Source organism: Adiantum capillus-veneris, chromosome 22 (assembly GCF_014529385.1).
Source record: "Adiantum capillus-veneris isolate H3 chromosome 22, ASM1452938v2, whole genome shotgun sequence".
NCBI lineage: Eukaryota > Viridiplantae > Streptophyta > Polypodiopsida > Polypodiales > Pteridaceae > Adiantum > Adiantum capillus-veneris.
This window is the reverse complement of record NC_140952.1, coordinates 16,257,892-16,329,980: the sequence shown is the minus strand read 5'-3', so window position 1 is coordinate 16,329,980 and position 72,089 is coordinate 16,257,892.

The following is a 72,089-nucleotide window of genomic DNA, read 5'->3' as shown; positions in this document are numbered from 1 at the left end:
AAAATCGGAATTATTAATGGCAGTGGATTTTTGACCTAGTCGTTTTTGACCCAAAATGCATCTAAATGCTTAGTAATGCTGTCCCAGTACCCCGCCTATGCTTAGTTTTTTATTTTGAAGTGTAAATTTCTACTTATGATGAAATTAGGCCATGGGTCGATGACGCCAAAATCTACGAAATACTATAATGTGTTTACGTCAATGCATAGAGCTCTTACCTGCGGTTGCAATGCAACAAACACGACTGCAATGTGACAAGCGGGGAGGGAGTAAGAAGCGCGAGAAGGAGAGAAGTCAGCACTGTTATCTCATGTTGCGTATTTCATTATCCAAAACTTAATAAAATCTTTACAAAGTTGACTTTTATACCTTAGCCAAGGTCTAAAATGTGTAATGTCTGGCACCCAAGACCTTTGAGGTTCCACACTTATTGTATCTGCAACCTACGCACACTAGCTGACCTATGCTTTACATCTTGGAACTCTTATTGAGCCCGTAACACGTTACAATTATCACAATGGCTAAATAAATCGAGAAATTACAATATGTGACCATTTTGGAAAAATGTGAAGTGTGTAACTCCAATCTTCACTGCTTCTTCATATTCATCTTCAATGTGCATCCGTACGTCTCAAGTCTTTAGTAGCTCCTCCTGTTAACTGACATTGAGTCAGTTAACATTCCCTCCTTCCGATTTTAGTGACCGTCCTTGGACACTGTTGAGAAGTGTCCGTGGAGGTTGTGGAAGGTTTTTGATTGGTTGTTGATGGGTTGATCGTCTTCTTTTGTTGATGAGTTTTAATTTGCTGCAACATCTTGATTGGTCTGAATATGTCTGATGTGAGAGATGATAATGCATTTGTTTGTTGTAATAGCATCATGATGAGGTTGCTATTTACTTATGAAAAGTATGTACAAGGGAAGTAGAATAATGAGGTTCTAAATTAGGGTCTAATACCTGGATGACCAAAGGGAAAAGACCCAATGGAAAAAAAGTGCCTTTGGGATACGCGCATTATTGGAGTACTTATTAGCATGAAAAATATTAAGAAAGTACTCAAGGGATTTCCTGATAGATATGGAATTAAAAAAGGTAGCAAATATGAAAGGGTAGCATGATGGAACATTGGTTTGCCTGTTGTAGTCCACTCAAGGTGCATAGATCAAAGCGAAAAAGAGTGTCTAATGCATATGTCAAATGGTGGGACATCCTATATGCATACACAAAAATGCATGGGAAACAATATGCTGTGTCAGAAAGATTTTGAGGGGTTATTCAGAAAGATGGTGTAGCTATAAAAGCATATGACATGGCTTTGCAAGATGTCATCCCTTTAAGAATGGGTTTTGTTGACAAGGATATGTGCTCTCATCTTACTGTGCACTGTGCGTGAGTGTTGAACTCTACAACACTCCACCAATTGTAAGTTAATAGCTTCGACTCTTATGCTCATCTCATCTAGCATGAGCGACATGACTTTAGACATGCTCAACTCTTCCAGCTTGAGCGTAAGCCAAATAACTACGACTCTTAGCACAGAGTTTAATATGACTTGAAGCTTTGGGACTAATGCTTTGCTCATTTTATGGCTCAACAGCCCAACTTTGACTATGCCAAAAAGTTTTTTTTGCACCTTGGCGACTTGACTTTTTACATTCTTGTGCTTACTACAAACATTCCTTCAGGTAAAAGTAAGCTTGAATCCTCCAAAAGAGGATTAATGAAGAACCAAGTTGGCATTGAAGGTTTCTTTTTCCATACCTGTTTTATCATCTTCGAATCTGCATTTGCATTGGTTGGGTTGTCTTTTTTTTATTGTGAAGACTCCATTATCTGTTTGATTCTCCAATTAGGCATGTTGATAGGATTCTTTGATGTTGTTGTAGGCCTCTATTGGCTGTCGTCATTTGGATTTTGAATCAGAGCATTGGAAGACTTAGGAATCCAAATCTCTTGATGACCTTTGTATCTCCATTGTTGACTTTGCCTTGCTCTAGGTCTTGTTGAGCTTTTGAGATCTTCATGCAGGTCTGGTTTAGTTGCAGTTGTCTTGTGGTTGACTGGTAGCCAAATCTTTGTTTAACCAGTGTAGAATCCTTGTCCAAGAGGAACATTCTTTGGGATCCGTCTTTGTTCTGTATCCTCTTGAGAGTTGTGGTCGACTTTAGCATCTTTCAATGTTGTTCTGTTGTATACCTACTTCTTAGGTATCCTAGGATATTGACGAGGTTGATACCTTGTGGGCCTTATTTCTTGGGAGCGACTTGAAGCTACTTCATATGCTCTAACCTGCGATTTTGGCACCCATATCTGTCTGTAACCTCCATAGTACAGAGGCGGTCCGGGGCGGGCAACAAGAAGAGCAACCTCTAGACACCCTTCAAGGCTCCCGTGCTGCTCAATGGGGCTGGGGCACAACACAACACAAACCAAAACAACAAACCCATAGCCAAATCCCAACTACACAAGGGGCACCACCTAGTTTAAGAGCGAACTAGGACGCAAAAGAGGAGAATCGTTAGAGCAACCCACAAACAAGCAAGGAATTTACACTAACCCTAACACCAATGGAACACTCTCACACACTAAAACACAAGAGAGAGAGAGAGAGAGAGAGAGAGAGAGAGAGAGAGAGAGAGAGAGAGAGATGGTGTACAACTTAGCTTCAACTTTATATTTTGCACAAAAAGGAACTTAGAGCTTGCGGAATCAAGTGACAAGATTTGGTTATAGCATCACTAGCACATTGTCTTAGGGTTATGGGAGCCCTCTCACCATCCACCCTCTTACAATGGTAGCCAAAGAATAGCCAATGAATCACAAGCAACAAAACAACAACCTTCAATGAAACAAGTCACCTTATGAAGCTGAATGAGTTTGCCAAGCCAAATTGGAGGAGAAGCGTGAGCCTTTGGACATGAATTGCACCCAAAACTACCAATTCATTGATGTTGGGGTAGATACAACAATGGTAGGAAGAATATCTTCTACTCGCACTCACTCAAACTAGCTCAAGCTTTTCTATGCACCAAGGTGATGGTGTATAGAAAGCTTACTCTCTCTTTACAACCAAGATAGAACTGGCATGTGGTACGCTCAATCTAGTGTGCAATGGTATAGTGATGTCTTTTACAAGGAGGAATGGGTTCTATTTATAGGTTTTAGAAGCCTTGATTAGGATTAAGCCTAATCAATTTTATTAGGAAAGATCAAGGATTATGAATTTTTATGAATTTTAAATGAGAATGGAGTCTCTCTTATGGTGTATAGAAAGCTTACTCTCTTTTTACAACCAAGATAGAACTGGCGTGTGGTACGCTCAATCTAGTGTGCAATGGTATAGTGATGTCTTTTACAAGGAGGAATGGGTTCTATTTATAGGTTGTAGAAGCCTTGATTAGGATTAAGCCTAATCAATTTTATTAGGAAAGATCAAGGATTATGAATTTTTATGAATTTTAAATGAGAATGGGGTCTCTCTTATCTCTTGAGTCACATGGATGTGGGCTCAAGTAAGAGAATTATTGATGTGGTGAAAGGAGAGAAGCTTCCATGGGAGTGAGTGAATTTGGTTTACTTGTGCGGTTGCCTACTCCATATATTGATAGTGTGGGTGCATTTTTACAAGAGAAGTTAGTTTTTAGTGGTAATAATCACTAGAATTGTTAGTGATACATTTACAATGGGTAGGATGAGGTGATTTGATGAAGGAAGAGGGGTAAATTAAAAGAGAATCATTGAGATGGTGAAGCTTTGAAGAAGCTTGAACTCACCCTTGTGTAGATTGTGGAAAAAATGACCGCTGGTCTTCTTCTTCTTCTTCGCTTCTTTACGCCGCCGCCACGGTTGACCACCACGATGAAAAGAGGATTTGTTGATAAAAAATCCTCAATTTGCAGAATTTATCATGGTTAAGATGCTGAATTTTAGATATTTTTAGGAGAGGTAAATGAAATTGTAACATAAAAGCAATAGAGAGAGACATGGAGAGGGTGTATGTATGTAGAGGTTCATAAAAGAACTATAGGGATGAGAGAGAAGGGTAATGGTGAAGAGGGTGGGAGAAGCCATGGAAATTGCAGGTTTGAGTGAGGGAAGGAGAGGGAGGGATGTGTAAGAGTGAGTAGGTGTGTGGAAGGGTGAGAGAAGACTAAGGGCTACTTGTGAGAAAAGTAGGCAGACTGGGGTCCACTAAAAAAATCATAGCTTACCGCTGGTAGCTCCAAAAATCATGAAAAAATTTGAGGTGATTATTTAGAGTGTGGACTACATTTTCTCTTTTGACTACCGCTCCAAATTCGGAGTGGAGATAGGTGCCAAAATTCTCACCAAAAAGCCTATTTTTATGCCTGCAAAAGTCTTTTAGTGGCCCCCTCCTTTGTTGAATTTGTACAATGCATCCAAGAGTGAGCCCCTCCTTTGTCATATTATAATACAAAGCATCCAAGTTTCCCTTGACCCATGCATGGAGGAGGATTATTGGTGAATAAAAAAATATATACATGGTGAGACTAGTGTATGGGCTATTCATGGACTTTAGCTCAATGAGCACATGGTGTTAGAATAATGAGTAAAAATAATAATAAAAATATGGAGGAGTTATGGATATGGAAAGATATTGGAATCATATGATATGGTCCCTCCTTGAATTATTTTGGGTGAAAGAGGAAAAGGTATGCAAGTAAATAATATAATAAACGTAACCAATGAGTAGAAATCAATTTTTTGTTTTCACGAGGGTGAGGGTGAAAATGTGGGAGTGATTTGTATCAAGGAAAAATATGAGGTTAGAGTATGTACATATTGGCAAAAAATATAATTATGGTGTAAGAGGATGAAAGAAGGTGTACATAGGTTTAATAAAACACACACCTAAGTAGAAATATTTAAATAAAATACCAAAATAATAATAAAAAATCCCTATATTTAGGCCATATATACAATGAAATATTTACACACAAAGAGGCCATAATATACTTTTATTTTTTTATTATTATTTTTTTTTTTGGCTCACCTAGCCCAGTGACTAGCTAGCTGAGGGTTTTTAAGAAGATATGGGAAAAGCCCCCTAACTCACACACGCCTATGTACAGTGAAATGGTAGAGATAGCCATAGCGTTTGGGTGAATTTGGTAGGGTGGAGTAACTTAGTATGGCAATTATGGAGAGCCAAAAATCGGCTATCATTAGCCCTCCCCCAAGATGATGGTATATTCATGTACCATCATAGAGCATCTTTTCCAAAGAGAGTGCTTCGGAGTCCTTGACGAGATCTTCATTGTTTGGCCCCTCAGAATTTTGGCTGGAGTTACACTCATGCTTCATGTAACAATACTTACATGAGACAGCGGCCTTTGGACAGATCTTTGGTAGATCCTTTGGTAGAAGGCGACTCAAATAGGGCTTCAAGCGATACCCGTTTACCTTCCTGGAGTGCTCTTTACATTCAAGTCCATAAGCTAATAGTAACTAGAATTGAAAGACTTCTTGACTATGTATGGCCCTTGCCATCTAGTTTCAAAATTGGCACCAATTTGAAGCGGTCCGGGGTGGGCAACAAGAAGAGCAACCTCTAGACACCCTTCAAGGCTCCCGTGCTGCTCAATGGGGCTGGGGCACAGCACAACACAAACCAAAACAACAAACCCACAACCAAATCCCAACTACACAAGGGGCACCACCTAGTTTAATAGCGAACTAGGACGCAAAAGAGGAGAATCGTTAGAGCAACCCACAAACAAGCAAGGAATTTACACTAACCCTAACACCAATGGAACACTCTCACACACTAAAACACGAGAGAGAGAGGGAGAGAGAGAGAGAGATGGTGCTTGGGCTGCTTTGAAGTGTATCGTTAATGATCAAGCAAACATATATATATATATATATATATGTAAGAAAGAAAGAGAAGGGGGAAGGGGGTGCTTGTTGCACTAATGCCTTCTTACAAATCTGTCATGACCAATCAAAGTGAGATTAGTATTTGTTCAACATAGCTTGAGTAAATTACACCACAACACATCACAAGAAAAAAGCCACCTCAATCACTGTCTTAAGGCCAGGGGAGTCCTCTCCACCCTGTCGCCCTCTTACAGCATGTGGGATTTATGGCTAAATTGATAACAATACCCGGAGACAAGCTATCAAGAACTTAAATAAAACACCAAGACACTTACACATCATTATTGTCCATGACTTCAGGTAGGAAGGGAGACAAGGTATCCATGCTTAGTCCAAATTCACCCTCCTTGATTTAGCAAATGTTGGGCTTACACTAGTAGGAGAAATGATAGATTTCCTACTCTCAATTGAATGATCACTCTCTCTTACAATGGCATAGAGTTCCCTTGCTAATCACCCCTAATACAACACATACATATGCCTAATGCCAATGAGATTCCACTCAAGAGCTCCTTCTCAAGAGGTTGAGCTTGGCTTCTCAAGCTATAGCATAGTGCTCTTTCTTCTCCCTTTTCTGTGCTAGCTACACCCTCCTTTTATAGCAATTTTGAAGGCTAGGGTTACTCCTCTAACCATGGTTGGGTTAGATTTTCAGCAATTTACCTAATTTCTTTTGCTTGGAATTATCAAGAAGTTGGTGGGGAAAGAGAGAGGAGAGAAATGGAGGTGATAGGACTTTTCATAGTGGGTTAGTGTTAGTAGAGTTAGTATTTTTATTAATTTACAAATGGAATTGGATATTTACAATGGGAGTATCCATGTAGGATACAAATAAGGAAGAAAAACTCTTAAGAGGTAAGAAAAGGTGGATTTCTTACAAGGTTGATGCTCCAGGTGTCTTGAGTAGGCCCAATTTTGACGCTTGTTGACGGTCCACTAGCTTTGACGGTACATTTTTTCTCCACTCTTGACCTTCCTTGAGAGACAAGGTAATTAAAGCTGAGTAATCAATCACCATGATGCTGTCTTTCAAGAGAAGAGGCTGAATTTTGTGGTTTTTTTGATAGATATGGGTAATTTGGAGGAGGAAAAATGAGACTAGGTGGTCAATTTTGGGATGGAATTGTGTGTGGGAGGTATGAGTTCACCATGGTTTCTCTTATTCTTCAAGGTTGAGGAGAAGGTGAGTAGGGTGCAGAGAGGAGTGGTGAGAGAGGTGGGGATGATGAGTGGAGAAGTGTGTGTGAAAGAGGAAATGATAAAGTGGAAGAGAGAGTGTGGCTGCATAGCATGGGAAAACTGGGGTCCACTAATAAAATCATAGCTCACAGCTCGTAGCTCAAAAAAATATGAAAAAATGTGAGGCAAAAGTTCAGCCCACGAGCTACAACTTTTGTTTGTATCACCTTTTCAAATTCGGAGAGCAAGTGAACTTTTAAAATTCAGCAAAACCGACTGTTTTTTTCCACTGCACAAAGTCCTTGTGGGGTCCTTCTTTGGATGATTCTTTTGAATACCTCCAAGAGTGAGCCCTCCATAGTGCATGTATGCATGCCACCTACCCTTAACCTTATTTGGTAGATCTATAATTGAAGATATTGTTGAGATCATGATATAAGTGAATAGTACAATTAAGAAAATCAAATATTGAGGGGTCTAAAAAATATGTACATGTCAAATATAAATAATATAAGTGGAAAAAATATAAAGGGGTCAAAAGAAATCTCTCTCATTATGAGGCTACCATAAAAAGATAAATATTTTTGGTGTTCTAATTTTTTAGAAAAAAAACAAAATAGATGAAGGAAGGGAAAAATCACAATAGTGAAAAAATATACACATAAATAAAACTAGTTTTTTTGGATTTTTGTTGGGGTGGAGTTACACCAAATATAAGAGAGGCTTACATGAAAATATTTCTATATGGAATAAAGAGTATGAAAAATGGTAAGAAAAATTGTGGTAATGGTGAGGCAATGTACAGAGCATAAATAACACACACCTAGGTAGAAATATTTAAATAAATACCAAAATAATTATGAAAAAATCTTTTATTTAGGCCCTATATACAAAGAAATATTTACATACGCATGGGCCAAAATATACTTATATTTTTTATATTTTTTATATTTTTTATTTTTTTTATTTTCTTTATTTTCTTTATTTTTTTGGCTCAACTAGCCCAATGACTAGCTAATTGAGGGTTTTTTATTTCAGTAAGGAGATATGGGAAAAGTCCCCTAACTCACACGCACCTATATACAGTGAAAGGGTGAGGGTAACCACAGTGTTTGAGTGATTTGATAGGGTGAGATAACTCACTATGGCAATTACAGAGAGCCGAAAAACGGCTATCATTAGCCCTCCCCCAGGATGATGGTATATTCATGTACCATCATAAAGAATCTTTTCCAAAGAGAGTGCTTCAGAGTCCTTGACAAGATCTTCATTGTTTGGCCCCTTGGAATTTTCGTTTGTGTTACACTCATGCTTCATGGAACAATACTTACATGAGATAGTTCCCTTTTGCTCTGGTAGATCCTTTGGTAGAAGGCGACTCAAGTAAGGCTTCAAGCGATAGCCGTTTACCTTCCTAGAGTGCTCTTTCCCATTCAAGTCCATAAGTTGATAGTAACTTGAATTGAAAGCCTTCTTGACTATGTATGGCCCCTGCCATCTTGTTTCAAATTTGGCATCAAAACGATTATCGAGTCGATTGTCATACCTTAGCACAAGATCTCCTTCATTGATGCCTTTGTCCTTCAAATTCTTGTCAAGCTTCTCCTTTGTCTGTGTGGCTTTCCTCTTATAGCACTCGTATGCTGCTTCTCTTTTCCACTCAAGCTCAGCTAAGGTAAGAAGTCGATCCATCCATGCTTCTTGATCATCTTGTGCTGATTTTCCATGAAGTCGCATTGTTGGAATGTTTAACTCAATTGGCTGTAAAACCTCTTGACCATAGACCAAGTGACATGGTGTGAACTCCGTGGCTTCCCTATATGTGGTTCGATACGCCCACAAGGCACCATCCAAGAAGTCATCCCACAACTTTGTCTTGTTTTTCACCATCTTTCTAATGATACCTGCAATGACACCATTAGATTTTTCTACCAAACCATTTGATTGGGGATAGTAGGGTGTACTGTGACGATGTAGAATGTGAAGTTCTTCACAGACTTCTGTGAGCAATCCCTTTCTAAACCCTGGACCATTATCAGAAACAATCTCCAAAGGTGTGACAAATCTACAACAAATGTGAGTGTAGACGAATTTGCTCACTGTCCTCTCATTTACCTTTGCATCACTTTGTGCTTCCACCCACCTAGGCATATAGTCTACAGCCACTAGAATGTAGAGTTTACCATTTTTTGTCCTAGGCAGAGGACCCATAGCATCAATGCCCCACTTTTCAAAGGGTCCATTTGCATGCACGATTTGCCTTGGACCATAAATCAATCTTCTATTCCCATTTACATGACAATTGTGACAACTTTTACACCAATGTTGGACATCCACATGCAGACTTGGCCAGACATACCCCGCAAGCAAAATCTTCTTCACAGTTAATTCTTGGGAAAAATGACCACCACATGCCTCTTCATGCAAACCTTTTAGAATGGCTGGAATTTTCGCGATAGTTGGTACTCTTCTGCACACTTTATCCTTCCCTCTTTGATAGAGGGAGCCTTCTAGGAAGAGATACATGCTTGCCTTCTTCATGAGTCTCCTCTTCTGAGCTTTTGTGAAGTCTGGTGGAAACTCACCCTCCAAAATGTAGCCAATGATGGGAGCCCATGACTCCAATCCCTGGTACCTCGGTTGCTTCACAGCAGCCGCCACCATGATGACCTGCACTTCTTTCTTTACACATGCAACGGCTTGTTGTGCAAGTAAATCAGCATCTTCATTTTGTTTCCTAGGAATATTATATAATTGCACCTCCTCAAATTGATTAAATAGCCTACGGATGGTATGAACTTTGGCCCTTAGTCTTTCATTTTTGCATGTCCAAATGCCTAAAATCTGCTTCACAATGAGAAGTGCATCCCCTTTTACCATGAGACGTTGTATACCATGGCCAATGCATATTTTTAAACCATGAAGTAGTGTGTCATATTCTGCTTCATTGTTGCTAGCTGAACTTGGTAGATTGAACTTCTCTTTCCTCTCCACTTGGGTTGAGCAACACTAGCCCTCCTCCTGCTTTTCCTGTGGCTCGACCAAAAGCTCCATCAAAGAACAAGGTAAAAGCATTAGGAATACTTTTTGGTGGTGGCAATGGTAGGGTCTTTACTTCAGGCACCTTAATCTCCTTTTCATGCACCCTATAAGTGAGAATCCCTACCAATTGTGCACGCACACTATCTTCTACCTTGAAAGAGTATTGAAACTCTTGCAACTCCATAATCCACTTTGAGATCCTAGTACTAAGATTCATTTGAGATGACACCCAAGGGAACAAATTCTCTGCGGTGAGAATTACAAAAGGTTTTGGGAGCAAGTAGGATCTAAACTTCCTTATCGCAAACATGAGAGAAAGCATCACGAGTTCTTCCTCCATGTAGCCTCTCTCTAAAGCATTCATGACCCTACTAGCAAAGTAGATGGGCCGCATCCTGGTACTGTAGGGATCTTGTTGTAACAAAACTGCACCAATTGTTTCTTTCCCAGCACTAGAGCTAACAAAGAATGTGTACTCCCAACAAGGAGGCATGAGTGTTGGTAGCTCTAACAAAATGGCTTTAATGTTACAAAAGTACTCTTCAAGCTCATCATACCATGCAAATTCTACTTGTTGTGTCAACTTTTGCAAAGGGTGAAGTAACTCCGAGGCTAAGTGAATGAAGCGTGACATATACTTCATCTTTTGAATGAATGAGATGACCTCCTTAAGACTCTTGGGTGATGGTAGCTCAATAAGAGCCTTTGCCTTTGAAGGATCCACTTCAATGCCTTTGTAGGAAACTTTATGACCCAGCAAGATTACTTCATCCTCACCTATATGGCACTTGTCGGGGTTGAGTTGACCTCCCATGTCGTAGAGCTTCTTTAAACCTTCTTCTACCCTTTGTAGATGCAATGATTTTGAGCTATAAATACAGAAATCATCAATGAACACCCTAATTGACTTTCCAAAGAATGCTTGAAACACCATATTTATGAAACGTTGGAATGTTGTAGGAGCATTTGTCAGACCAAATGGCATGACTTTAAAAGCATAACAACCCCAAGGAGTGATAAAGGTTGTTTTCAATTGATCCTCCAATGCAATCCCTATTTGAAAGTAACCTGAGTAACCATCGCACACAGTGTACTTCTCATGACCAGCTACCTCATTTAGTATCTCATCCTGGAATGGGAGGGGAAAGTTATCTCTTTTTGTTGCCTCATTGAGGGGACGATAATCCATACACACCCTCCACTTGCCATTTTTCTTAGGAGTGACAGCAACAGGAGAGACCCACTATGAATTCTCCACTGGATAAATGAAACCTGCTGCTAGAAGCTTTCTTACCTCCTTGAGTAGAGCCTGCTCCTTTATAACTCCTAGCCTTAGTAGCTTCTAAGCTTTAGGTGTGGCCTCAGGCTTTAACTCAATCTTGTGTTGAACAACATCTACCCCACGCACGTCGTTGTAGTCTTTAGCAAAAAGCCTAGGAAACTTCCTTAGCACACATTTGAACTCCTCTCTTTCATCCTTTGTAAGTGTTGTTGATAGCATACCTTCCAGCATCCCGTCATCTTGAACACCTTCGTTCTCTTGAGGACCTACCTCCTCCAAGCCTTGACAAGAGGTCTCTTGGTTTCTTGGCTTAAACCTTACCCCCATGACTTCGATGGAAGACTCCTCTTCAGTAATGCTGCCGCTACTTTCTTCTTCCGAAGTGCTATCGGTCCAACCTTCCTTCGTCTCACTTTGAGATGATTCTTCATGGAGCTCCTCTTGGCGTTGCTCCTTCATGTCAAAGACAACCTTCTTATGATTGTCTTTCCTGCATATTAACTTTCCACTCTCCCAATCCTACAAAGCTCGCATTTTCATTAGCCATGGTCTCCCTAGGATAAATGGGTAACCATTTCCTTTGGTAGACATGACATAGAAATCCACTGCCTTCTTAATGCCAAAGGACTCCACAAAAACATTTTTACAAATGCCTACGCACCTAGCCTTGCTATTGTTTGCCATCTTGACCTTACTTTCACGTGTCTCATGGATGTACATGCCTAGTTTTTGCATGAGTCCCTCTGTCATGATGCAAATTTGTGCACCCCCATCCACTAGACCTTTCCTAACCAATCTCCCTTTCATGTAACAATCTAGCACAGGTGTAATGTCCTCATTCATTTCAGCTTGTGCAATTTTTACAATAGGCACACTCTCTTTCACCTTTCTCCTAGTGCTAATTGCCCTTGTTAAATCCCTCCTAACTTGTGGACATAATGCAAGAAATTGAGGCCATGAGATATCAGGACCCTTACCTCTCATGTCTTCCAACAGGTTGTATGGAGCCATTACATGTCCAAGAGGAAAGTCTTGGAGGTTGATACGACGTCGAGTCTTCTTGGCTGCCTTGGTCTCCTTTGCCTTCTTTTCTCGTCCAGGTCACTTTGTGATGTAACTCCTTCTTTCTCCTTACCTTTCCCTCGGCCATGCTTAATGCCATTTGCTTCCATGTCAACCTCTCTTGAATTTGTCACCTCTACCACATGCACGTTTGGGTCTGGCAACGGTGGAACTCCTTCCACTCCTTGTGGAGGTGGTCTTGCTCCATTTGGCCTTTGTATAAGCCGTGGTTGCTGACTAGTTCCTTCACCTACATTCATCACTGGGTAATTCAAGTTAGGTCTCCCTGGCTCCCCACGGGGCCAAGGACAATTATACATCCCATGTCCAGACTCACCGCAATTCCAACATTGCAAGACTCTCCTAGGTCGTGGGTCTCGCTCTTCAGACTTCTTTGCTTGTCCCTTTGGACCTACAGCTTGTGCAAGGTGAATTGACAAGCTGCTTAAAGATTCATTTAACTTCTCAATCACTTCCGCCGTTACCTCAGGAAGCTCCTTAGATGTTGATGCTTGTGACTTACCTTTGGGTCTAAGACCTTCTATTGGAACCTCCCCCCTTAAGCACTTGAGTTTCCTATATTTCTCAGCAGCCCTAGTTTCAGCTGCATCAAAGGTAGCAGGTGCACCCGCCTCAACTTTTACCTTAAGGTCAGGAAAGAGTCCGGCTATGAACCTCTCCTTCTTTAGAAATTCTGCACCATCACCAGGGTTAGCAACATTTCGTATCCATAGAGCCCAAAGACGTAGGAACTCTTGCTTGTACAAGTAGTAGTCATCTAAGTCTTTTTGCTTATGAGAAACAATGTCTTGCCATGATTTCTGAGTGTTTTGGGGATCAAAGAAGTATTTCTTGAAACGATTCAAAACTTTCATGTAATTCCCTTTAACTTCCTCAGACAAAGAGTCAAACCAAGTGCTAGCATCTTTCCTAAGGACCACCTCAAACATTTCTACACGTTCTTGATCAGTTACTATCCTCTTGATACGGCAAGACATCTTGAAATTCGCTAGAAATAATTCTGCATCCTCTCCAGGATCTCCAAAGAAAAGAGGATATCCAGACATTTGGCGTTGGCTCTCCATTGAATTGAGTTCAAAGCGACGCGTTTTTGTTTTTTCTTTCTTTAAAAGATTTACACAATAATATTTTGTAAATTGCAATCTATTCTACAACAAAATAAAAATATTCACATCAAATGACCTATGATAATCAATAAGAGGTAGAATGACAGGGTTTGGTGACGCGAGAATTTCTCCTACTCTTTGGGCACCAAACATGAATACCATACGTTGTTGAAAATGGATTTTTCTACTAATTGCAATGTTTACTCTACTGTGTGGAGTGAAATGAAAGGGAAAACCTGTATTCCTGGGCCATTATCCATGGTCTATGCATGACCTAATTCTTAAAACAAAACAAAAATATAGACGTCCAAACTAAGGTCGTACCTAATGAGAGGCAAAATAAAAGGATTTACTGATGCGTTTATCTCTACTAACCTAAGAGGACCTAAAATTCTACGAATTACTCGCTGAAATTGCAACGTAGTACTAACAATTATGTGTACCTTTTGCCTTGCAATGGGAATGAAGGGATCATACAAATTCTCGTGATTCATGCAAGCTACTTGATTATGCTAAAGGTTGAGCCTTCACAAAACATACACAAGCCTGTCCTCCGTGGGGGCACCAAAATTGAAGCGGTCCGGGGCAGGCAACAAGAAGAGCAACCTCTAGACACCCTTCAAGGCTCCCGTGCTGCTCAATGGGACTGGGGCACAACACAACACAAACCAAAACAACAAACCCACAGCCAAATCCCAAGTACACAAGGGGCACCACCTAGTTTAAGAGCGAACTAAAATGCAAAAGAGGAGAATCGTTAGAGCAACCCACAAACAAGCAAGGAATTTACACTAACCCTAACACCAATGGAACACTCTCACACACTAAAACACGAGAGAGAGAGGGAGAGAGAGAGAGAGAGAGAGATGGTGCTCGGACTGCTTTGAAGTGTATCATTAATGATCAAGCAAACATATATATATATATATATATATATGTAAGAAAGAAAGAGAAGGGGAAAGGGGGTGCTTGTTGCACTAATGCCTTCTTACAAATCTGTCATGACCAATCAAAGTGAGATTAGTATTTGTTCAACATAGCCTGAGTAAATTACACCACAACACATCACAAGAAAAAAGCCACCCCAATCACTGTCTTAAGGCCAGGGAGTCCTCTCCACCCTGTCGCCCTCTTACAGCATGTGGGATTTATGGCTAAATTGATAACAATACCCGGAGACAAGCTATCAAGAACTTAAATAAAACACCAAGACACTTACACATCATTATTGTCCATGACATCACGTAGGAAGGGAGACAAGGTATCCATGCTTAGTCCAAATTCACCCTCCTTGATTCAGCAAATGTTGGGCTTACACTAGTAGGAGAAATGATAGATTTCCTACTCTCAATTGAATGATCACTCTCTCTTACAATGGCATAGAGTTCCCTTGCTAATCACCCCTAATACAACACATACATATGCCTAATGCCAATGAGATTCCACTCAAGATCTCCTTCTCAAGAGGTTGAGCTTGGCTTCTCAAGCTATAGCATAGTGCTCTTTCTTCTCCCTTTTTTGTGCTAGCTACACCCTCCTTTTATAGCAATTTTGAAGGCTAGGGTTACTCCTCTAACCATGGTTGGGTTAGATTTTCAGCAATTTACCTAATTTCTTTTGCTTGGAATTATCAAGAAGTTGGTGGGGAAAGAGAGAGGAGAGAAATGGAGGTGATAGGACTTTTCATAGTGGGTTAGTGTTAGTAGAGTTAGTATTTTTATTAATTTACAAATGGAATTGGATATTTACAATGGGAGTATCCATGTAGGATACAAATAAGGAAGAAAAACTCTTAAGAGGTAAGAAAAGGTGGATTTCTTACAAGGTTGATGCTCCAAGTGTCTTGAGTAGAGCCAATTTTGACGCTTGTTGACGGTCCACTAGCTTTGACGGTACATTTTTTCTCCACTCTTGACCTTCCTTGAGAGACAAGGTAATTAAAGCTGAGTAATCAATCACCATGATGCTGTCTTTCAAGAGAAGAGGCTGAATTTTGTGTTTTTTTTGATAGATATGGGTAATTTGGAGGAGGAAAAATGAGACTAGGTGGTCAATTTTGGGATGGAATTGTGTGTGGGAGGTATGAGTTCACCATGGTTTCTCTTATTCTTCAAGGTTGAGGAGAAGGTGAGTAGGGTGCAGAGAGGAGTGGTGAGAGAGGTGGGGATGATGAGTGGAGAAGTGTGTGTGAAAGAGGAAATGATAAAGTGGAAGAGAGAGTGTGGCTGCATAGCATGGGAAAACTGGGGTCCACTAATAAAATCATAGCTCACAGCTCGTAGCTCAAAAAAATATGAAAAAATGTGAGGCAAAAGTTCAGCCCACGAGCTACAACTTTTGTTTGTATCACCTTTTCAAATTCGGAGAGCAAGTGAACTTTTAAAATTCAGCAAAACCGACTGTTTTTTTCCACTGCACAAAGTCCTTGTGGGGTCCTTCTTTGGATGATTCTTTTGAATACCTTCAAGAGTGAGCCCTCCATAGTGCATGTATGCATGCCATCTACCCTTGACCTTATTTGGTAGGTATATAATTGAAGATATTGTTGAGATCATGATATAAGTGAATAGTACAACTAAGAAAATCAAATATTGAGGGGTCTAAAAAATATGTACATGTCAAATATAAATAATATAAGTGGAAAACATATAAAGGGGTCAAAAGAAATCTCTCTCATTATGAGGCTACCATAAAAAGATAAATTTTTTTGGTGTTCTAATTTTTTAGAAAAAAAACAAAATAGATGTAGGAAGAGAAAAATCACAATAGTGAAAAAATATACACATAAATAAAACTAGTTTTTTTGGATTTTTGTTGGGGTGGAGTTACACCAAATATAAGAGAAGCTTACATGAAAATATTTCTATATGGAATAAAGAGTATGAAAAATGGTAAGAAAAATTGTGGTAATGGTTAGGCAATGTACAGAGGATAAATAACACACACCTAGGTAGAAATATTTAAATAAATACCAAAATAATTATGAGAAAATCTTTTATTTAGGCCCTATATACAAAGAAATATTTACATACGCATGGGCCATAATATACTTATATTTTTTATATTTTTTATATTTTTGGCTCAACTAGCCCAATGACTAGCTAATTGAGGGTTTTTTATTTCAGTAAGGAGATATGGGAAAAGTCCCCTAACTCACACGCACCTATATACAGTGAAAGGGTGAGGGTAACCACAGTGTTTGAGTGATTTGATAGGGTGAGATAACTCACTATGGAAATTACAGAGAGCCGACAAACGGTTATCATTAGCCCTCCCCCAGGATGATGGTATATTCATGTACCATCATAAAGAATCTTTTCCAAAGAGAGTGCTTCAGAGTCCTTGACAAGATCTTCATTGTTTGGACCCTTGGAATTTTCGTTTGTGTTACACTCATGCTTCATGGAACAATACTTACATGAGATAGTTGCCTTTTGCTCTGGTAGATCCTTTGGTAGAAGGTGACTCAAGTAAGGCTTCAAGCGATAGCCGTTTACCTTCCTGGAGTGCTCTTTCCCATTTAAGTCCATAACTTGATAGTAACTTGAATTGAAAGCCTTCTTGACTATGTATGGCCCCTGCCATCTTGTTTAAAATTTGGCATCAAAACGATTATCGAGTTGATTGTCATACCTTAGCACAAGATCTCCTTCATTGATGCCTTTGTCCTTCAGTTTCTTGTCAAGCTTCTCCTTTGTCTGTGTGGCTTTCCTCTTATAGCACTCGTATGCTGCTTCTCTTTTCCACTCAAGCTCAGCTAAGGTAAGAAGTCGATCCATCCATGCTTCTTGATCATCTTGTGCTGATTTGCCATGAAGTCGCATTGTTGGAATGTTTAACTCAATTGGCTGTAAAGCCTCTTGACCATAGACCAAGTGAAATGGTGTGAACTCCGTGGCTTCCCTATATGTGGTTCGATACGCCCACAAGGCACCATCCAAGAAGTCATCCCACAACTTTGTCTTGTTTTTCACCATCTTTCTAATGATGCCTGCAATGACACCATTAGATTTTTCTACCAAACCATTTGATTGGGGATAGTAGGGTGTACTGTGACGATGTAGAATGTGAAGTTCTTCACAGACTTCTGTGAGCAATCCCTTTCTAAACCCTGGACCATTATCAAAAACAATCTCCAAAGGTGTGACAAATCTACAACAAATGTGAGTGTAGACGAATTTGCTCACTGTCCTCTCATTTACCTTTGCATCACTTTGTGCTTCCACCCACCTAGGCATATAGTCTACAGCCACTAGAATGTAGAGTTTACCATTTTTTGTCCTAGGCAGAGGACCCATAGCATCAATGCCCCACTTTTCAAAGGGTCCATTTGCATGCACGATTTGCCTTGGACCATAAATCAATCTTCTATTCCCATTTACATGACAATTGTGACAACTTTTACACCAATGTTGGACATCCACATGCAGACTTGGCCAGACATACCCCGCAAGCAAAATCTTCTTCACAGTTAATTCTTGGGAAACATTACCACCACATGCCTCTTCATGCAAACCTTTTAGAATGGCTGGAATTTTCGCGATAGTTGGTACTCTTCTGCACACTTTATCCTTCCCTCTTTGATAGAGGGAGCCTTCTAGGAAGAGATACATGCTTTCCTTCTTCATGAGTCTCCTCTTCTGAGCTTTTGTGAAGTCTGGTGGAAACTCACCCTCCAAAATGTAGCCAATGATGGGAGCCCATGACTCCAATCCCTGGTACCTCGGTTGCTTCACAGCAGCCGCCACCATGATGACCTGCACTTCTTTCTTTACACATGCAACGGCTTGTTGTGCAAGTAAATCAGCATCTTCATTTTGTTTCCTAGGAATATGATATAATTGCACCTCCTCAAATTGATTAAATAGCCTACGGATGGTATGAACTTTGGCCCTTAGTCTTTCATTTTTGCATGCCCAAATGCCTAAAATCTGCTTCACAATGAGAAGTGCATCCCCTTTTACCATGAGACGTTGTATACCATGGCCAATGCATATTTTTAAACCATGAAGTAGTGTGTCATATTCTGCTTCATTGTTGCTAGCTGAACTTGGTAGATTGAACTTCTCTTTCCTCTCCACTTGGGTTGAGCAACACTAGCCCTCCTCCTGCTTTTCCTGTGGCTCGACCAAAAGCTCCATCAAAGAACAAGGTAAAAGCATTAGGAATACTTTTTGGTGGTGGCAATGGTAGGGTCTTTACTTCAGGCACCTTAATCTCCTTTTCATGCACCCTATAAGTGAGAATCCCTGCCAATTGTGCACGCACACTATCTTCTACCTTGAAAGAGTATTGAAACTCTTGCAACTCCATAATCCACTTTGAGATCCTAGTACTAAGATTCATTTGAGATGACACCCAAGGGAACAAATTCTATGCGGTGAGAATTACAAAAGGTTTTGGGAGCAAGTAGGATCTAAACTTCCTTATCGCAAACATGAGAGAAAACATCATGAGTTCTGCCTCTGTGTAGCCTCTCTCTAAAGCATTCATGACCCTACTAGCAAAGTAGATGGGCCGCATCCTGGTACTGTAGGGATCTTGTTGTAACAAAACTGCACCAATTGTTTCTTTCCCAGCACTAGAGCTAACAAAGAATGTGTACTCCCAACAAGGAGGCATGAGTGTTGGTAGCTCTAACAAAATGTCTTTAATGTTACAAAAGTACTCTTCAAGCTCATCATACCATGCAAATTCTACTTGTTGTGTCAACTTTTGCAAAGGGTGAAGTAACTCCGAGGCTAAGTGAATGAAGCGTGACATATACTTCACCTTTTGAATGAATGAGATGACCTCCTTAAGACTCTTGGGTGATGGTAGCTCAATAAGAGCCTTTGCCTTTGAAGGATCCACTTCAATGCCTTTGTAAGAAACTTTATGACCAAGCAAGATTACTTCATCCTCACCTATATGGCACTTGTCGGGGTTGAGTTGACCTCCCATGTCATAGAGCTTCTTTAAACCTTCTTCTACCCTTTGTAGATGCAATGATTTTGAGCTATAAATACAGAAATCATGAATGAACACACCCTAATTGACTTTCCAAAGAATGCTTGAAACACCATATTCATGAAACGTTGGAATGTTGCAGGAGCATTTGTCAGACCAAATGGAATGACTCTAAAAGCATAACAACCCCAAGGAGTGATAAAGGTTGTTTTCAATTGATCCTCCAATGCAATCCCGATTTGAAAGTAACCTGAGTAACCATTGCACACAGTGTACTTCTCATGACCAGCTACCTCATTTAGTATCTCATCCTGGAATGGGAGGGGAAAGTGATCTCTTTTTGTTGCCTCATTGAGGGGACGGTAATCCATACACACCCTCCACTTGCCATTTTTCTTAGGAGTGACAACAACAGGAGAGACCCACTATGAATTCTCCACTGGATAAATGAAACCTGCTGCTAGAAGCTTTCTTACCTCCTTGAGTAGAGCCTGCTCCTTTATAACTCCTAGCCTTCGTAGCTTCTGAGTTTTAGGTGTGGCCTCAGGCTTTAACTCAATCTTGTGTTGAACAACATCTACCCCATGCACGTCGGTGTGTCTTTAGCAAAAAGCCTAGGAAACATCCTTAGCACACATTTGAACTCCTCTCTTTCATCCTTTGTAAGTGTTGTTGATAGCATACCTTCCAGCATCCCTTCATCTTGAACACCTTCGTTCTCTTGAGGACCTACCTCCTCCAATCCTTGACAAGAGGTCTCTTGGTTGCTTGGCTTAAACCTTACCCCCATGACTTCGATGGAAGACTCCTCTTCAGTAATGCTGCCACTACTTTCTTCTTCCGAAGTGCTATCTGTCCAACCTTCTTCCGTCTCACTTTGAGATGATTCTTCATGAAGCTCCTCTTGGGGTTGCTCCTTCATGTCAAACACAACCTTCTTATGATTGTCTTTCGTGCAAATTAGCTTTCCACTCTCCCAATCCTGCAAAGCTCCCATTTTCATTAGCCATGGTCTCCCTAGGATAAATGGGTAACCATTTCCTTTGGTAGACATGACATAGAAATCCACTGCCTTCTTAATGCCAAAGGACTCCACAAAAACATTTTTACAAATGCCTACGCACCTAGCCTTGCTATTGTTTGCCATCTTGACCTTACTTTCACGTGTCTCATGGATGTGCATGCCTAGTTTTTGCATGAGTCCCTCTGTCATGATGCAAATTTGTGCACCCCCATCCACTAGACCTTTCCTAACCAATCTCCCTTTCATGTAACAATCTAGCACAGGTGTAATGTCCTCATTCATTTCAGCTTGTGCAATTTTTACAATAGGCACACTCTCTTTCACCTTTCTCCTAGTGCTAATTGCCCTTGTTAAATCCCTCCTAACTTGTGGACATAATGCAAGAAATTGAGGCCATGAGATATCAGGACCCTTACCTCTCATGTCTTCCAACAGGTTGTATGGAGCCATTACATGTCCAAGAGGAAAGTCTTGGAGGTTGATACGACGTCGAGTCCTCTTGGCTTCCTTGGTCTCCTTTGCCTTCTTTTCTCGTCCAGGTCACTTTGTGATGTAACTCCTTCTTTCTCCTTACCTTTCCCTCGGCCACGCTTAATGCCACTTGCTTCCATGTCAACCTCTCTTGAATTTGTCACCTCTACCACATGCACATTTGGGTCTGGCAAAGGTGGAACTCCTTCCACTCCCTGTGGAGGTGGTCTTGCTCCATTTGGCCTTTGTATAAGCCGTGGTTGTTGACTAGTTCCTTCACCTCCATTCATCACTGGGTAATTCAAGTTAGGTCTCCCTGGCTCCCCACGGGGCCAAGGACAATTATACATCCCATGTCCAGACTCACCGCAATTCCAACATTGCAAGACTCTCCTAGGTCGTGGGTCTCGCTCTTCAGACTTCTTTGCTTGTCCCTTTGGACCTACAGCTTGTGCAAGGTGAATTGAAAAGCTGCTTAAAGATTCATTTAACTTCTCAATCACTTCCGCCGTTACCTCAGGAAGCTCCTTAGATGTTGATGCTTGTGACTTACCTTTGGGTCTAAGACCTTCTATTGGAACCTCCCCCCTTAAGCACTTGAGTTTCCTATATTTCTCAGCAGCCCTATTTTTAGCAGCATCAAAGGTAGAAGGTGCACCCGCCTCAACTTTTACCTTAAGGTCAGGAAAGAGTCCAGCTATGAACCTCTCCTTCTTTAGAAATTCTGCACCATCACCAGGGTTAGCAACATTTCGTATCCATAGAGCCCAAAGACGTAGGAACTCTTGCTTGTACAAGTAGTAGTCATCTAAGTCTTTTTGCTTATGAGAAACAATGTCTTGCCATGATTTCTGAGTGTTTTGGGGATCAAAGAAGTATTTCTTGAAACGATTCAAAACTTTCATGTAATTCCCTTTAACTTCCTCAGACAAAGAGTCAAACCAAGTGCTAGCATCTTTCCTAAGGACCACCTCAAACATTTCTACACGTTCTTGATCAGTTACTATCCTCTTGATACGGCAAGACATCTTGAAATTCGCTAGAAATAATTTTGCATCCTCTCCAGGATCTCCAAAGAAAAGAGGATATCCAGACATTTGGCGTTGGCTCTCCATTGAATTGATTTCAAAGTGACGCGTTTTTGTTTTTTCTTTCTTTAAAAGATTTACACAATAATATTTTGTAAATTGCAATCTATTCTACAACAAAATAAAAATATTCACATCAAATGACCTATGATAATCAATAAGAGGTAGAATGACAGGGTTTGGTGATGCGAGAATTTCTCCTACTCTTTGGGCACCAAACATGAATACCATACGTTGTTGAAAATGGATTTTTCTACTAATTGCAATGTTTACTCTAATGTGTGGAGTGAAATGAAAGGGAAAAACCTGTATTCCTGGGCCATTATCCATGGTCTATGCATGACCTAATTCTTAAAACAAAACAAAAATATAGACGTCCAAACTAAGGTCGTACCTAATGAGAGGCAAAATAAAAGGATTTACTGATGCGTTTATCTCTACCAACCTAAGAGGACCTAAAATTCTACGAATTACTCACTGAAATTGCAACTTAGTACTAACAATTATGTGTACCTTTTGCCTTGCAAGCATCAAGAACAATCTGCACAAGGGAACTGTCAGAAATGACTTCACCTGCAAAAATAAGTTGGCCATTAATATTCTTGATACCAGCAAGGAAAGTGTCCATTTCATCATCCTCATGCATAATCTTTGACTCCAACTCTTTACGTAGCAATGCTATTTTAGCCTCATTGTGAATTACGTAAAGACTAGCCAGAAATCCCAAGCCTGTTTTGCAGATTTTGTTGAACAAATGTGAGGAGTAATAGTGAAGTTCATAGACAACACAATCAATGCATGAGCTTGCACATCTCTTACATACCAAGGAGCTTATTCAGCCATAGGCAAAACAGCTCTGGCAACAGCAACCCTGCCACAAAAACCTGCAACATCCTCAACATCAATACCATGCACAACATTCCAAATGCCATTTGACACAAGTACATGTTACATCATGTAAGTCCACATTGGGTAATTTTCCCCATCCAATCTATCCTCATCAGCAAACATCTTGAACACATCTGTGTTGTTGTCAGCCATGGCGAATGCCTGCATCTGATGTGAAAACTGCCCAAAAAGAGGAGAAATGAAAAATGACTAACACTTGCTATATAGCACAACCGGTAAAATATTGTAAGGAACCTGTTATGGAGAAAATGACATTTGATAAAAAATTTGCACAAAATGACAAAATTGCTTGCACAGTACTACCTGTAGTGGAAATGGAGGCTGAAATGAGCCCGAATAGAAAATCTGAGCAGACTAAGCTCTACGAGATATCTTGAATTATTTTTCGATCTGCTGAAGCTCACCAAAGCTCACAAAAATGTGAGAAAGTGAGAAGGCATATGCTGGAAATGCTGGCAACTAAGCCCAAGAGGACGCAGCCTGCTCTGATACCAACTGTTGAAAATAGGGTTGTAGGGACACGTGCACAACTTGGAGAAGATGAAGGAAGCTCAAGGCACACAACAAAGAGTGTATTACTTAGTGTGTAATAGAAAGATAATATAGCCCTAGAGTGATGCACGGGGAAAAAAACTTCCTAGTGAGGAAAAAAATGCCCCATTCCTAAGTGTGTTCACACACATCACTACCACATGAATATGGTAGCAATGAAACCAACCAGATTTGAGTTGAGTAGAAGGCTTACTAAACTCGATCGACACTTGTAAGTCATAAAGATGAGAATAGAAGATTCAATTGGGAGTCAATTCTACAATTAATGTCCAATTGGTCTTGAAGCTAATCAACAAACATATAACACCTATCGAGTTTGGCAGATCATGTGAAACTCAAGTTTTCTGAGACATCTATCAAATTGAGATTGTCCTACAATAAAGACCATGCATTTTTTAAACACCACTTATTGTGCTCTTAGAGACTAGTACCTATCTCTAACTCTCTCAACCATGTTAAAGTCTCTAGCAATAACAATAAGGGAATTAAGTACACTTAGTGAAGACCATGTAGCTATCCTACAAGAGAGGGAGTGAGAGGCATAAACTAAAACTATTGTACAGTTAAAATCAGAATCCAATTTGACTAAGATCCAACAACGATTAGAGTCCTCAAATGTGCTTGCAATCAAGAGTTGATATTTGGAATAAATTCCTACGGCCGCTCCCACTATCCCTGCATAATGTCTTGTTATAATTATGTTGAACTTGAGTGTGAATCAACCATTTCTTGATTGCCATTGGCTTGATGTGATCAGAAGGCCTTTGCAATTGAAAGAGATCCCTTGAGATTGTGAAATACACTTGTTTTTTGATATTTTAAAGTATATTGACCATACTTATTAAAGCTCTCATTGGGTTAGAAGAGATCTCTTTTTTCCTTTTGGTAGTGAGAGGAGCCTGCATTGGGAGGGCTTCTTCTTCAACTTAGGTCATTAGAATGTCAATCAAGTTTGTAGGATACTATTTTAAAGTTTCTATCTTTAGCTAATTTAATAAATCAAGCTTCTGCAAAAAGCTTTTTGTTGAGTTTTGTGATCTAGGGATTTCATCCCTAGATTCTAAAACCCCTCTAGAGTCTGACTCCTCTAAAGATGACTCAGCTAAGCAGTGATTCTTTGCCGAGAAGGAGAGTCATTTTCGCTTATAGGACATGTGGATATCGAGGTGAGTAGCTAAATATGCTTTCACAATTGGTTGACTATCCGACTCATGTAGCTGAGATTCTTTAGCTTGCTCTTTGTTTAGGTATGTTAATCTCTATGGTGTCAAAAATCGCCTCTAACAAAGCACTAAAACATCTATGATTTTTGTCTGATAAGCTTATATTATTTTTCCCTCTTCTAGTACCACTTCTTAAGGGAGTAAAGCTTGCAATATGGGTGGCTCCAACCTTTTTGGCTTTTTTATCCCTCTTCTTAATGTCAAGGCAATCCTTTATCAAGTGTCCATGTCTCAGGTAGTGGAAACAAGCATTAGGTAGGTACACGTATACCATCTTTTGAGAGTGAAGAATAGACCCTAAATGGTCTTTCAAAAGCACTTTCTCCCTTAATTTTGTGTTCATGTTAGCTCCCACAGATTTGATCCAAGGGAAGTACTGATAAAAAAGTCAAGTGTAGTTCCAACCATACCAAACTGTTGAGGGCTTATCACCCTTATGATCGAAGCCTTAATGCCACTTAAATCAAGAGATTGGGGTATTTATAAGAAGCCACTATCCTTGGCTAATTATATGAAGGGAACTATTAGTATTATAAAAAAGAAAAGGTAGTAGTTATTGGGCAAGTATTCCTAGACTCCCACTTAGGCTGCACCCATTACTTGAGTCCGTCACGAAGGGGCCTGATTCCATGAAAAAACCCAATCAATACTTTCTCTTGCATAACATGTTGAAAACACATCCATGTTGAGAATAAAATCCCTACAATGAGATATATTTTCGAGACGTGTCTTATGTTGCCTCATAGAACGCTATCTCATGCTATCCTTTTCATTGATAGAAAGGAATATTTTTGGAACATGTTCTCGAAACAAACCTATGTGCGCGGTACAACTCTCTTCTCCTTAAGGGACATCCACCATTTATAGGCTTTGCCTTCCAATGACAAGCTAGTCTACAATGCTTTGACTACATCTAAAGCAAGACAAAGATGGTGAATACCATCCCATTTATTAAAAACAATACAGATTGTGTCTGTGTTGCTTCTTTCTCCTCACCCTGAAACATTGGTGGTTTTGTGTTTTTTATTAATTCATCCAACTCTTTCTGAGTGAGAGATTACAATGAGTCCAAATTGGAGCCTTGCTCACGAATACTGCGGTTAGAATTTTCAGGCCACAAAAATTCATGGGTCGATTACTTGTAATATCCTTGGCCTTATGATTTAGGAATTGCACAACTCAATTGGACAATTTGGTGACATTTTCATTTAGAAGCACAAAATTTTCTTCTAAGACAGTCATACATGATTGCAGTTTTCAATGTCAAGAAATTCAATCTAGTCATCTGTGCCAGTTTTCATGCAAATATTCTCCATGAGAGTATCTTGTTGCTTAGTGGATGTAGGCCTAATGGGTGATATGTGCTCAAAATCAAATGTATGATGCATATTAACGTCTGAATACATGGCGCAAGTGCAATTGTTAATGAAAAAACTTACCTTGTAATTATATTTTGAGTAAGCACCATTTAAGGGACCATTGTCGTGAATGGCCATTTGATTTTTGAACCTCGCCAATAGGACTCCAAGAAGAGCTTAATAATAGCACTCTTTTTGCATTTGACTGCTTCAAAAGCCCCTTTGGGAATCGCAAGTTTTTAAATCTTGTGTGATGATAGCTTCAACGCCTTTGGCTATTAAGTTTGTAGTTTTCAATGCTCCATTGCTAACCTCCACTCCAAGCTTGGGGGCGGGCATTCTAATCCTTGAGAGTGGAGGGGTATGGACTGGTCCTACGGATGGAGGAGCAATGGTGGACAAAAGAATTGAAATCTTCAAGTTGGTGAGCTTGGAATTCCTTGAGAGATTGAAGCTTCAAAGCCTCAATCATCTCCTCAAGTTGCAAATCTCATGAGCGTGGTAACCCTTGAGAGCTTGAACCTACAAAGCCTCAACTCTCCAGACATGTGGCTTCTCCTAGGTGAGAGATAGCCTTGTAGTACTTCCAATGGCCGAGACTTGAGGCCAATTGCTTCCAATTTCTGATCCTTGGGATCACTTCTACGCAAGAATAAGGACTTAAACACTTAAGGCTACCCAACTTTGGAAGCCATATGTGAGCCCCCAAGCTTCGAAAGTTATGGAAACAGGTTTTGGCAATGTAGACAAAGAGAGATAAGGAGATGGTGAACGATAGAGAACTCAGTTACTCATGATGCAGAGACGAGTTTCACACATCATGCCTGCATGCATCTGACACCACCCTCCCCCCCCCCCCCCCCCCCCCCCCCCCCCCCCCCCCCCCCCCCCCCCCTTTCCCCCTTCTCGTACATGATATGGTGTAGGTCCAAACAAGAGTGTGTGCGTGCAAGTATTTGTGCCTACAACACTGTCCGAAGCTCCTCAACCACGCAATAGTGCTTCTCCTCCACATTTGCATGCATGCATGCAAGGAGAGCCCCCTAAATAGCCTTCACACCTTGCTATCTTTAGCTCTGATACTAGTTGAGGTGAGAGGGTAGGAACCCCTCACTTCCACCCAGTCATCCTCTCCTAATGATAATAGGAGAGCCTCCATGCCTTTTCTCAGTGGGTCGTGCTCGGCTACCCTTGGACATTCTTTACAAAGCTCTAGGTGCCCTAAAAGAGGACCCATTTAGATGCAGGGTGAAAAATTTCTTCCAAAGTAGTAGCTGCCACCAGGGCACATCAATTTTCACCTCATCTGACTCTCCTACATAGAGAGCTACAAAGATTATAGGATCTCAATGTCTTGTATCTCTTTTAGATCGCGCCACTCGAATGTTTATCCTTGTTGCATCCTGGCCACTATTGAAAGGCCTAGGGCATCTACTACAATGTTCTTTAAAGAGGAGGTGATCGATACCATGATGCAGCAACCCATGACCCATGAGATAGTTCATGTGATGGTACTTATTGGGACAACCATTAAAGAGAAACTTAGACATACCATTTAACTTACTCTATCTATGGTTATTTCTTTGAGTAACGGGTCTTGAATTTTCTTTGTTTTTCAGCACCTTCTTCTTCTTTAGAAATACCATTTAACTTACTCTATCTATGGTATCATCGTGTCTGTGACACCCGTTTCCTTTCCTTCTTGTTCGCCAGACGGTATCTTCCTCGATTCTCACCAATGAAATGTTCAAAAAGATTCCCCCCCCCCCCCCCCCCCCCCCCCCCACCCAAAACCAAAAAAAAATTGAGCTTGCATGTCAAAACCTTAGCCTGCGTGAGGCTCCACCCTCACCTCCCTCGGCGCAACACACAGAGAGAGACCCATTGCGGCCAAACAAAGAGAGAGAGAGAGAGAGAGAGAGAGAGAGAGAGAGAGAGAGAGAGAGAGAGAGAGAGAGAGAGAGAGAGAGAGAGAGAGAGAGAGAGAGAGAGAGAGAGAGAGAGAGAGAGAGAGAGAGAGAGAGAGGAAGAAGAAGAAGAAGAGAATTTTAATGTCGTGGGAATCTATCCCAAGAGACCTCACGGATTTATTTGTTGATGAGCGTTGAAATCAAGACCTGCGCACACACACACACAGAGGGCCACTTCCACGACTTTTTCCAAAAGCAGACTACCCCTTCATGCTTTTTTATTACCACACGAGGGTGGGCAGGGGGGAGAGAGAGAGAGAGTAGTAGTATCTCATGAGAGAAACTGGACTTTGCCTTTTTTTTGTGTGGTGCAGACATACTAGCCAGAATCTTCAAAGATGCTCTCAAAGATCCTTGCTACAATATCTCCTAGTTATCGAGTGATGAAACAAATCAACAAATACTGGCTACTATTTGCTTCACGTTAAAAAAATGATTCAATACTTTTTGAGATTCTCTCTCTCCTAATCTAAACTAACATAATATGGCGGAAGGGGTAGCCCTTTACACGTGTCTAAATCTGCGGCATGAAGGCATTGGTTGGTGGCTGTAGATCCACTGTATCAGTGGCCATCTCTTTCAGTTCTACTAACCAAAGGCTCTGCATCTATTCCTTTGGCCTTGTGCTTGCCAACTCAAAGGCCACAGTAGCTGCCTCTTCTCGAAAGTAACCCGCAGGTAGTAGATCAAGAAATATTCTGAAATTCTTTTCTTCTGGATCTAGCTTCTCCACTTTTGGTTCAGCTTCTTCTTTGTGCTCTTTATCTTGGCTCTTTTCTTGCTTGGAATCTTCTTGTGCATCCTCCTTTTGTTGGGTTTGTGGAGGGCTAAGAGGAGGTGGTGATGGCGGTGGGCTGGACCCCCTACTTGACGGTGGAGTTGATGGATTCTTCTTTAAGTCCCGGTCCGCCCCCGGGGCGGTCACTTTTTAGAATGTGTATGCTATCACGTGAGTTAACCGGAGAGGATTATTAAAAGATCAAAATGTATCAAAATGTATACATACAGAGGGGGGTGGGGGTTTTTTAAATAGGCACGTAGTGTAAATATAGTATGTATATTGAGGTATTATTAATAACCTCTTGAACGCACGTGATATAGGAAGCTTTTGATAAGTGACCGCCCCGGGTTTCGCCTTGGTCTTTCTCTCTCTTTCTTGGCCTTCCTGCTCTTCTAGCAGCTGCCGTCATACTTTGTCCACTTCTTCTTCTGTAAATGGGATATTAGGGATAATCTCTGTCGTAGCATCTAAAATCTCAAAATTTTTGATGTAGTCTTCAAACCGATCTCGGTGCACCCTTCAAGATGATCCCGACATGGCTTCTAGGGATGGCTTCCACAGCTCGCTCAAATCTCCTTTGAGTGCTCTCTCGGCTCTGAAGCTTTCCATTAATTGTTCTAGCCGAGCCACTTTTTGTGACTTGATCTCTTTGATTGGCACTTGTACACTTTCCTTCTTTCCTTTCTTCGACTCTGGCGGCTCTTCTAGCACGGTTTCTAACCGGCGCTTCAAACGTGTGGCTACTCTAGGTGCCCTGGGAGGTTCTTCTTCTTTATCTTCTTTTAGCTTTAGCCAATCACTCAGTGAAGGAGGTTCAGGCCAGTTTCCTTTGGCGTGCAATGCTCCATAGACCACTTTTGTTATTAGCTCACCGGGTACAATGTAGGTGGGATTTTTGTTGCCCATCTTCACCAAGTAAAAGCCGCATAATTGATCACTTTTGGTTCACTCTTCTGCATTGCCCAGGTGAAGGTGGTACAATGGCTCTAGGTGGCATCCTATACTTTTGTGGCATCTTTGTACACATGTGGAAGTATTGGTTGTAGAGCTGGATCATGATAGCCACTTTTGGGTTTGCAATATCTTCAAATGTGTAGTTGTTCTTCTTTTCTGAGTAGACTTTGACTTCATCTCTCCTCTTTGTCACACTATCTCCCTTGTTGGAGATGTCTAGTGCGGCTGCCACCACCCTCTCTGTGATGACAATCATGGTATCTGGCTTGCCCTGCAGATCAGTGACTCTGGCCACTCCATCTTCTTTGATAGTGGTTACAAATTCCCATACTCTTTTGATATCAATTTCCGATGGCAAAGCTTCAAAGTAGTTGTGTAGGTCCAGCTTCTCCAGGTAATCTCCCATCTTGCTTCTGACAAATTCATTGAGCTCCCGTGGTATCATGGGTAGCTCTACTGCATTTCCTTCAGGATCTTTGAACACGCCTTGGTAGATCTTCAAATCATTGGACTCTAGAAAATCATCCTGAATCCATGTGCTGGTTGGCTTCAGGGTTCCTTCTGGGATCACAAATGGCTCTACTTCTTTCAAGTAGTCTTTTATTGTCATCCTCTTCTTCTTTGCAGGTGATTTTGCGGCTGCCATGGATCCTGTTGCACTCAGTAGTCCGAAGTTAGCGTCTTTTCCATATCAGCTGATAAACTGAGTTCTAACTATCCAAATGACTTGAAAATTGAAAATAAAACTTAAAAGGAACTAGGGAAACTCTACATTTGCCCACAACAGCTTTCTGGCCAAAAATTATCATTTAGACATCCTACGCGTAGGATGTTTATCTTGCCTGGTTTTGGTGAAACTTGGTATGTTGGTGGCCCTTGACCTATGCAACATGGCTATGTGATTGGAACTGGGTTTGGGCAGCAAAAGGTGCATTTTTGGGCAGATTCAGGCTTTAGGCTCACAAATTCGGTACGATGTCCTCAACAGGGGGAAAATGATATTCAAATGGGTTGAAAGTTGATATACATGCTTCTTGCACCCTGTTAATGGCTCCTATGAAGTCAGTTTTTGCACAGTAGTTCAAAATCATACTGGAGACATCCTACCCGTAAGATGTCTATTTCATCAAAATGACTTGGAGTTGGTTCTGTGGGTAGCTCTTGGCATGTGGAACATGGCCCTGCTCTTGGATTTTGATTTGGACAAGAATTGGTGTTGGTAAGAGCATGTGTAGTGTTTTTAAGCTCAAAAAGTGCATCTTGGAGGTGTTGGGGGCCAAATGTGATGAGTGGCTTGAAACTTGATATATGAGCTTAGGAAGGTGTTATAAGGAGATCTGAAACTGAAAAATGCAAGCTTGGGGCCAAAAATATTATTTAGACATCGTACGCGTTATAAGGAGATCTGGAACTGAAAAATGCAAGCTGGGGGCCAAAATTATCATTTAGACATCCTACGCGTACGATGTCTATTTCATCATTTTTCACATATGACCACACAGATAGCTTGGCAATGTGCTCATGAGTATATTGTGAAAGTTTCATGTGATTTGGACAAGTTTTGGTAGGTCTATGGCCCATTATTGCCTCTATGCTCTGACTTTGCGTTTTTTGATGTGTATGAGGTCAATTTTTGTCCAAATGTGATGAGACTTGGTGGCTAGCTTGTACAGGCTATTCAGAAGCTGTGCGTGATAAGAGATGTTGAGTTTGGTGCCCAAATTTGTCCTTGAGACATCCTATGTGTAGGATGTCTCCTAATCAAATTTATATGGTGAGTGCTACTGGTGCCTGCCCTGAGCCCTCCTAAGTCCCTTTTAAGCATTATTTCAACAAAAAAGTCAAATTGATAGAAAGAAACTCCCTGTGTGGATTTCATAGCCTCCGAGCCATTTTCTGACTTTTGGAGTGCTTTTCGGTGATGAAATTTCTTGATGTTGGTCTCTATAGCTTCACGGTCCCCTGGGGATCTTTGCCATATGGTTTTTGTCGACTTTGGCTTCACCGGAGCTTCGTTTGGCAATTTGTCGCTCTGGAAGCGCCCGTGGTTGCGTTTACATGTCGTTGATGACATGTGGTGGTCTACCACCATAGGACTTGGTTGTTGATGGTTTAGGAAAGCCGCTCGTGAAGTTTGGTGGCAAACGGACATGCGGTTTGGCCGCGAGAGCTATTTGACGCTTTGTGTGTCTGATGCCGTTTCTGAAGTTTAGTGCCACTTCGGGTCACCTTATGGCCATGTGGGCTATATAGAATTGTCGAGCATGTCGATATGATCCTACCCATGAGTTTTGGTAGCATTTGGGCGTCTTTCCGTCGATTTCCCATTTGGTGGCCTCTTGTGTGGCTCTAGAAGTTAGGGTTTTTTCCAATGGTTTTCTGCAGCCTTTGGGAATTCAAAAGTGGTCTCCTATGCTAGGGTAATCCGCCGATGAAGTCTTGTTGCTTTTGGTTAGCCGTTAGGTGGTCACTTCTACCTGTAGGTCTCTACTGCTCTCTTCCCGTGTGAACCCTACACTAGTTTTCGCGACAAAACAACAAACATGTGCGAAAAGCTCAAGGTGATGAGCCTACCTCTCATGTCTGAAGCCTGTCGGGTGGTCGTGCGCGTCGTAGAAGCTGTCGGAAGTCTCGTTCGCTCTAGGTGGCAGGAGCTCTCTCTCAAAAGGCAAAAGTAGAAATGAGCTTAAAATGAAGTGAAAAAATCTTATAATGGGGGTCCCCGAACCACTTTCCATGAAATTTCACATGTGCTCTCAACTTCTTGCGAGATGCGGTTTAGGCTCAAAAATTTCCTGATTTAGACTCCATTTGCCCAGTTTCCGAGAAATTTGACGTTTCGGTCAAAATCTGACCAAAACACGCTTTCCGCTCTATTCTCATAATTGCACTCCCATTGTACCATAAGCTGTTCTATAGTCACTGAATATCCCCATATTTTTTGTTTTTCATTATGACCGTTTTTCACCTGATTTTTATATTTTTGAAGTTTTTCTGCTGATAATTAGTAAAATTAAAAAGAAAATAGCAAATGAAACCCAAAAAATTCTCAAAAATCATAATAACTCAAAAAAATCACCGCAAAACACTATATACATTCACATGCAATTTTTATGGCCGGATTTCTCCGTTTTACCAATATTTTGTCCGAAAAATGGCTATTTTTACCTATATACACACACCTAGGGGCTTGATTTGGCGTTTGGCCTCATATAGTTGTGGATTCATGCTGTATAAGGGCATATGTACGTGGGTTAGTCTAGAAAATTTCGCAATCAAACGACAAAATAGTCTGAAAAACATGCCCTTTTTTGCTCTTTTTTCCATTGGGTTCGCATTTGAGAATGCCTCCCTCCCTCCTAGCCGGAGTCCTCCTGGATGACAAGATATCGCCTCGGTGTATGTGCCATGCATGGGTTAAAAATTGTGCTAATGCTTGGCCGTGTAATGTGGCCCTATATAATGCATACTCAGTCAATGCATGGAAAAATCAATGCTGTGCAAGAGAAGGGTATAAGCAAGATGCTTATGGGCATTCACTATCGAGGTTTCCTATTTGTTGTTGATTTGGTTGGCGAATTTTCTTTGTAAGTAGAAGTTGTAACTCTACCGCTCTCTGTTTGATCATTTTTCTTGCAAAAGTCGCTTGGTTTGCTGCTACAGTCGATATGGCCATGGATGTCTCCTTGGGGAGAATTGTCGTGGCGGAATTGGCCGTAGTCCTTGTCTCTCTTGCTTTCCATTTGTAGCTTTGCTTTGGAGGTTTGTGTAGGTTTATTGCTACTTCTGCGGTTGTCATTGTTTTGCTGCTGATTGGCACCCACCTAAATCGGTTTGCCGGTTTCATATGTAGTGTTTGTCTGCCTTCCGATGTTGCTTGTACTGAAGGGAGTTCCGATTGCTTTGGTTGCGGGATCCAAATGCTAGTCGCATTTAAATTGTTACTGAGCATTCTCTTTGGGATCCAGATCTGTTTTATTCCCTTGGTTTTTGGTTGAACTCTTTTCTCCTTTTGACTTCTTCTGTTGTATTGTCGTTTGTCTGCCATGTCATCTCTATCCTTACGCACCCATACTTGTTTGTAGTGAACATGGTTGGCAGTTCCCTTGTTGGTCGCCATGGGTATCGTGTTGTTCTTTAGTGGCACCCATCCTTTTGGTTCTTTATCCAGTGACTATGTTGCTGCCATTTGGTTCTTGCGGGGTTGTTGAGCAAAGGCTACCACTTGTTGTTCTTGTGCATGTTGAATTTTTACTGCATCCGCATTCCAATCTATCTGCACATTATACTCTTTTTGCCAAGGTTGTCCTAACAACATGGGGTGTTGTGTGCTTTCATCCTCAACCACATAAAACTTGTGTGGGTAAATATATTGATGTACTTGTACATGCAATATAGTCCAGCCCACTGTTTTTAGCGAATGTGATGTACTACCTTCCAGCACTTGTGGAGTAGGATGTAGTTGATCTTTGGGCTTGAGCTGTTTGTATAATTTATAAGAGATTATATTTGCTTGAGCTCCAGAATCAAGCAATGCTCTCGATTCAACTTGATTGCTACCCATTTTGACTACAATTATTGGCTCCACTGTGTCTTCATCAAAATTCGTTAGTCGAATGGCATTTATTCACAACGGTGATCCACATTGTTGTTGTTGTCGTAGAAGCCGTCTTTTTGCAATGCGTTCTTTTTCTTTTGCTTGGGCTTCTTCTCGTACCCTCTATTTCTCTTTCATCCGTTGTTTCTCTTGATGGATTTGTTGAAGCATATCCTGTGTTAGTGGTAAATGATACTTTTTTAATGGACACCCACTAATCCAATTTAGCATTTCTTCACCTGCTAATGTAGCAAACTTGACAGCTCCACTTTGTGATAAGTCACTAATCACAAAGGGTCCCATCCCTCTCTTTTTAAGTTTCTTGGCATGTTGCTTCAAGGTATAAACAAGTACATAATTACCTATTTTGAACTCTTTCGTGCGCACATGCTTGTCAAAAAACTCTTTTTGTCTTCTCTTTTTAGCATAGATTGAAGCTACAGCTCTTAAGCGAAGTTCATCTAGCTTTTCAAGATCATCTATTCTTGAAGAGAGCTCGTGCCTTGTCCATTCTAAGCGTTTCACTACTTGTAGAGTTGGAATTAAAAACTCTATGGGTAATATAGCGTTTAGACCAAACACCATGTTTTACGGTGTTGTTCCTATTGATGTTTTGTAAGCTACCCTGTATGTCCATAGTGTTGAGTGTAACTGCTGATCCCAGTTTGTCCTTGACTCTGATACAATTTTAGTCAGAACAGTGCATAGTGTTTTATTTGTGGCCTCAACTTTGTCCATTTGCTTGTGGATGATATGGAGCAGATTTTCTATGTATGACCATGAATTCCTCTAGCAGATATTCAACAACTTCATTAAGAAAATGTGTTCCTCGATCACTGACAATTTCTATTGGTAACCCATATCATACAAAGACATTCTCATACAAAAACTGTGTAGTGGTTCTTGCGTCTGCTTTTTGTGTTGCCTTGGCTTCCGCCCATTTTGTGAGATAGTTCGTAGCCACAATGATATATTGGGTATGGGTGCGATATGTAGGGGGTGAAATAGGCCCCACAAAATCAATGCCCCATTTTGCAAATTCCCTTGCTCCCATCATTGGCCATAGTGGCATCTCATCTCTCTTTATCGGCACTTTGGTGCGTTGACATGCATCACAACGCTTTACAAACTTCTCAGCATCCATGTGCAATGTAGGCCACAATATTCCTGCGGTTAAGACAATTTTTGTCGTCTTATCGCCTGAAAAATGGCCTCCACTTATTCCTCCATGTGCGTGTTCTAGAATCAGCAGGTATTCATTTTCACTTGCACAGATTCTAAGTTGATTATCCTTCCGTCGCTTATAGAGTTGATTCCCAATTAAATTAAAGTTGTGAGCCTTCAGCTCTATAGCCCTTTTTTGTTCTTTTGTTATGTTTTCAGAAAATGTCCTTGTTGTTAAGAAATCAATGATATATTGACTCCATGCAGATGCAATGTTTGCCTGAAACAATGTCGCGTGATCCACTGGTCGTTTGGCACTACATATAGTATAATTGTTAACATAAGCATGTGTGTCAGCATACATAGTTGGCCAATAAACCCCTAATTTTTTCAGTCTCTGGTGTGTTTTCATTGTTGAACAATGAAATGCACAATCTTGGACGTGTGCTTCTTCAAGATAACACTCAAATTCCTCCGGATTTATACATAATCGTAGAATCTGGTCCGAGCCTAGATGATACAGTCGTCCTGCAATCAACTGGAAGTTTTTTGTTTGTCGAATTGTTTGTTGTTTGGATCTGTCTTCCTTGTTATCAAATCTACCTCCAAAGGAAAGAATGCTAACAATTTCCTGAGACCATTTGGGTATCATTTCAATATTGAAAAGATACGCATCAGGTATGTCATCATCTACTCCTTCAGGAGCTTCCCCGGTTTGCAACCTTGAAAGATGATCCACCCGTAGATGAGTTTTACCCTTTTTGACCACCACCGTGAAATCAAAATCTAGCAATATAATAAACCAGCGTACAATTCTCCCAATATTGCATGGTTTATTTACCAGATACAAAAGAGCTTGATGATTTGTGAAGAACACAAATTTGTTTGTGAGCAAATAATGCCGAAATTTCTTTACAACATAAATCATTCCTAACCCCTCTCTTTCAGTGGTTGACGGTAGTCCTTCTCTCCACTATTTAAATGTCGGCTTGCATAACAAACTGGGAAATCCATTGTTCCGTCTCCACGTTGAGCCAAAATACTCCTAATTGCATATGCAGATGCATTAATGTGAACATGGAATATCTTTTCCCAATCTGGTGCTTTAAGTACAGGTGCTGATACAAGGTTTTCCTTGAGCTTTTGAAACTGACTAACAAACGATACTATATGAATCTTCAATAATATCCGCAGTGTCCCATGAAATATTGCACTTGTTTCGCATTAGTAGGCCTGGGCAAGTCTAATATGACTTTGATTTTGTCTAGGTTAGTGGTTATGCCATTACTTGAGACAATATGTCCTAAGATGCGGCCTTGCCTAACCATAAAAATGTACTTTTCCGGGTTGAGATAGATTCGATATGTTCTGCACTTCTCAAATACCTTTTGTAAGTGGTCAATATGTTCTTCTCGTAGAAGAGAGTGTACACAAAGATCATCCATATATATTTCTAAGAAGATTCTCAGGTATTCTTTGAACGCATGCGTCATTAACCTTTGAAAGGTAGCTGGTGCATTGGTTAAGCCAAAAGGCATAACTCTATACACATATATTCCCCATTCTGTGGCAAACGTTGTTTTGTGTTGATCCTCTATTGCAATTGCCAGTTGATTATACCCTAAAAACCCATCTAGAAAGGAATAATCCCGTTTCCCAACCACCCTCTCAAGTATATGTTCTATGATCGGCAAGGGATAATTATCTCTTATGGTGGCTGCATTTACCTTTTTGAGGTTCACACACACTCGCAGTTTTTCGTTCTTTTTGGGGACAACCACAATGGGTGACACCCAATCTGTATGTTCGATTTCGTAGATGAATTCAGCATCCATCAGCTTGTCAATCTCCTCTTTGATTCATTTAGCAAATGTGTCATTATATGTGTAAGGACATTGTTTGCTAGGTTTGGCATCTGATTTCAACGGTATTGTATGTTGGCATATCGATGGATCAACTCCTTTGAGGTCTTTGTAGGACCATGCAAACACATCTTTATACTTCTTAAGAAGTTGTGTTAGCAGTTCTTCTTCTTCAGGCTCTAAATCAGTTGCGATATAGACCGGCTAAGGCTTTTCACCTAGCGCAGCGAGGTCTATCCGTTTTGCATTTTCCGACCTGTCATAAGATTCCTGGTTTATCCTTTCCTTGACTAGTCGTGTCATTATGATTTCTCTGTCCTGGATGGTGAATTTTCAATAGTGGGATGGTACATTCATGTTTCCTTTTTCTGACTCCTCCTTACCATCACTTTCTCCCTCAGTTGTCCATACCTCTCCTAATGACCGTTTTAGCTCTTGGTATTTCTTTTCACGCTCCAATTTGGTCCACTCTGGGTCTTTTGTTTTTTAATGTTTTGATTTTTGAGATTTTTTTTATTTTGTTTCTGTTTTGGCTCTCCGTACTTGTTTTATTTCCTCTTGCGTCTGTTCCCTTCAAACTTTTGAGAGTCTGCCTGATATTTGGTCTTTTACACAATCCTCTGCTTTGACAAGCATTAGATATTGAGTTTTATCTTTTATCCTGGGCATAGTGTTCTCTCTCATTTTGTTTTCTACTCATTTTTTCCTGTAGCGTTCCTGGCGTCTAGGGTGCTGATTGGCAAAATCATAAAACTTGATATTCGTTATTTTCTCTCCACGCTCGCTTGAGCTGTCTGAACACTCGTTATCTGCATCGTTATTTACCTCCAAATGCTCAGAGGAGTTATAAAACTCTTCTTGTTCTGGTGGTTCTATAATCTCATCTCCTCCTGGTATAAGGCTTACCATATAATAGGGTAGCACATCATAGCCGTCCTTATCGCAAAATTTTGTCGTTGGGTTGTCTGTAATGGTACAGACATCTAATGTTGCTAGTATGTGTTTCCATTCTAGAGGTTCTAGGGCATCTTCAGGAAAAGGTTCCGGAATATAATCCTTGTCCTCAATAGCTCTTTCTAAGACGCATTCCTCTCTTTTTAAGCTCCCACGATGTGAAGCTCCGCACATCCATAGCTCTTTTTGTTGCCCTAACCAGGCTGGGAGTTCAGACCCTACCAATGTAGTTGAATCAAACTCTTCCACTGGTGTCGGATTAACATCTTTGTAACTATGGTCTTTCAGGTGTATTTTGGTTGTAGTCTCGCCATGTCTGAGGTATATGTGGTCGTAACCCCAATCCTGAACCATTTTTAATTGTCTCATGAATGGTCTTCCCAATATGATCTCGTAATTGTTCTTTTTGTCGAAATCGACTATTGCAAACGTATGCTCATACTCGATTCCGCATGAGGTGACAATTACTTTTTCTAAGAGTCCTAGAGGCTTTTCCATGAACCCATCTGTCAATTGCAATTTCATTCTGGTAGCTCTCAAAGCCGGTTTTCCCCATTTTTTCCAGATTTCCTTGGTGGCGATAGCAACTCCTGCTCCACTGTCAAGAATATCTTTGGAAACTACTCCTTGAAATTCTATTGGTAGCATGGTATTTCCATCTTCTCCCTCACAATACTCTCCAACCTTGTTTAAAGGTACTGGCCTAGTGTTTAGTTGAGGCTTGTCCAATTCTCTGATCCCTTCTTGAATCTTCGAGGTGGGGTCTTTTACTCCAAATTTTTCTAAGCATTTGCCTACGGTGGTCCACATGTTTAGTCGTAACCTCAGGAGTTTGGCTAATGTGATTGTGCATGCCACAGGGGTGGACAATAACTCAATCAACCCTTGTGAATCCATCACTTTGTTAGGAGAAAGCCTTGAGATGGGATTGCTCTCACCTCAGACTTGGCTTCATACTCTCCTAGGTAAGAGGGTAGAGTTTTTAGCGAGTCTGGTTGGCTGTGCCCTGAACTAATTGATCCCTAGTCTCCCCTTTGTGAATGCATATCAAAGTTCATTTGTGATCTTGCCTCAAATTCTTCAATAGGAGGTAAAATCTCATTTTTCTCTTTTCTTGTGCTATTCATTTGGTAACTCACCCTGTTAGCTTCGTTGGCATCACGGATTTGCTTCCACAAGTCATCTAGACCGTTACAATCCTTACCCATTTCTACCAATGTTTTAGGTTGAAAACTATCAATTGTCCCATCTGTTGTATTTGGCACTATGATAGGTTCTCCCCTAGACTCAGAGGTAGTTGTGGGTCTCTCCTTCATTTCTACTTGTTTCTCTAAAGTTGGTTTGATAGGGGTTGGAGCTGGTACTTCATGCCAACTTGCAGGTTTACCAAGCGGGTTTTCCATCAAGGATTGAGTTTTTTCAATCATCTTTCGACACATTTTCAACCTCTGTTTTTCTATTTCAGCATATGGATAAGTTATCCATCTTTGCTCTTGGGTTTGGTTGTTTTTTAGTCTGGCTTCGTAGGCTTTTAAAAGTGCGTCTAACTGCTTATTTACCTTTTCTGCGTTGACTCTAATGATTTCATCATGAGGACAGTCTCTTAGCCAATGGTCTCCACCACACTTGTAGTAGGGTCCCTTAAGCTGTTGAGGTGCTCCTTGAGCTCCTCTTTGTTGGAATGCATGTCTCTGCCCGCCCATGCCTCTGTTGGCTATGAATAAAAATGTTCGTTCATCCAAGCTATATCTTCCTTCTCCTGCTGCTTGTGCAGCTGGTAGTGGTCCTGCACTTCCTATCATGCTCCATGGTTCTGGCATTGGGGGTTCTTCCGGTGGATAATAGACAGGATTTGTAGCATATCCATTGGGATCTTCGTAATATGCATGCATAGGCACCAAAGCCTTCTCTTCTGGTTCGGTTACGATTGGTGTGTATCTTATGCCGACTGGTTGTAATCCTGGTAGGGGTGGTTGCTGCCCCAACACTGGTTGTGGTCTTTCTACACCTACAGGTCCTGGTAGGTTGCCTGCTTGATACCTAGGCATCGGTGGAAGTTGAGGAGATGCTACATGAGCCTGGGGAGCATAAGGTCTCTCTCTCATATATACCTTGTTATAATAACATTCCTTCGTCCCATGGTTTGTCCATTTTTGTTCAATAGCACACCACTTTGGCTATTTAGCCTAAGGTTTGGCGTACAGGTTAATCTTTTTCAGCACTTCCTCTACAAGCTGCTCCTGGCTTACAGCTACTTCTCCTTTCGGTGTTGTCTTGGCGGACTTTCTTTCACTTTGTTGTGAGGATGAATCGTCATCTAGATCCTTGAATTCACCCTCCTTGTAGAACGCACAATTGTCTACAAGGTAAAGAGCCTCCTTAGTTAACTCATTTAACGTCGTGCTCCTCTTCATATGTAAGTCCTTCTGGAGATCTGCATTCCTTAGTCCTTGGATAAATATAAGCATAAGTCTGGACTGAGTTGGCAGTTCTTCCACATGGTAGAACTTAACATATCTTTTTAGTCGTCAGGCTCCCTTTCGCACAGATTTCCATTCTTTTTGTTTGAATTGTGGATTTGTGAGACTGTATTATGAGCTATCCCCCTTTGTGAGAATTCCTCAATAAACTCGTCAAACACCTCCTCCATAGACTCAAAGTCTCTAAGCTTCATAGAGTCAAACCAAGTAGCTGCATCCTCCTCTAGGGTTAGTCCAAACCCTACAAATTGGGTAGGGAATTCTAACACCTCTTCAGCTCTAATTACACGCACAAAGGCTGCTACATGATCCCTAGGATCTCTGTTTCCCGTGTATTTCTTGTTTACCCATTTTTGCACTTGAGAAGGTCTATTTCTACGATGGTCTACAAATCTCACCATTGGATCTCCTCGTCCCAATCTATATACCTCTCTGGCCTTCGGTAGTGGGCAGGTTCCTCTCCCAATGGTGCTCCTAAGCCATAATTTCTGACGGCTTTTTCAAGAGATGGTTCATCTCATCAAACTCGTTCTATGGGTGGTCTTCCAGGCTCTGTTGACCCTTGAGTTTTTGGCTTACTCACGCCCTGATATCATGAATAGAATGGTGGTTCTTGTAAATCCCTTAGCCCTCGTGCGGCTGGATAACCATCTCGCTTTTGGTCTTGTTCTAATGTTGCACTCTGTCGAATCCATGCCTGCAATGATGGTTGAGTTGCTGGTTGGTTTTGGTAGTTGAACGTCTGTTGTCGCGTAGAATGTGAGGTCGCATCATAATCTTCTGAAAAGATATTTGTCGACTTGCTAGGGGTGTAGGTGACTCTTGGCACTTCTTCGGGGGCATATGTTGATGTTTCTGGAACTGTTGCTTTTTCTACCTCCTCTGGGAGAATACGTTTGTATTCTCGCTCGTACCTATCAACAAAAACAATATCCTTCCCCATAGCAATTTCATAAGAGAATAAGTAAAGAACCTTGTCTTTGCTTAATTCGTTTGGGTAGGGTTTTTTGCAAAGAAAGTAAGAGACTATTCCCTCACTCTCATGCTTGTAGATCCCCACATTCTCATTATAGGTTGAGACCCTGGTTGTTTTCTTATCATGCATAAAAAGCGCTCCAGGTCGATCAATGTTTAGAGGTGGTTCTTGAGTTTCTGAAACCATTTTTCCTTTTGCCACGTTATCTCCATATCTATTGTAATCCTCAAGGTTACTAACTATCACACAGTGGTTCCCCTTTTTGTCTCGGAATCTATCTCCATCATCATAGACTCGAATTATCTCTAGTCTTTGAGCAGGCCTTTCTTCAATACAAATACACTTGCGTCCTCGATAGTCAGAATAAACTAGGGCTCCCCTCGAGTTTGTTCCTTCTAAGAAGATTATAGTGAACTTGGAGTCATTCAAAGGATTTAGGGAGGTGCTTCTTCCTAGCATTGGTCCTTCATAGGAGAAACCTCCTGGCTGTTGACTACCCATCATGAAGAAGGACTTGTCTAATGAAGTGCCAGTATCACTACCCTCCTCAATAATCGGTGCTAGTGGATCTAGCCTTGCCTGAGTTACACTCTCTTCGGTGGACACTAAGCTACCCTGATCACCTGCCACCTTTTGGTCTCTAAGAATGTGTCTTCCTGATCTTAAATTCATCAAACTTAGCGATGCAATTTAACACAAATCCAACCACTCACCTGGTAAAGGATCAGTTTCCGCACAACTTCTTGCTTTCTGCTGAATATACCTATACACAAGCGTTTAATTTCGGCAATCGAATCAAAGCATTTAACCGCTAGAGGTGGTCTTAGTAATGATTGGTATAACTGGAGGGTTAACCTCAACCACTACTGTATTTTATACACTTCTGATGTTCTGGATTAGGTCTACTAATCTAGAATTGTACTTCCCTTGGATGTTGGTCAATTCTCATGGAAAGTCTTAATTCCATCTTTGCTTCATCAAAAGGTCAAACAAGGTCTAGTTTCACTTCTGAAAGAAGTTCTGGAACTCTTAAGTCAGCTGGAACATCACCCAATCTCCTCAGTCAATTTTTCACTTTACTAATCCCTAGTAGACATCCTACGCGTAGGATGTCTCCTGCTCTGTTTTTCCTGGTTTTTGTACTATAGATTTCCCTTGATGTGCTGAGTCCACAACTATTTTTACTTTTTGATTTGGACACCTATAAGCTGGTCAATTGATCAGAATTCTGTTCCAGCAGCCTGATGTCGGTCTGACCAGTCAAATCAACTCCAATTTGGACTAAAATTGACTAGGAGGCTTGCCTCAAGCTATACAACACCCTGCTATGCCTTCAGTGAGTTTCTGGCTTCAATTTCATGCATTAGAAATTCTACGCGTAGCATGTCTAACTGCTCAAAATGGCTTCAAATGAAAAGCACAGGATCCTCTTAAGGTGCTTATCACTTTGGTATGCTCAAATATGGATTTGGAGTGGTCAATCACACAGAACACATCCTATGCGTAGGATGTCTATATGGCCTTTTTGACCCCATACTTGAGCCACAGCTTCCCCTTGATGTCAGCAACCCAGTGCTATGCTTAGATTTTAGTTTGGATTTCAAAAGACCCCAATTTTAGCTATTCTAGCCCTTTTCAGTCAAAATGCTACAATCTGTTTAAAACCCAATTTTCTTACCCAATTGAGATGAAACCTTTCTCAGACACTCAATAAATCATGCAGATCATGCTCATGCAGCCACCCTATGGTTTTGGTCTTAAAATAATACCTTGGCACAATTTGGGCAGGATGTTTGGCAATTTCTGTCTATCTGGTCTTATCCTGACAAGATATGGTCAAATATCCACTTTCCAGGTGAAAATAGGGTAAAACCTACCTTCTGAACACACTGCTCAACTCAGAATTTCAAAATTTCCACCAGATCACCATGTAGACATCCTACGCGTAGGATGTCTCCTGACTTAAAATTTATTTTTTTCCTGACAGAAATGCTCGTGATGCTCTGCATCTCTCTCAGAAACACTCACAGCAACTTTTGAACTTCACTTTAGCTTTCAAACACCCTTTTGCGTCTTTTACAACCTTGTGATGAACCTAACAGCAAGTATAACATGCATGAAGTGCTCTAGATCATAAATCATGATGTCCTACTTACCCTACTCCTATTTATCAAGTGAATTGGTGATAATGGTGTCTTAGTTGCTTCCTGGCCTCTCCGGACTCTCAAGCTCTCCTCCCACCGCTTCTACCACTCAAACTCCTACTCTCTACACCACAACTCAGACCTAAAAACTATCTAAGTCTACCTAAGTGGAAGGATCTAGGCCACACACACGCTCCCTAGACTCCCTCTAAGACCTAGAGAGTCCTCCACCCTCTAATCCTATCTAAAATGTAAAACGAGACTCTGGCAAGCCAGAGAATCCCTATCCTCAAGGACTAATCTTGGTCAACTACCTAGGGTTTTCGTCCCCGGCAGTGGTGCCAATGTTGGCGGATACGCCACGACAAACGTCAGCACAGCGAGAACTCACCTAACAAGATTTGTCAGCTAAGGACAAAGCTCGACCCACAAGCGCGTGGAAGCAAGCATAGGGTGTCAATCTTCACTCGACTGACTCTCGACTAATTGCTACAGAGGTCTCTACCTAATGTCTAAGCTACAGCCTTCAAGAGTGCTTAAGAGGAGATTTCCTACAACGCTTCCAAGATCCAAATACCCATCAAATGTTCTCGAAATGCCACAGAACTTGAAGGAGACCCTACGCTCTCCCTAAGGTCCATGAACCAAAATCCCAACCCTAAACACCTAGTGCAAAATCACGTAGGATGTCTAGTCAAAATTTTCAGGTCATCGTTTTCGAAAATTAAAGTGCCTAATGTGTAGCTCTACCCAATGCGAGCGCGTGGATATACTGAAATTCAAAAACGAATATTGTATGCTCACCGAATCACTAGATGAAGCTCGTAGGTCGAGCTCGCAAAACGGCACGTAGCTCTTGTCGGGGGAACACGCTGCACTTCTCCGCACTCAATTCCGACCACCGGTGCGCGCATAGCGTCAAGATGAAACTCTCACTCTCTCTCGTACACAGTACGCTTACTCACAGACAGAACCTTTTTTAAAATGACAAAGGTTTTTTCATTAAGGTCAAAAGTGGTATAAATACCTTACAATCTCAAACCCTAATGTTCCAATTTAACCATCTACTCAATCTAAATGTCAAAAATGGGATACAATCTGGAAACTTCTGCAAGCCCCACTATTTACAAAGGTGAAATGTTGGGTTTTCTTATTTAAAGAATAATTACAAAAAATAATATTCCGCTGAGCAGTCATTTTCCGTTGGGTGTGTCCGGCTGCTAACAGCAACCAAGGTTCAACTTCAAAGGCCCTTCATAAGGAAAGGGACAAGGCTAAGTGGCCAATGGATCATGATGTCTTTGAGCAGGCCCTGGCTCATAAGGCCTACAAGCCTAGGAATTTAGCTTCAGGTTACAGCTCTCATAACCTGTATGATATACTCCATGATGTATCCTCTCTTGAAACTCTGGCTAGCATAGATACTATGGTTAAACAAGACCAGCATGCTGAACAAGTAGAGAAGCCTCCAGCTATACAACTGAAGATTAATATGAAGGATCTAGAGGAAGAGGAGGAAACACAGATAGTTCAGAACAAACCCCAATGAAGATAGACACCTCTAATGTCAAGGGGTTCAATGACCCTACAAAGCTTTTGAGCAAGTAGAGAAGCCTCCAGCTATACAATTGAAGGTTAATATGAAGGATCTGGAGGAAGATAGGGAAACACAGATATTTTAGAACAGCCCCCAATGAAGATAGACACCTCTAATGTCAAGGGGGTCAATGACCCTACAAAGCTTCTAAGTATGAACAAATGGACCCTTAACAATCATTTAGATATAGCATTCATTCAAGAACATAAACTGCATAAAACAACAAGACAATGTATGCATAGAGGATACCAAATGTATTATAGGGGTCACAACTACTCTGGAGTTAACACCATTTTAGATGAAATGCGAAAATCCCTCAACTGCGGGACCGATCTCAATGCCTATATATCCCTATTTCCCATTTGATTTGGAAGTTTTTTGTGTAATTTGAGAATATTATAGACGAGTTTTGTTGCTAAGTTCTTGTGTTACATTAGTTAAAGAGATAGATTCTCAAGAAAATGGTGGTGTTGGGTATACCTTTTTTTCATTAAAAGTTTTTTTTTATGTTGGTGTTAATGAACACCTCATAAAATCATATATATACAGGGAAAAAACACGCAAAGATATGTATATAAAATTCTATTCATTTTCTCCTATTAAGCTAGCTTGTATCTTCTCCACAACATTCGAAGGGAGATCTTAATTGCTACTGTAAATCTTTCACCCCTTGGAGTCCATTACCACTCGACTGCATTAACATATTTCCAATGCTTTGGGTCAGTAAAATTGTAGCACTAATTCTTTTTTTTTTTATCTCATACTGTTCTTGGATTGTGGAATTTCTTTTTTGATGTTTTGGTGTCCAATATTGAGTGGAAACTTTCTTGTAGTTAGGAGATGAGCTGTCTATATCAACATCTGTAACTCCTAGCCATATCGAATATTCTGGATCTGCGGGTCTCACAGGAACAAAATCCCCTTTTCTTACATCAATTTGAGGCCTAAAGCTTCGTACGGCTTTGCACTTTGAGGGCCAAAAAATTGATCATTCAATTCTTCCTCTATCTGTTGCATTCGATGACTCCATGCAGTCTTTGGCCAAAATGCTGTATATTCACCAATGTGTTTGTTGGTTGGTTGTTCGAGCTCACTAATTATGTTTTGTCATTAAATAATAATTGGCTCCATGTATTTCGTAGAATTGTGGTCCTTTACCTTTAATAGAGAACTTGTTTTTGAGAAATCAAGATATGTCTTAATCCCTTGAATAACTAGCGGACTATTCCTCACATAGCCTGTTTTATAGATGCCACATCTGGCCAGCCTATTGGAAATTTTGGTTTCCCTTGATCATCTTTTTTTCACAACTCAATTCCTGACTCCATTGGCATCCAATCAGGTGATTTGGGGTGAATTTTGTAATGCATTACTAGGATTTCAATTTTCATATAGAAATTGAAGTGGCTTAGAGTGTCCAACTAGAGCATCTTGTCCATCATACACGTTCGTTTAACAAAGGATTTGAAGTCAGGAATCTGTCTCATAAAAAATGGTGCGGGAGCTCAACTTTTACATTTTTAGAAATGTTCGATCAAGTGTGGAAAAGTGAATTCGATTCTTGTTCTCAATCTCTCTTAGAACATACTAAACATTGCATCTATGTCCTCATGTGTATGACCCACCATTTAGAAACCCAAATGCATGATTTTGAAAACACCTTTTGCTATTAGCAAGGATAATTATGCAAATAAATAATGATTCTCATTCTCTCCTACACAATTAACTAGCTGTAGCAAAATATTATCACGCAATCCTTGAAATATAGGAGTGGACATGGTATCCACAACACATTGAGAGGAGGCTGATTGTAAGTTAGCAATTTTCATTACATCCTTCAATAGCCAACGGTGGTGTTATTGTTGATGCAGCCCTCTCACGCTTGCACTTCATTCCGTTTTGGAGGTATAAAGCTATGCTTGAGTTAAATGTGTTGAATAATGTTGCATTGCTATGTGGCATACCATCATGGCATAAATCTCCTAGTCCATGGTATTTTGTTCTTTCCAAATTCCAGAAGCAGGTAAGCGGGCATTGCAAAAAAAATGGGTGTACAATCTAAAGGAAGAAGAAGCCAAGAAGAAGAAGTACAAGTCCAAGCTTGTGGTAAAGGGGTTTACATGTATTGACTTCTCCTATTGTGAGAATGAATTCAATAAAGCTTGTTTTAAGCCTTACAACTCCTCATGACTTAACTCTTGAACAAATAAATGTAAATTCGACATTCCCTCATGGCGACTTGGAGGAGGATATTTACATGCTTCAACCAAGGGGTATGAAGAAAAGGATAAGGAGAAAAAGGTTTGCAGGTTAAAGAAAAGCTTGTACGGTCTAAAGCAAGCATCAAGACAGTGGTACTTTAAGTTCGGCCGATGGATGCTAGATTATGGATTTAGAAAATGCAACTCAGATCATTGTGTGTATACAAAGAATCTAGGAGAGATCATCATGATGTTGTATGTTGATGACATATTGATTGCAAGTGCTAACATGTAGGATATCAAAGACCTGAAAGAAGATTTTTTTAAATCTTTTTCAATGAATATTTGGTGTTGCAAAGCGGATACTTGGTATGAAGATATCAAGGATAGGGAGAAGAAGACACTAAAGATATCTCAAGAGCATTACATCAAGAAGGTACTAGAAAGGTTTGTGATGCAAGATGCAAAATTGGTTTCTACACCTTTGGCTAGTCACTTTAAAATAACCAAGGATATGTGTCCAAAGACACAAGAGGAGATAGCCTATATGTCTAAAGTTCCATATACTGCTGCTATGGTTTGGACAAGGCCAGATATTACACATGTAGTGGAATTTGTGAGTAGACTCATGGATAATCCAGGTAAAGAGCACTGGCAAGATACTAAGGTATCTTAAAGAAACAATGACAAATGCTTTGCACTAATATTTTCTTGCAAGGGTAGGCTGATGCAGATATGGTAGGTGACAAAGATACTCGAAGGAAAATTACTAGCTACATCTTCACGATTGGAGGCACAACAGTAAGTTGGGCTTCAAAGTTCCAAAAAGCGGTGACTCTCAATTTCTACTACGGAAGCAGAGTATGTAGCTCTCACAAAGGCTAGAAAAGAGATTTTGTGGCTTCATAGATTCTTGGAGAATCCTGGATACAAGCAAGAAAATTATGTATTGTACAATGACAACTTTCAAAGCGTCATTCATCTTGCAAAGAATTTGTAATGGAAATGGACTATGAACATTGAGAATAGCCGAATTAAGAAAATCGTAGTGATCATTTTTATGAGAACACTTTGAGAAAATAGAGGGAGAACTTGATTAGCGGTAGCAACATACTTATTATACCTAATTAACTTGGCATGAACAATACTATGCAAGAGAGAGAATTAGAGAACTTGACAACAGTTGAGGACGGGATTTATGTGGAGCTAGTCCCCCCTCCAAAAGGCTTTTGTATTATAGATTCTCCTATAAAGAGAGACTTGGTACAATACAATATTTGTGTTCCTTGAGACCTTGATGGTGCAATGAAGATAGAGAGCTTCATGGACCACAATTATGCCCCATAGCTTAGCTAAATGAAAGCATTAACTTGTCTTGAGAGCTAGCAGGGAATTAGGGTAGGGAAGGGAATAAGAAGTATTCTTACGAGAAATAAGTAGCATCCTCTCATACCATTACTCATAGAGCTTAGCATAGCATAGTAGCATAGCAATGGAGATGAAGAAGATGGCTAGTATATCATTGAAGCATGGCTCTTGGTTGGATTTTCATTCCATAGCCAAGAGTTGTTGGTGTAGCTATGCTCTCAACTTCTCAAGCTTGGATAAGGAGATGGAGTTCTTGCACTTTCACAAAGTGAGAATGAGAGCATGTGAGTGTGTGTGTGAGAGAGTATAACCCCAAGCACACCCCCAACTTGCTTTGGTCGACCCCTCCTTGTAGCTCATCCTTTAATTTGATTGGATCCCTGAAAGACTAGCCAATCACATGCTTAGTGTGTATCAAACAACAAGGGTAGCATTTGGACAAGTGTCCTTCTTACCCCTTTGAGAGAGAGGGCTTGATAATGCCTAGAGAATTATTTAATTAAACTAAATGATCATTGGACCTCTCTCAAAGTCAACCAATAGGCTTTAGGCACATTATGGGGCTACCTAGCTAGGAGCTTGACATGTGCCTCATATTCCTCTTTGAGCAAGGGGTGTCCCTTGAGTGAGGGGAAGGTCAATCTCCCTCATCCCCTACTTGCATGGCTCGCCCCCCTCATTGTAGGCCTTGGTTTGACTTCAAGCTTCTCAATGTCCCATTAGCATGACAAGCACCTTAAGCACCTTAGTCAACAAGCACAGCAAGCACCTCAAGCACGTTAGTCAGCTCAAGCACGACAAGCACATCAAGCACCTTAGTTAGCTCAAGCATGACAAGCACCTCAAGCACATGCTTAGCTTGTCTAAGGTCTAACATGCTCTAAGATCTTGGGTCTAAGGAATTTTAAGACTATCCTTTTGAGGTCTTTAATGAAGCTAACCCTACCCTAAGGTCTTTTAAGCTCCATTAGCTGGAATTACTCTTTGCTATACCATCTCCCATTTGGACCCATTGACTTTGGTCCCCTGCTGAGATAGCTCCATAAGCACATGTCTATATTCTAACTCTTGTTCCCATTTATTCTCCCACATTAAATGATCACTTTAATATAAGAAAATCATTTGGTCAGTTAGCTATTAAATTTTATTACAGAATTCAGTCTTTCACTCAAGGATGAATCATATAGAGGTGAGATATCACGTCATACGTACTCTTTTGGAAGAAGGACAACTAAAGCTTGGAAAGATGCACACAAGCAAGAATCCTACAGACATGTTAACAAAGGTAGTTAACAAGGAGAAGTTGAGCTTTTGATCATCTTAAATCGGAATTCAAGGATAAGAAGTCAGGATAGAAAACAGTTTACAGGTTTGGTGTGGAGATTAGTCTCCAAGTGGGAGATTGTTAAGTATGGAGCCTGATTCATCCGTGGAAAAAATTTTAACTCAAAAACATACATTTGTAAGGCCCCTGTTATGAGAAGAATCCATCGTTCGTGATAAAAATCACTCATCAAAATATTCCTTTTTGTTGAAATATTATGGATGGGTGGTGGCCAAAAATGGCCGGTGGCCATGGTCAATTGGCCGGTGTCGTGCTGTGACACGTACATAGTGGGAACGCATGCTACAAGATTTATCTTGTAACTTTTTAGATACATAGTTATATTTCCTATAATGTACATATACATATTTAAGTATAATAATATGCTTTCTATCTTATCCTATTATTTATCTCAAGGGTAACCTATTCTTACTTTACCATCAGAAAATACTATAGGAAAAGCGTCAATAGTTCCGCCTCTTTAACTTGGGGCAAAAAGCATTGATTCTTTATTTCTACTATCTCATTATCATCTCACACCCTAGCTAGATCCTATATCTAGGGTAAACTCCAATATATATATATTCTATGTATTTTTCTTATATTTCTTTTTAAATAGCTACTAGGAGGGAATCAAATCCTAGTGGGACACTAGGTGGCATGATTTCAAAGATACACTTATTTTAATGCATTATTGCAAGCATGATTACAAGCCTTTGTCAAGGAGCAATGTCATGCTTTCATATGGCATGAGGTGTCCTTTGGAATCAAATGAAAGTCTAAGCTAAGGGGACCACAGGAAGACTTTTGCTGCCAGAAATGGACCCTATTTTGATGTTTTTTTTACACAATCTTTCAATCCAAATTGGAAAACAATTTTAAAATGAAAATCGTAGCTAATGAGCTGAATTTTCTGCCCATATTTTTACTTTTTTATTTGGAGCCATGGTTGAGGAGATATGATCAAAATACTGGACCCCAGTCTTCCCACCTCATGCAGGGACAGCTCATTTCCAACTTTTTCAGTTTCTGTTCACACTGGCTCTTCTCTTCTTGTGTAAACCCTTGGGGGTTCCCTTCACCTATAAAAGGGGACCTCTTCTTCCTTGAAAATAAACTCAAGCATTCAAGCCATTGATGAGAGGAATTCATGAGGGAGGGAGTAGTAATGCCAAATTGTACTTAGCCATTAACATAAGCCTAAACCTACACTTTCTCCTAGAGGAAGACTAGCCATTCTTGCATGCTATCCTTGCAAGATTAACTCTAATCAAAGAAGGTTGTGGACTTGGCGTATCAATCAAAGTTGAATTCTCCCCTCTTCTTCTCTCTCTATCCACATCAATAATGGTGTCGAAGGGTTTGTTAAGTAAGATGTGTTCTACATTGATGTTTTCTTGATTTCTTGTTTTTTTCTTTTTCATCTCTAATACAACATATATATATATATATATATATATATATATATATATATATATATATATATATATATATATATATATATATATATATATATATATATATATATATGTATCTAATCTCATCTCCTTAACCAAACCTATCTCTCTCACTCTTAGTACTTCATCCTCTCTACAAATTCTAGGTTCTCTTTGCTACAGGTACATCTCTCCCCGTAGTATCCTTATTGCCTACGGGCAAGAATAGGGCTTGGGAGGGAAACTTCTCATATCTTCACTTCTCTCATATCTACATTTCTCACATACTATCCTAGATGAATAACCCACATGATGATAATTTCTATCGCTTTCACTCTGTACGATCAATTAGAATTAACGTATGGATTATCCGTAAAATACACTTTCAACAACGTATAGTGTTTCTCTTTGCCCCAGAAAGGATCAATGAAATACTTCTATCACCGGATCCCATCATACTACCTCTCATAGACTATAACTTTTCTTTTGACGTAAGCATAGTTATCTTGCTATGAACCAAGAGGATTTGTACACACAATTAATCTCAATCACTAGACATAATATATATATTATGGTAAGCACAAAACTACGATTCCAAAGAACAATTCGTAGCCTATTTGGTCAGCCAAGATTGAATTCCATTAACTCATCTATTCATAGCCTATTTGGTCAGCCAAGATTGAATTCCATTCTCTTTTGTGTTATTTCTTTTGTGTGTGTGAGTGCAAGAGAGAAAGAGTGGGTCTTCTTTGATTGCACTTCTTTCCAAACTCTAGTCTTCCTGGCATCTATGGTTTAACTTCTTCATATAGTTTTTGTTGAGTTCTCTCACAAACTCTCACAGCCATAAGCCCGATGCTTTCCTGGCAAGACCGCAAATTTCTCGACATATTTTTGGTGAACCCGACGCAAACAAGCCAGGGTGAGAGTACGTAAAGATGGCTAGCAAAGTGGAGCAGCTATATGCTAATATGAAAGAGCTTGCAGACAGATGCAAATGGCTTGAACAAGAAGACCGGATTCAAAAAGCGATTGAAAGTGCTAGGCAATCCATATATAATGAGCTTAATATATTCGAAGGCTATGATCCATAAGGATATTTTGAGTGCTATGTGACAGAGATGAGGCTTCAAGCAATTCCAGAAGCTCGGATGATTGCAACATTTGTTGAACTTGTGAGTGATGATTTCAAGCACGAAGTTCAAGACTATGCAAGTGTATATGCAAGCAAATGGGGTGAGTTTTCTACAGCTATAACACAGGTATGCTGGGAACATCAAGACCAAGAGATGGAGCAGAGTGGAAGTGGAAGTGACCAGCTAGATTTGGTGTCTCCTGTAAGACATGCAAGTGTCAACACATCCATGCAGGCTAATTTAGAAGCAGTAATAGATGCATATCTTTTGCAAGATGCAATTTTATTGTATGCAGATGAAGCAGACATAGTGGAAGCTATTTATGCACGTTTGGGTCTTGTAACCTTCGTATCTCAAGATAATGACTCTCATGATGCTATCCAAGCGCCTGAAACGGCTCAAAGCGACTTAGAGGATGATGCAAACTTGTCAGCTATGATAGATGATTTGGACGCTCCTTTTGATTCGTTTGAAGATGCACATGAGTGTATATACAAGGATGAGGATGCTATGGTTTTGACAGAGGATGTGAAGGAAAAATAGGTGGAAGACGTCTATATTAGTGATGTGCTACAGTCTACTTTTGAGCAGATCCAGGAACTTTTACCAAGTTTAGAAGAGCCGGATGCCTATGCTGAAGACATATACCAGGATGAAGAAGCCATTATCAAAACAATTTCAGTACTTGTACAGGTTAAGAATAGAATCAGGGTACTGAATGGAAACTAAAGATAGAATACACAAAGAAACACAGAATCTCCATAGCCATAGCCTTGCATTCATCGTCCTTCTCTCATACAATGCGCTAACATCAGGTGCGAGGCCAACTACTAGGAAGAATGAAGAGGCACAAAGCTCTTCACTAATTACAAACTGAAAAATAAACTACTAAGGTTCAATAACACTTTACTGAAAGAATATGCAAGGCTAACGGGTGGCAAAAAGTTTTTGAAAGCCAAAAAACTTTTGACTAATTTCCCATAAATCCCTTGTTAATCAAAATCTAGTGCTCACAACTTGCAGGGATTTCAAAATGACGTGATCACACTATAATTTCAGGTTAATAACAATTGAAATGCAAAATAACAAATATTATGTTAATTGTCATTCATCTTTTTTGACCTCCAGGGAGACCTAGAGACCGGCTCGTAGCCCGCCGGGCTAATTAGTTTGCCCGCCGTGGCTATATAAAGGTGACGCCGGTGCTTGTCTTTTTCACAAAAGAGGTACATTGAAAAGTCTTCACCAAACTTTCTGGCAGCTTTCCACGTTCTCAAAGCAGTGTAGCAGTAATTTTTTAAACCCTTCCTTATTTTATTGATGTTTTTTTGAGTTTTTTGCGTTAAAACTTAAAGGTATAAAATTTATTTTATCAAATCATTGTACGTGGATGCACTGGCACATGGTTGCAATTGCGGCTAGGTGTGTCATTTCAAAAGCGTACGATGATTATGTTTTATATTGCTCCCAATCATTCATGCTTCGACACATGGTTGCAATTGCGACTAGGTGTGTTGCTGCTAGAATGAGAGGAGCATTTGTTTGAAAGAAGTAACCGTGCGTGAATGCACTGGCACATGGTTGCAATTGCGGCTAGGTGTGTCATTGCAAAATCGTAGGGTGATTATGTTTTATGTTGCTCCCAGTCATTCATGCTTCGGCACATGGTTGCAATTGCGACTAGGTGTGTTGCTGCTAGAATGACAGGAGCATCTGTTTGAAAGAAGTCACCGTGCGTGGATGCACTGGCACATGGTTGCAATTGCGGTTAGGTGTGTCATTGAAAAAAACGCAAGATGACTATGTTTTATGTTGCTTCCCGTCATTCATGCTTCGGCACATGGTTGCAATTGCGACTAGGTGTGTTGCTGCTAGATTGACGGTAGCATCTAATGCATGAATGTGTGCTCAAATAATTTCATAATGCTTCATATGCTTGAATCTTGAAAGAAGACATCGTGTGTGGATGCACTGGCACATGGTTGCAATTGCGACTAGGTGTGTCATTGCAAAAGCGTAGGATGACTATGTTTTATGTTGCTCCCAGTTATTCATGCTTCGGCACATGGTTGCAATTGCGACTAGGGGTGTTGCTGCTAGAATGACAGGATCATGTGTTTGAAAGAAGTCACCGTGCATGGATGCACTGGCACATGGTTGCAATTGCGGCTAGGTGTGTCATTGCAAAAACGCAAGATGACTATGTTTTATGTTGCTTCCCGTCATTCATGCTTCGGCACATGGTTGCAATTGCGACTAGGTGTGTTGCTACTAGATTGACGATCGCATCTGTTTGAAAGAAGTCACCGTGAGTGGATGCACTGGCACATGGTTGCAATTGCGGCTAGGTGTGTCATTGCAAAAGCGTAGGGTGACTATGTTTTATGTTGCTCCCATTCATTCATGCTTTGGCACATGGTTGCAATTGCTACTAGGTGTGTTGCTACTAGAATGACAGGAGCATCTGTTTGAAAGAAGTCACCGTGCGTGGATGCATTGGCACATGGTTGCAATTGCGGCTAGGTGTGTCATTGCAAAAGCGTAGGGTGACTATGTTTTATGTTGCTCCCAGTTATTCATGCTTCGGCACATGGTTGCAATTGCAACTAGGTGTGTTGCTGCTAGAATGACAGGAGCATCTGTTTGTAAGTTGTCGTATGGTGAGGCATTGGCACATGGTTGCAATTGTGATTAGGTGTGTCTTCCACCTGCCTTTCGCTTGCCCTGCGAAGCAGGACCTAGCATCGAGGTAGGAGGTCTCCTCAAGGAAGCCAGGCTTGATACACCAAGATCACTGCTCACATTCCCGGTGGAAGACATACTTATTGGATGCCTACAATACCAATAAACATAGCTCAGTATGATATCTCTTCTTTCAAGTATTATTCAAACCAAACATTAGTGTTATAATCAATATCACACACAAGCGTAGTAGTGAATCCTGAAGGGAATAAACCTCAATCTACTCAAACATGAGCAAGCAAATACAACGGTGAATCAAATATGTGATCAGTCCATCCCAAAAGTAGAGATATCGACCCAAAGATTCACCTTCCTACCCCTTTCATGAATCAGTCCAGTCCAAAAAAGAACTAATGACCCATGATTGGAGCTCTAATCGAAATAGCAAGCAAATATAGCGGTGAATCAAACATGTGATTAGTCCATCCCAAAAGTAGAGATATCAACCCAAAGATTCACCTTCCTACCTCCTTTCATGAATCAGTCTAGTCCAAAAAAGAACTAATGAACCATGATTGGAGCTCTAATCGGAATAGCAAGCAAATACAGCGGTGAATCAAACATGTGATCAGTCCATCCCAAAAGTAGAGATATTGACCCAAAGATTCACCTTTCTACCTCCTTTCATGAATCAGTCCAGTCCAAAAAAGAACTAATGACCCATGATTGGAGCTCTAATCGGAATAGCAAGAAAATACAACGGTGAATCAAACATGTGATCAGTCCATCCCAAAAGTAGAGATACCGACCCAAAGATTCACCTTTCTATCTCTTTTCAAGAATCAGTTCAGTCCAAAAAAGAACTAATGACCCATGATAGAAGTTCTAATCAATATAGCAATCAATTTAGCAAATATAACAGTGAACCAAACATGAGATTAGTCCATCCCAAATGTAGAGATACCGACCCAAAGATTCACCTTTCTACCTCCTTTCAAGAATCAGTTCAGTCTAAAAAAGAACTAATGATCCATGATCAGAGTTACATTAAGTTTTAATTTTTTTAAAGACTATTCATTTTTTTACCTTTAGTTTTTCTTCTAAATTTTAAAGGATGACCAAATTTAGAGGAAGAGGTAATGTGATGTGATGTCTACTACCGGGTTATATAGAGCCGCCAAATATGGAGGGGGTACATGACGGGTCCGGCAGGATTCTTGCTTGTCCCGACGGGCCCGCCGGGTTTCATCATAAACCCGCCGGGCCTGCTGGGATTGTTGGTTGTCCCATCGGTTCTATGTTTTCTACCGGTTTTCGTAAGTCGTGACATTAGATATGTTATTAACATGAAAAAAATAGTGATAATAACAACAATAATTAACATTTAACAAAATGCGTCATCGCGTAATTAAAATCCCTACTCACAAGATAAAGTAAAACAAAGTGCAATGCTTGGAAACAAATCCAAGGTACACAAGTGCATTACTATACCCAATGAAACACTACCCTTTCCGACTTAGTGTTGAAAAACGTTATTGGACATTTAGACATCAGTTTCCCCTGGCAACTCTCCACTGGGTTCCTCCAGGGTTAGTATCTCCTGATTGAAATCTGCAGGAAATGTTGTATCTGCAATGCCTTTTTCCACTTTTTGCTCATCATCAAGCATTGCCTCCTCTTTGTTGAAACTTGGAAATTCCTCATTGAACTCCTTGGTGTTCATGATCTCCTCCACAACTGCACCTGTCTTAGTTTGTTCAGATTGCAAATTCTGAAATGAGTCATTTTTACTTACGAGTACAGAATCTCCCACATGCATTGCCTCATGAGTTTCTAGAGCACTAACCAAGGTATGAAAATCAGTACTGGATTCAGGATCAACTGCATGACCTGTGGCCATCTTTTCACTACTACTGCCTTGTTCAATTATACATCCCTGAGTAAATTCTGAACTTTGCTACGTCTTCAGCTGCTCAAAATCTTTCTTCAAGTCATCAAATTGATTTTGCAAAAGAACATAATCTTCATTCTTCTCCTCCTTTGCATAACTTTGATAGGGAATATTCACCAGGGAAAACATTTTTCTTCTCAATTCTAACCACAAATGGTCACCCTACTTTTTGACTTCATTCTTCAAAATTTCTACATCATGTGGTAAGAGGTACCAGCCATTCAATTCTAGGTCCTCCTCAGACATATCCCTGATCTTTGCTTCTAGCTCTTGACAGGCTTGGAGTCTACTCAAGAGTACACTATTATCTGACTGTAGTCTGGAATAGTCCTGAGCTAAGACTTCCAAATGACTATTCAAATTGGACATCCACTGCTCTTTCCAAATCTGAATCTTTTCTGAAGATTTCTCTTTTCTCTCCTACTGTGATCTGTAGAAGTCAATAGAGTTTTTAGCAGTAGCTAAATCATCTTTGAGTTCATGAATTATTCCCTCTCGCTCCTCAATCAACCTGCTATCTTCTTGACTCCTCTTTGAAACACTTTGTAACTGAACTGCTTGAGTTTGCAACTGAAATGTTTCCCTCTGCAGTATTGAAGTGTTGAGTTGTGATTGGGATGCAAAGTTTCTCACCAGATCAAGAGCTTTATAAACATCAAAAATTCCAATTTGTTCACCAAATTGTACTCCCTCTTGCAAGTCTGGTTTGACCTCTACTACTGGGCTACTAAGCTTCTTTCTTTTGAGTTTCAAAGAAGACTTAGGGGAAAACATTGTAGCAGCATCAGCTTTCAATGCAGGCTTAGGAGTTTCAATGAAAGAATCCAGATCAGTTTCAAACTGATCACCCCAATTTCTCCATAGATCTTCCTCCTCTTGTTCAGTTGGGGTAAACTTCCTATCTTGCTCCTGAGGATCTGCTCCCTTCTTCTTTCTGGTCTCTACCTGAGAACTGCCTGCTTCATTGTCCTTGTTTCCCTCAAGATGACTTCCAAATACAGAATCTTTTGGAGATAATCCACCTAGGGTTGTCATACTCATTGCATGGATTTGTAAAGCAATAAAAAATGCTCCAATCTTGGTAGACCTATCCCTCCTCTTTTTCTTCTGAAAAAATTCTGAACTAAGCCTTTGAAAAAGAAAATTTGCCCAACCAATTTTCCTTCCACCCTCTGCAGCATGCAAGAGTGCAAAATTCTCTTTTGAGATATACTCCAGCTTTACAAGAACACATACCTTCTCTAAAAACCATTTCAGCTGTTGAAATCTAAAAGGATTCTGAAGTTTGCTGATGGAATAATATCCTCTCTCACCCTGAGCCAACGATATTCCCCTTTGTGTCCGGTACATGACTGAGCAAGGTCATAAGAGAATCATTGTTCTTCCAGTGTTTCCATGGAACCCTAGCAAAGTGAATAAGGTCAATCTTTTGCAACCACTCTTGATGTGCCATCACAAAAAAGTCAAGCTCTTGTCTCTACAAAGGTGTAGTCAAATGGACCAGTTTCCATTGCCAATGGAGATGCATCCAATGGTGTTGAGAGTTCTTCATCAATCACAACATCCTCAGCCACAATAGCCTGAGTTCTGTGCAAAGCCTTCCTTGTTGAACGCCGTGCCCCTGGACTAGTTTGCTCTTCAGATTCTTGAGTAGGGATAGCAAAGGAGATGTCAACAGTGAGTGGCTTCTTTGACATGGCTAATAAGTGCAAGAAAACACAGCAGAAGAGGTGCAGAAAACGTGCGTAGGAGAAAGCTTTGGGGTGTTGACAAGGATAAACGTCTAGGTAACGTTTAAAAGTAAATTTGGAACTCACCCAACATGACTTTCCGACATCCACCTACAAATCTCTATGGAAAATTTTCCATGTGCTAAACCATGATTATTTTTACTCTCTAGGAGATGATTCACACCCACAAAGGGTTTTAGCCTAAATCCATTAATTGCCTTTGGGAAAATTCTGACCTGAGCACCTACCAGCAAAAATGTTGAATCTCTTCTGCTATCTAAAAAGGCCCCAAGTACCTTAACTTGAGCTTACTAGGTCTTTTGCCAAGTCTGTTGTTGTACATAAGTACCAAGTCACCTTTTGCAAAGGATTTGTACTTAATGTTCCTGTCCACCCAAGCTTGTCTTCTTCTCTGAATTGCTTAAGTGATATATAATGCCTGAATTCTGCTCTCCTTTAATTTCAGTAATTGTTCCTACCTGCAAACTGAAGAGTCATCTCCTGACAATTTATACTGAAGTGCAATCCTCAAACTTGAAAAAACAAATTCCATAGGGACAATGGCTTCCAGACCATACACCATCTTAAATGGTGTCATCCCTACGCTAACTTTAAATGATGTCCTGAATGTCCACAATGCTGAATCTAGTTTGGTATCCCAATCCTTCTTGTTTTTTGAAACAATCCTCCTCATGATCCTCACTAGAGTTTTGTTGGTAGACTCTGCATGACCATTAGCTTGTGGATAGAACTGTGGACTTCTTGTGGATAATCATGTTATATTGAGTAAGCTTCTTGATCACTTTATTGATGAAATATCCACCCTGATCTGATACTAATTCAACTAGACATCCAAACCCTGTCATTATGTTTCTGTAAAGGAACTTGGCCACACTTTTTGCCTTGTTATCCTTCATTTCCTGTGATTCTACCCACTTGGTACTGTAATCTGTTGCCAAAAGAATATACTTATTTCCTGTAAATTTTGTTGTTGGCTTCACAGGGCCCACAAAGTCCAATCCCCACTTTTGAAAAGGTTCAAGTGGTAGAATAGGCTGTAAAGGCATCCTATCCGCATTGAGAGGTCTATCATCCCTCTGACAAGTTAAAGAGGACTTCACAAACTCATGGGAATCCTTAAAAATTGATGGCCACCACAAACCTGCTTGTAATATTTTCTTTGCAGTAATCTCTCCTGAAAAGTGACCACGTGCATTACCTGAATGGGCTTCATTTAGCACTGCATATTGTTCAAATTGCTCCACACATCTCCTGAGTATGTGATCAATTCCCTTTTTGTAAAAGACTCCCATGATCACTATGAAGGACCTGCTTTTCTAGGCAAGTTTCTTTCTCTGGGTAACCACCATCTGTCTGGGTAAAACACAATCAAGAAGAAAGTATAACATATCTGCATACCATGAATCTTTGTCTTGAATGACCTGAACTGGAAACAGGTTTGCATCAGGTAATTCATCAATTTCCTGATTGGGAACTTCACCTATAGCCAATTTGCTCAAGTAATCTACAATAACCTTTTCTTGGCCTGGTTTATGAATGACTGAATAATCAAACTCTTGCATCAACAATACCCATCTAAACAGTCTCCTTGACAAATCAGGTATATTCACCAAGTAGACCAAAGCTTGATGATCTACAAGAATTGTCACCTGATTAGCTAGAAAATAATGCCTGAACTTCTAAAATCCAAAGATCATCCTTAGGCATTCCCTTTTAGTTACTGAATAGTTCCTCTCTGCAGAAGATAACACCCTGCTTGCATAATAGATTGGTTTAAACCAACCCTTCTCAGCTTCCTGCATCAAGATTGCACCAATAGGTGAATGAGAGGCATCCACAAACAAGTGGAATTTTTCCAGTCGGGAGGAATCAAGATAGGTGCAATTACTAGCATTTTCTTCAACAATGTAAAAGCCCTTTCTTGCTCTTCTTTCCATGCAAACTCCACATTCGTGCTCTTCTTTCCATGCAAACTTCACATTCTTTTTTGTTAAGTATGTCAAGGGTAAACACACATGAGCCAAGTATCTGAGAAACCTGGTGTGCCATTTAACTTGTCCAATAAACCTCATCAATTGCTTAACAGTTTTAGGAGCATGTGCTTTCAAAATAGCTTCCACTTTCTTGGGATCAATCGCAATTCCCTCTTTACTAATGATGTGTCCCAACAAAATACCCCTTTTCACTGCAAATGCACATTTTGCAAGGTTGAGTGACATCTTGGCCTCCCTGCATTTCTGAAAACATAATCTCAAATAATGCAAATGTTCAGTTTTACTTCCTTACACATTGAAATCATCCAGAAAAACCTTCATAAATGTTGTAAGAAGCAAAAACCTCCATCACCCATTTCTGAAATGTTGGTGGTGCATTTTTAAGGCCAAAGTTCATAAATGTGGAAGCATAGACTCCCCATTCTGTTATGAATGTTGTTTATCCCTGTCTTCCAAATCCATACCGACCTGATTGTATCTACTAAATCCATCCAAGAAGCTGTACATCTCCTTCCCTCCAATTGCATCTAGCATTGTGTCATAGTAAGGTAATGGGAATGGATCGGTAATGGTGGCAACATTCAGTTTTGTCTAGCCTGTTTTTTTCCATCATATCCATGTATTATATTTATGCATAATCCACAACCATGCATATTTTCAAACCTCTAAGAATCTATTAGGTCATGCTCTAATGCGAGGAGGGGCTCACCTTTGGGGCCTTATGCAAATTCAACAAAAGGGGGGGGGCGCTGAAGCCTTCTTTGTGAAGAAAAATAGGCATTTTGGTGTGATTTTTTATATCCATTTCCACTCCAAATATGAAGTGGTGGTTAAGAGATAAAATGTGGACCAAGAGCTGGATAATCACCTCATTCATTTTGATAATTTTTGGAGCTACCACCGATGAGATAGAATTCTTTGACTGGACCCTAGCCTGCCCATTTTGCTCACAAGTAGCCCATAGTCTTCTCTCACCTGTTTCCACATTTCTACACACACACACACTCATTCCTCTCCATCTCTCACTCAAACCTGCAACTTTCATGGCTTCTTTCATCTTCTTCATCATTGCCATCTCTCCCTTACTCCATACCTCAAAATTATCATCTCTACACACATATAGCTCAATTTCTCTCTCTAGAATGAAACTCATATTACCATAACCTCTTCATCCTTTGAAAAAAATCAGCAAATAACCAAGCTCAAGCTCTACAAAAGGAGGAGATCTAGAAAAGGAGGAGTTTGATCATGGAAAATTCAACTTTTCCATGGTCACAAGAACTACACCGATAGAGTTCTACAACCGCTCATTCGCTGGAGGAGATAGGTGGAAAATTCCCTTTCCATCTTGTGGTTTCCATCACATTTGTGTATATTCTAGTCGTTCTCTTACTTTTTATCATTGTATAAATCATATAATACACCTTGAGTGCATATGTCATGTAATTTTACCCCATCCTACTACAAACCACTAACACTAACCACTAACATATGTCATGTAATTTTACCCCATCCTACTAACTACAAACTACTAACACTAACCACTAACATACTGAGGGCCATTTTTTCAAATTTTGATCCACCTCTCTCTTGGTATGCACTTGATGCATGAAAATCATAAAAAACCTATGTATTTATTTTGTACATAGCTATGGTTTTGACACATTTGGATCTCGCAATAAGAAGAGGTACGTTCAAACCCTATGAAAGAAAAAATCATTGGATGCTAATTCTACCCGATGTTCACTACCTTACGGTTACTATAGGTGAAGAGTAAAAGTCAATAGTTAAAGGGAGGAGAATCTTATGCATATGGAGTTGGAGTCAACAAAATATTATCAAATTCAAGCATAATTCACTTGTGGACACAAGGCTTACACATGAAGTCAAGAGGGGACCACCTGAAAGACTTTTGGAAAGGAAAAGACACACATATTTTTACGGGATTTTTGTCTATTTTTCTATTCTGATTTGGAAAAAGTTTTCAACAACAAAGTTGTAGGCATTGAGTTGATCTTTCAGCCCCTATTTTTTTAATAATTTTTGGAGCTACGGTTTGGGATATATGGCCAAAATGGTGGAGCATGTCTGTCCACATGGAAAGAAGTCATGATTAACCAACTCCACACACACAATTTCTTATAGGTTTCTCTCCATTATTGCTGTATTTTCTCTTATTTATCAAGATTCTCTTGGACTCAAGCTATGGAAGGTGGCATGGAGACAAAGCTCGCCATGATGAAGGCGATTAGGAGGAAATTGGTTGATAAGCAGGGCACACGGAGCTCTCTCATTGGGGGAATGCCTCTAACTGAGGTTACTTTGTGATAACTCCTCTTGCTCATAATCTCTTTCCTAATCACTCTCTTGTCCTATAAAAGGAGGCCTCCTCTTTTGTAATAGACACACAGACTACACACACACACACACACACACCTACACATACACACCCTTGTGCTACATGCTAGTAGCATGAACCCTAATCACATAATCACAACACCATCACCATGCACAAAAAATGAATACCATACCACTACACACTTGTAATGAAGGGTTGAAGGTACAATCTCAAAAAGAATAATGGTGGATACACTCATGATATTCCTCGCCATCAATTCCCATCTCTCCATTATGCCTCCTATGGTCTTGTTCCCTTCTCCTCTTCTCGCTACTTATTGTATTCATCTTTTGCAAGCAATCAACACACTCCATCTTGGTGCCATACCTCGTGTCTATAGGGATATACTTCATTGTGAGTATGGTTTATGCTTGTTTCCTTCCATTTTGCTTATGTTGAGGTGTACAGATTTTCCACCATATACACACACTCTCTCCCCCTCTCATATTCCTATCATCTTGCTACTTTCACCTTAAGGTGTGCGGATTCGCCACCTATGGTATGATAAGTGAGCATATTATCTTCCTTACTACATGCACGAGTAGCAATCTCGTTCTCACTCACTCACCATTCCTCTCATCTTGTTTTTTTTTCCTCTCCTGACCACCCCATCCAACGCTTGGGCGTGGATCTTGAAATTGTTTTCCGTGGCATGTTTGATTGTGTATACGTATGCATCCTAGCCGCATATCTCGCTAGGTGGTGCCCCTATTGTGTACCTCCATGATGAGGCCAGTGTGCATAGTCTTGGTGTAGAGGCCACCAGGTCTGTTTTGCACTTCCACCTCTCATTTGGTGCCCCCATGGAGGAGGGCTCTTGAAACCTTCAGTTTACAATACTAACTTCTCTTCATGGATGAGTGGCTTCTTGAATTCTCTAACTGGACCACCAAAGAGGAGGAGCTTCAAGAAATCTTGACGCAAGTCATCAAGACACTCTGGCCAGGGTGTTGTATTGTTAGCATAGTAGAGGTGGTAAGACCCTCTTTCCCTACTCAAATTGTTTACATTTCTCATCATCACCGCAAGTGTAAAAGCAAGGCACAAGCCGCATCATACTCACATTGTAGCCAAAAACCACACCTTCGACATGAGTGTAGCCCAAAGTGAAGAAAAAGCCATCATTTTCTCCCTCGACATCCGCACGGGCGTTCTTACTTCAGTAGGCTTTCAAGTAGCACCAGGCTTCTCTACATCTACGTCCCCATCTTTGCCACCTACTCCATCTACGCCCACAACAAGCCTTCACAACTTGAGGAAGCTACTACGAACGCGTGGTCCCTCCCTCTCCCTTGCACCAAAAGATTCGAGGGTTTTCAAGCACCGACAATCACCCCGTGTTCAAAACAAAAGGGTAAATCTTCCAAAGTCTTTTTATACCTCACTCGCATCTCATGAGCCAGGAACTAGAAACAGCAGCATGGATTCTACGCCGTCTACCGAGTGAAGTAGTGGAGCTTGTCATTGACAAGGTCTTTGACACGGGGTTTGCTTGGTGGAAAGACAAGACCCTCCACCTTCAAGGAGTGTTACTTGTGGATCAAGTCTACGATGACGAATTTACAGCTTGCTATGTATCCATCCAACTTGGATTAGTACAAGCGGTAAGGCTCACCACCTACCTCATCACACCTGTGTATACACTAGATGGCACTCTATCTTGCAGGAAAGTGAAGTTTCTCAAAGAGAGAGAGTTCAAGCTTTTCCAAGAGATTGCTAGAGGGGCAGTCCTAGAGCTAGAAGACGAAGACAACCTTGTCCTGTGGTACTACAAATTTGACCTCAACTACCAAGAGCTCTACACCTCCGACTATAACCTTCCACCACAAAGGAGAGAGCCTTTCCGCATTATCATGTGATGGATCCAACGCATCAACCTTTTGCAAGGGACCAAACTTATTCACAACAACAAATTCAATCAATCAAAGTAATCTTGGACCGCAAGATGTTTTATCAGGCAGATCATTACAACCATGTTTGGTAGAGAACGACTGCAAGAGATAAACACCTCTTCTCTACCCTTTATTCTCCCTATGATTAATCATGAAGTATCTTTTGATGTAGTTATTTTCATCCTTGTATAGTATGTTTTCCATCTACCAAGTACCCATGTATTGAATCTTTACCACACAAAAAAAAAAAGATTTCTAAGTCGAGTTAAGTTTCTCACTCTCACAATGGCAAGTGTAGCATTTCCAACCTTTACTGGTAAGATGGGTGAGGATGCTGCAGACTTTCTAGACAACTTGGAAATAGCATGTGTCATCTCTATGAGAGATGATGATGCTTCGCGCTTGCACATCTTCCCACTTCTAATGAAGGTGGAGGCAAGATCATGGTACAATGCCTTGGCACAAGCAACCAAGGAACGGTGGGACTTATTAAGAGCAGCCTTTGTCAAGCGTTTTGGAGAGGGCACAACATCAGAGAAGCTATGGCAATTGTTGACGGAGTTGAAGCAAGGTAGCATGCTAGAGTACACATCATACGAGTCAAACTTTGTAGATCTATGGGGGCGATGGGTTGCATCGCTAAGAGAGGATGAGGGGGCACCTGATTTCCTAAAGAAGGATCGGTTTGTGGCTGGGTTATGGACAACTCTTAAAGAGAAGGTGAAGGGAAGGTTTCCTCCTACGTATGAGCTAGCAGTTGAAGTGGCCCGCCTTAAAGACAAGAATTTGCACCTACAAGCCAGGAATGTCAATGAAGAGGAAGCCGTTAGGATCCGACCACCTCTAGCACCACCTACAATAGCCACCCAGAGGATTCAAGCACAAGAACCAATTGAAGATCAGCAAGACCTACTCAACAGAATCACCAACCAGCTTGAGAATCTCTCAGTCCATTTGGTGCAACAAGGGCATGCACACAATCGCAACCAAGAGCAAGGGAGAGGACAACAAAGGCAAAACCAAGAATACCACTGCTACAATTGTGGGGAGGATGGTCATGGCATGTATTACTGTCCACACCCAAGGATGCAGAATTTCAACAGAGGATCCAGACAAAACCAGGTTTCACCATCGAGAGCAAGACCACCACCACCTAGGGCACCACAACAAGCACCACCCGTGCAAATCCTACAACCACCCATTCAACCACATCCACCACCACCACAACCTCTCATTCCACCCTTACCGCCACCACCAGTTGGCAATCAGGCAGTAAGTGTCATCAGTCTTGAACGTAAGGGAAAGGAGAAAGTGGAGGAGGACATCAAGGGAGTGGAGAAAGGTAAGACCAAGTTTAAAGGAGTAGATGCCATGGGGGTAAAGCACGCTATGCATGGTGAATCTTCCCAAAAGGAAGAAAAGATGAAGAGGAAAGGGGAATCTAGAAAAAATCCGTCCAAGTCACGATGAAAAATTGACATAGTAGATTTCTCTTTGGGTGAATGTTCCAAACCATATGATTTGGTTCAAGATGTTTCTGTGCAAGGCCCAAAAATCACCTGGCCCCAGTTACTCCACCTAGCACCTAGGGTGAGGAGACAATGGACAAAGATGGTTAGCACGAGACGACCAAAGCCAGAGATAGCTGGGGCTATCTCTAGGAGGAATCTAGACGACAAACTACCAGTGATGGATGCTCACATCAAAGAGCAACACATCTCCAATATCTACATCGATGGTGGCGCACAAATATGTGTCATGAGTGAAAAAATGATGCACCGTTTGGGTTTAGAGGTGAGTTGGCCAGCACCATGCCGAGCCAAAGTGGAAAATAATGTAAAAGTTCAATGTGTTGGTGTTATAAATTCAGTCAGGATAAAGGCATTCAACACCGAGGTACATGTGGACATCTTTGTCATGCCACACAAAGGGGAGGGCTATCTTATCATTCTAGGGAGGCCTTGGCTTATGGCTATGAGAGCTAAGCAGGACTAGGACACTGGGATAATCCAAATGAAGGATTCCAAAGGGAAGCCAATACTTTATGACATGAAGACAGGTCGGCAATGTGACATGGATCTAAAAACCTCTATGGATGAGTTTTCTAGTGGTGGTGACTCTTCAACCACTTCAGAGGAGGAGTCAACAATGACCGAAGAAAGTGATAGTAGCATTGAGGTGATGGTGATCATTCTCAAGGACCTTAAGAATATGGAGCAACTTGATGCATCATCATCAAACCAAGGGGAGACACCAGTATACAACCTCTGGTAGAAGCAAGTAAGATACATCAAATGCTCTCTAGTGAGTTGTGTGGGAAGGATCATGAAGATTATATTTTGATGCTAAGTAATTTTACCACATTGTTCATTGATGAATATGATAAAATCATTGGCATCACAGTAGTTCAACATCACATTAAGCTTAAGGAGGGAAGTAAACATGTAGTGTAGAAGCTCAGGCGGCTAGGAATAATTCAACAAGACGCCCTACTCAAAGAGGTGAAGAAATTGCTAAAAGCAGGTTTCATCTATCTTGTTGAAGACTTAGAGTGGGTTTCTCCAGTGGTAGTCACACCAAAGAAGAATGGTAAGTGGAGGGTTTGTGTTGATTACAAACCTCTTAATGCAGCCACAAATAGGGACCATTTTCCTCTTCCTTTTCAAGGTGAAATTCTCAATGAGGTAGCAGGACATGAGCGCTACACGGTATGTGATGGCTATTTGGGCTACTTCCAAATTAGCATCACTGAAGAAGATCAAAAGAAGACAACCTTCATCACACCTTGGGGATGTTTTTCTTACAGAGTTATGCCTTTTGGTCTCACTAGTGCTCCAACAACTTTTCAGCGATATGTGACATTTGTTTTTCAGAAATTCTTTGGAAAATCAATCCGTGTTTTTATTGATGACTTTTGTATCTATAGCTCTCACTCTCTTCATTTGGAAAAATTTTACGAAGGTCTAGCTAGGCTACAAGCTTTGGGTGGCCAACTCAATGTGGAGAAATGCCACATTGGTGAAAGCAAGGTTACTCTTCTTGGCCATGTGATCTTTGCCAAGGTCATTGAAGCTGACCGAAGCAAGGTTCAAGCCTTGGTGGCTTTGACCTCTCCCACCAAAACAAATCAGTTGGTCTCTTTTCTTCAAAAGGTGAGGTATTTGAGCAGGTTCATTCACTTGCTCTCCCAAGTGGTTCTCCCTTTGCAGCAAGTTACCCATCAAGAGATCTTCACTTGGAATGAAGAAAATGAACAACAGCTCAATGGGGTAAAACAAATTCTAGCCTCACTTCCCACCATAGCAGCTCCAAAGTGGGATAAGACATTTTATGTAAGCCCCAGTGTGGGCAATGACACACTTGGGGCTGTATTGATGCAAAAGGATCCTCAATCTTCTTTCATGCGTCCTATCTACTTCTCTAGTCACATGATGACTCCATCAGAAAAGGGATACACGGCAGTGGAGCACATGGTGCTTGCATTAATGTTTTCTACCACCAAATTTCACTATTATTTATTGTCTAGAACATTCATAATCTTAACAATGGAAGAAGTATTTCCTTATGTAATGCAACACATGGATGTTTCTTCTAGGATTTCCAAATGGCTCACAAGGTTGCAAGAGTTTGACTACACAATGCAAGTGGAGAACTCCACAAGGGCCAGTCTAGGAGGTATTCTCACTCATCACCACTATGAAAGGAAGCTAAAGATAAAGCCAAATGATCAAGAGATTACACCTGTGTTGGAAGTCCCTAAGGTAGAGGAGGCTCACTCTCTTTTCTTTGATGGATCCTATAAGAGGAAAGTGGACAAAGCTGCAACATGCATTGTCATCTTCAACGAGCAAGGGGATAAGGTTTTATCCATTGGGAATCTCTTAGATTCCCACTTTAACAATGATGCAGAATATGCAGCCTTAACTCTTGGGTTAGAGTGGTGTGTGACATAAGGTGTTCAACGGTTAAATGTATTTGGTGATTTTATGATTTTAATAAAACAAATACAAGGAACTTGGGCTTGTAAAAATCATAGATTGCTAGGCCATTTGCGCAAAGTTAAGGAACTTTTAGGGAAATTTCAAGCTGTACAATTACATCATGTCCCTCGAGCAGAAAATCAAGAAGCAGATGCTCTAGCTAGAGAGAAGCTACAAGATGTTCATGTGGTGGGTGCTATCAAGTTGAAACTGTCTCTCTTCCAAGGTAGCGATGCTATGCCTGACATCATAAGTTTCTTGGACACAAGAGAGTGTCCTAAACATCTTACTAAGGGCCAAAAGCAGTGGCTTGTACGCAAGGCAACAAAATATCGTCTTATCAATGACGACCTCTACTGCAAGGGTAAGGATCAAATTCTTAGGCGTGTACCACTCTCTAGAGAAATCACAGAAATAATTTCAAGCTGACATGATGGTGTTTGTGGGGGGCACTTTGAACTTGACATCACCAATAGGAAAGTTCTACAAGCCGCGTTTGTGTGGCCTAGTTTACAGAGAGATATGCACCACTGGTGCAAAACATGCAAAGAGTGTCAGAAGGCTGGTAATAGGAGGCTCGCATATGAGCCACAGACTCCTATAATCTCATATGGACCATTTGAGAAATGGAGAATTGATGCTATTGGGCCTTTTCCAAGGAGCCAATCAGGTAAATTGTATATCATCATTGGTGTAGGCTACATGACCAGGTGGGCTAAAGCAGTTGCTACCACCCGAATTACAGCTAAGGAAGTGGCTAAGTTTGTGTTTGAAAACATTTGTTGCCATTTTGGCACTCCTCTTGAAATAATTTCTGACAGGGGACCAAGTTTCAGAGGAGACTTGGTAGGAGAACTAATGGAGAAGCTGGGTATCTCACGACGACACTCAACTCCCTACTACCCACAATGCAACGGTTTGGTGGAAAAGGTAAATGCTATGATTTTCAAGATCATCACTAAACATGTAAACAATCACAAAAGTGATTGGGACAAGCATCTTATGGATGCACTTTGGACTTATTGCACTTCTCGCTAGGTGGTGCCCCTATTGTGTACCTCCATGATGAGGCCAGTGTGCATAGTCTTGCCTCCGGGTCTGTTTTACACTTCCGCCTCTCAATACTAGCACAAAATAGCCATTGACCTAACCATAAAAGACACCTCACCTCAAGCCTACATGAGCATAGTAATTGTCTCTCTCTTTCTCTTCTTCCTTAAAACTCTACTTTCACCTTATCTACCATCAATAATGCTCTCTTTTGAGCCCACATCCATGACTCAAGCAAACAAAGAAGGCCCGCAATGTTTTGATATTGAAAAGCATTCATAATCTTGATTTGTTAGCTTGTAAATTAGGATTTACAATAATCTTAATGAGAGGTCTCCAACCTGTAAATAGGCCCCTCTCCTTCTTGTAAATGATCTCCAACATCTCACATAACACCCTAATACTCTATGCGTGAGGAGAGACTTAGGCATAGCAACCGCTTTGTGAGCTTCACCTTTGGTGTGAGAGAATCTTTCAAGATACACATTTCAAGTGAGAAAGTGTGAGTTTAAAATCTCAAAACCACTATTGTATATGTTCCTCCATCATCAATAAAGTGAGGTTTTGTGCATCAAAGGTGTGCTTGGACATTTAAATCTTTGTCCTTCTACTTGTGCCACATACGGTTTGGTGAATTCAAGGTGACTTGTGTATTTAAAGTTTCTATCATTTGATCTTGTTTGAGAAAGTATTTTAGTGTGTTTGCATTGCCAATTTTGTATCCATTGTAAGAGGGTATTGTGGTGAGAGGTCTCCCACACCCTAAGACTATGTGTGTGTGTGTGTGTGTGTGTGTGTGTGTGTGTGTGTGTGTGTGTGTGTGTGTGTGTGTGTGTTGACAATGTTTTAGCATTCACTAAGCATTGAGTTAGTTTTGTATAAGCTCTATGATAGCATCATAACAAACCATCTCCATCTGCAAGTCACAAACAAGGTATTACACAAATTCCATTCCTCTCTCTCTCTCTTCCCTTTTTCCTAGCTCTCTCTGCATCATTTGGTGTGTGTCTTGGTGTGAGATTGCTTGTGTGTGTTTTGTGGCACATCTTCTTGGTTGTGATAAAATCTCTCTTGCGTCCTAGTTCGCATACCATAACTAGGTGGTGCCCCTTCACTTGTTTGGTTGTGGGTTTGTTGTTGTTGTTTCTTGCTTGTGGTTGCCCCAGCCCCAATTGAGCAACACGGGAGCCTTGAGGGGTGTTTAAACGTCACCTATCTTGTTGCCCACCCTGGACTGCCTCAATTTTGGTGCCCCCACGGAGGAGATACTTGTGTCTAT